The sequence below is a fragment of the Gossypium raimondii genome, chromosome 13 (assembly GCF_025698545.1).
Source record: "Gossypium raimondii isolate GPD5lz chromosome 13, ASM2569854v1, whole genome shotgun sequence".
In the NCBI taxonomy this organism is placed as follows: Eukaryota; Viridiplantae; Streptophyta; class Magnoliopsida; order Malvales; family Malvaceae; genus Gossypium; species Gossypium raimondii.
This window is the reverse complement of record NC_068577.1, coordinates 10,663,548-10,735,636: the sequence shown is the minus strand read 5'-3', so window position 1 is coordinate 10,735,636 and position 72,089 is coordinate 10,663,548. Positions and strand designations below refer to the sequence as shown.

The following is a 72,089-nucleotide window of genomic DNA, read 5'->3' as shown; positions in this document are numbered from 1 at the left end:
TGATAGGCAGGTGCAGTTGGTGGTTTCGTGTGTTGGGGACCTGGGGTATAACAGTTGGAAGGAAAATATGAGATAAAAAGAAGTTTAAATTTCCGCTCCACTAAAATTGTTTTTGATTTTGCTTCAAAATTTCACAAGTTTAAATTCCACACCACCGACTTTCTTTTTTATTTTTATATGAAAAATGAAATTGTTGCATGCTCCACCGAACTAAATTTTTGCTCTACTAAACTCTTTTTGATTTTTCTTAAATATTCACGACTTAACTTTTTCTCCATCAAACTTGAAATTTTGATCCACCAACTTTCTCTTTTTTGTATGATACATCAAAATGTTGCACAGTCCATTGAAATTTATACTTCGCTTCACCAAACTAGATGCTCCATAAAAAAATTCAGTTTTGACAAATATTCAATATTATATTCTCCATACCTAAAAAAAAATAATAACAAGGTTAACACACTACCAAAATAAATATTATATATATATGATTATATACAATAGTAAAATACATAGGTATACAGTAGAAATCTTGCCTTGAAAATCTTACACCTATATTTTTTTTCTTTTATTCCTATCAGGTTTTTACACCTACTTGACTTTCTTGGTTTTTCAACTAGGGAGTGAAGTGTAGGATAGGTAAAAAAGAGAAAGATAGAGGAGGCTCAAGAAATTATTTCTTTTCTATTTTTTATTTTTCTAAATGTTTAAAATATTTGTTAAACCAAACTTTATTTGATAATATGTTTTGATATAACAAATTAAAGTGTTTTGGATAAAAGTTAAAGTTGAATAAAGTTGAAAAAATGATAAAATCAAGTTAAAATGGTTTCAATTGAGTTAAACATTTTCAATCATCTTAAAATTACTTTTAAACAAGTCAGTATTGCTCCAGGACAAAAAGTATCAAAACTTTTTCGCCAAGTATCGATAGTTTTCAAAATATCGATACTCATTCCAAAATCGATACCAAATTGACATTCTGTTTTCAATCAATTACAAAATTTATCGATACCTTTTACCAAGTATCAATAAATTGTCTTTGGTATCGTTGTAAACTAAATTTAACGATCACTTGAATTAGACATTAAATGCTAATAATATTGATACTCGTAGAAAAGTATCAATAACTTTTATTGTAGGAGAATTTAATGATATGTTATTTTAACCCTAATGGATCTATTTGTGTTTCCAACAACCACAATGGTTGGAAATGAATTAGAGTGTATAAATACCATCTTCCAAAGGTCTTACAACAAGAAAATAGATCATCAAGCTTAAAGATCAATCAAAACAATCTTAGTGCTTAATTTCTTTCATATTTTTCATATACATACTTGTGAGCCTTCATTGTTATTTTTTATCTCAAGTGTATTCTTGTTTATTTGTGCTTAATTGGAAAACATTCTGGTCTTGTAAGGATTACTTCTTAGTTTGTTATGTGTATTTACTCTTTGAGAGGGTTGAGTCTTAAGGTTTGGATAGAAACCTTAAGAGAAATGCAATCTTAGATTTTGGGTAGAAATCTTAAGGGAGATTGTAATGTTAAATTTTGTCCTCAAAAGATTACCAAATTAGTGAATTTGAGAAAATATTTAATTGTGGAAAGCTAAGGTAGTGGAGCAGGCAATTGGGGTCAAACCACTATACACTATACATCAAAGTATTCATTATCTCTATTCTTTTCTTAGAAACCACAAAATCTTTAACAAACCAATTCACCCCCTATTGGCAATTTCGATTTGATCATTTGAGCTAACAATATTATTATATGTTTATTATTGTAAATTAATATGACTTTTAATAATTCACTTCATGCATACTTTTATATATTTTATATATTTATTTATTTTATGTTATTTAATTTTAATTGTATCTTAATTTGTCATGTTTGTGTTATATACCAATTCACTTAAAATTTTGTATAGTTCGTTATCACGATTGAATTTAAAGAAAAATTTTATATTCATGCATTGTTTTGTTGTTGCCTCTGGTTTCCCATGTAGTTTGCCTCTTCAATATATTCATAACATTACTTAGTAGAATGTACACCCCCCACATTAACTCTTGTTGGTTTCTTCGATACAGTATGCTCATAAACCTTATAATTTCAAAAGATTAGATCTTCCAAAATCACATAAGCATATTTTGGGAACTTTCACACCAACGAACCTCCAGATGCATCATTTTCTTGAATTTTCGTCGCAACATCTAATCCACTATAAAAAACCAAAATTTGTTGAGCGCTTTCCAAGCCATGGTGTGGGCACTTTCTAAGAAGTTCATTGTACCTTTCCCATGCATTATACATAGTCTCCCCATCAAATTGAGTGAAACTGTAAATATCCCTCAAAAGTTTGATAGTTTTAGCAAAAAGGAAATATCTAGCTAGAAATTTCTCCACAAATTGATCCTATGAAGTAATAGAGGCATGGAGGAGAGAGTTAAGTCAACCCTTAACTCTTCCATCTAGAGAAAATTTGAACAACCACAGTTCGATCACCTCATTGAATATCCCATTATACTTGACAATCTCATTAATCTCTAAGAAAGTTCTTAGATGAGAATTTGGGTATTCACTTAGTAGTCCAAAGAATTTGTTGTTCTTGAAGTTATTTGCCTCAATGGTAGGTTTAGCAATACTAGAGTGATATCCCTTATCTAGTGGCATGTTGTAATCAATACATCTCCTTCTTAATTGTTGAGGTGCTTTTAACATCAATGGTTGGTTACCAACCAAGGTGGGTTACCTCCAAGATCCTCAGGATTCTCATTTTCCATTTAGTTGGTTGTACTTTAGCTTGTCTGGTTGCTTTTCAAATTTGGTGAAAAGTCCTTTTAATTTTTTGATCAAATAGTTTAAAAGAATCTAACCTAAATTTGCACATGCAATTTTAGAGTACTTGAAAAAAAATAAAAAGATATGATCTCGGATTACTCATGAATAAAATCAATATTAGTATAATATAACTTAAAATTTTGGTCCTTGGCAACGACGCAAAAATCTTGATGACTAAAATTTCTAACGCAAGTGTACGTGTCGATCAAGTAAATAAGGTGATAAGAAGAGATCGTTCCTACGAAGACCAAAATTTAAGCTTCTAAGTACCAGCTATTTAATTTTATCTAATCCATATCAATAAAATAAATTCTAATTACTACTAAAATAAAACTAAGCAAATTATAATGATTTTACTAAAGCAATAAAAACTTTCAAGTTTCTAAATCAATTTTATGGACTTAGGACTCTAACTTCACCTAATCTAGCTAATCAATTATCTCTCATTCGATTGTTTAATATATGTAATTACCAACCTATAATTCAATGGCATTAATTAGACCCTTCCAATATCTAGCTAAATTAATCTCCCTTCCTTACTAGCTATATTCATATGCTAGGCAAGTTGGGTTAAGTCGTTAAAAATAAACGAATTTGGTTGATTAGGGCATCAGAAATATTCCTATCCAAGCAACAATTAACTTGTTAACTATGCTACTAAATTTAATCCTAATCTATTCAATCTAGATCTAAACTCTAACTTTCTCTTGCAAGATAAATTAAGGTTATCAAATTAATACAACTTAGTGGCCAAACAAACAGATTAAATAAGCACAAGACTGAATAAGTAATTAACATAGATCAAAATAATTAAAGAGAAAAATTGTTAATTAACTAAGCTATAGGATCCATCAAGAAAAAAAAAGTTTAGTTCATTGAGAATTGTGAAAACATCACACAAAGAAATTCAAAACAAATTTGCATAAATGAAAAGAAAAAAGAAACAATCTAGAGAGCACATAGATGAAGAAGATGAATTGAGCTTCTTGGATCTCCTTTTCTTCTTGCCTTTGCAAGCATGAAGTTTCTCTTGCTCTTAGAGATTTTTCCTTTTTCCTCCAAGTGATTTTCTTTCTTTTTTTTTTCTTTTCCATAAAGGCTTTTAATTCATACCTCTTAATCTTTGAGTTTTTATTATTACACTCCACAAAATAAAGAATTGCGATGGAGCGAATTGCTTGCTGCCAAAATTTTTAAATTTAAAAACATGCTCCGCCGCAAATTTGATCCGGTGGAGCAGAAAACTTCTCTTTATCACTTTTTATTTTAAGCTCCAATTCTTCCCTTCTTCACTTTGGACCTACAATGACAAAATAAAAAATAGAAAATAAATTTGAACTAATTCTAAAAGTGATAAAAAAATTCATATAAAATATAATTAATTTGAGAAACCATAAAATATAACAGGAAGTAATCTAACTACTACAATTTAATCATAAAATACTACAAAACTATACTAAAATAACTCTAAATATGGGAGTTATCAAGTTGCAACTTAACAAATATATGACAGAAAAACTCAATAATTTTTCAAAATTAAACTTTTATAGATTAATCTCTATAAGTTAATGTTGTGTCTTGTGATAATTTGAGATTTTTATACAAGATTAAATTTTTATTGATTGAATGAATTAGGATATTGGTTACATATGAGATTCCTAACAACTTGATTAACAATTTTAGAAGTTGATTAATACAAATCTTTGAAGAAATTATAATTGATTATTTTTATAATCTTAAATTTATTCAAAACTGATTAGAATTTTAACTTTTTTTTAATTTAGAAATTGTTATTTCTAGTGTGATTATTGTGAATCTTATATTTTTATCATCTTTTGTTTGAAATATTACATTTTGTGACACTAAAAGTATTTGAGTACTTTTTGTGGAGAAGTACAAATTGTATGTTAATATCATGATAACTTTAATGTGTTTAAGTTTAAAATATTTAACAAGAATGGAGAAATATTTTTTTTTAAAAACTATTGTGAAATAAATAAAAGACAAGAAGAAAAAGAATGAATGAATAGAAGCCAAGGCCCAAAGAAAATCAAATTTAGTTTAACCTCGAAGACCTTCTAACAATAAAAATAATGTAATGACATGATGAATCAAACACAACACATACCTATTTTAATTTCTCAAAATTTTCTAAGTCAGCGTTTGGCTTTAAATATCTTCAAACTCTAGATTTTGTTTTATACATATATATATTGCGGCTAAACTTAGTAGTTACATTATGGACCGTAATATATATATATATATATTCTGAAGTGGCGTATATATGTATATGTATATGTATATTTGATGGGATGGGATGGTTCATGATCGGGACACCGTTAAAAGGTTGAAGATAGGCTTAAGATGTAAAGGGTTGTGTGTTCTTTCCAATCAAAGGAACAAACATTTGGACAAATCAATTAATGTTGAAAAAGCAAGGGTTGAACGTGAAAAAAACAATTGCTTCTCTCATTGAATTAATTCCAGTAGGTGAAGACTGAATCGTCAAAATTTTTCCCCCCTGATAACTTTCTCCTTTACAGTGAAGAATCTTCACATTTCTATGCCTTGAAACACATGCAAGTAAGCACTTGCACAGTCTCTCTCTCTCTCTCTCTTCTGGTCTTGGTCCAAATTGACAATTCCTTTTATATATATATATATATATATAAGTGCTTCAGCAATTTCACCTTTGAGCAATGCCAATGCCAATGCCAATGCCAAAGGCTAAATTAACACATTCAAACTTATTGAAATTGTAAAAGGAGAATGCTGAGGTGATGATATAATATAGGAGTAAAGGAGAAGTAGAGTACTCTCTTGTTTCTGTGTGGAATTATTGTATTTTTCATTCAAATTGTTATATACATATATTGATTGATTGCTTTTTCTGCAAAGTAGTAGTCTCCTCCAGTATGAATCACCTCCACACAACACAGCAGAAACACCAAAACGCCTTTATCACTATCACAATCTCTTTAAATAACAAATGTGGGGGAGGAAGGTACTCACGCCTTCCATTTGTACAGTTAAAATTGCTTCATTTCATATCTGCTGCATCATGTACATCTCTCACTTTTTGGCTGAATAAAATAAAAAAGAGTAAATGTAAGCAGGAGTCCAAAAGAGGAAGGGATTAGGAGCTCGATTATCGAGCATTTTTAGCCTACCTGCACACTGCCTGTGAGAGTGAAAGGAGTGTTACTCACTGTTGCTACGCTCTCCTATGCATCTTCCCCCTCTCCTCCTTTGTCGCTCCCTTGTCTCCTCCATTCCCAAACACGCCAAAATCCAATCTCTCTGGGTCTCCACTGCCCCTTTATAAACCACCCTTCCCAAGCTCTCCCTACTTGTCATGATATTATCCACTATTTAATGATTTGAGAACCATGTTGTGAGTTTCTTTATAGCAGCTTACTCGAGCTTTTTCTTGTTACATGGCACAGTAAAAAAAGGGTAAAAAAAAAAAAACGAATTCTTTATTCATAGCCTTCTAGTCCCCACTAATCTTTCTTCTCCAAAAGACCAAAAATAAATCCCTTGTGTAGCACTAGCAGCAATTATCAGCATGCAAGCTCCTTCCTTTACCTACAATGATATATCCCCTAGAGAAAGCTCCTGCCATGAAGCTGATGATCATGTAGAAGGTGAAGATTCCATAGTCTTATCACTTGGTCCTCCTGGACAAGCCCCACGCATTTCCAAATACCCTTTAACATCACATCCTTCAAGCTCAACGTCAAGCAAGGTCCCCAGCTGTCCAAACCCTACTAGTACTACCGAGACTGAAAGTGGTGTAACAGTTGCCCTCCACATTGGTCCACCAACAACAGTTGAGACCAGCTCTAGCAACTCTAATGACATTGGTAACAGTCTTGTTGAAGGACAGTACTGGATTCCTTCACCGGCCCAGATCCTTGTTGGTCCCACTCAGTTCTCTTGCAGTGTCTGCAACAAAACCTTCAATAGATACAACAACATGCAGGTTCCAAAAACTTACTACCTATAGTACTTATTGTATGACAAATCATTAATCACCTATTAGATTATTCTATGACATCATGGGATTTCTTCGTAATTAAGGATGTCTTGTAATCTTTGTCCCATTTGTTTCTTAGATGCATATGTGGGGGCATGGATCACAGTATCGAAAAGGCCCTGAATCCTTAAGAGGAACGAAACCGGCTTCTTCTATGCTGAGACTTCCTTGTTACTGCTGTGCTGAGGGTTGCAAAAACAATATAGATCACCCAAGGTCTAGACCATTGAAGGATTTCAGAACTTTGCAGACACATTACAAGCGAAAGCATGGAGCAAAGCCGTTCGAGTGCCGAAAATGCGGTAAGCCCTTTGCAGTGAGAGGGGATTGGAGGACACACGAGAAGAACTGCGGGAAGCTCTGGTTTTGCATTTGCGGGTCGGATTTCAAGCACAAAAGGTCGCTCAAAGACCATGTTCGAGCCTTCGGAGATGGCCACGCACCACATACCGTTGAGTATTGTGAGGTTGAAGTAGAAGATGATGATAACGATGATGTTGATGATAATGATAATGATGATGACAATGATGAGGGCAACCATGCTCCTCTTTTCTTCTAATAATTGATTATTCTAAGGGTTTATCAACTTTTGATCGTTACTAATTAAGGTTTTAAGATTGCTTTGCATGCTTAGTAAATGATTCTATCTATAGATGGGAAGGTAGGATATGATGACAATCCATTAATACAGTGACACCCAAAGTTTATTTTTCTATGCATTTAATGTTCCCAATTGCGGTTCGTTTATAATCTCTTCATCTTTTCAATTAATAAACGCTGAATTTCAATGGGATCAACCAAGTTATAAGTAGGGATCTTAAAATAATCTCTAATAGAGTTGAGCTTTTTCTTTAAATCGATTTTGGGTGAGGTTGGAGTAGTTTTATTTTGACGATGCTTGGGTTTAATGCCAACTTTTCAATCAGAATACTAATTACAAAAGTACCCTACGCAATTTTTTTTTTTTTTTGGATTTTATGTCACTGTAAACACTTTTCCATTCCTTCAACATAAGTCACTACTTAACCCAACACTTATTTATTAGTTAAAATATGACTGATGAATTTTTTAATTAACTAATAAATATAATTATGATAGTGTATTTATCATTAGTTTTATATTCTTTTAAAATTTAAAATTTAATCATTATACTTTAATTTTGAGATATTGAGTTCTTGATCTAAAATCTTGGTCCCCAGCTAACTTCCATCCATTTTTAATTAGTCTCTAATGTGGAAATTATAGAGAAAAGGCAAAATATTTTTATAACCTTCAACATTTTCATTTTTTTCAATTTGACCCTTACTCTTTAAAAATAAAATAATAAATATATTTTTTATAAAATAAAAATAAATTATACCATTTTAAGAATATTAAAATTAAAACAATAAAATTCTCTAAAACTATCACCTAGGGATCGTAATTCAAAAGGGTTTCTGAGCATATGAGATGATGTAAAGATGTGGTTTTTCTTCTCTTTGTTTTTTTTCTTTGAACAATCTCATTATATGTTCGGATTATATCTGCTCTTTTTGAAACAATGCCTAGAACTACCCATAACCCCTCTCCAACCCATAAATAGGAGGATAATGCACTTCATTACATTCGAACCCACATCCTCCTATATTGGCAACAATACTCATGCGTATCGAGTTAAGACTCAATCGACAAAGATATGGTTGTTTCTTTTATGTTTTTAAGTTTGCATTTGAAATACTTTTAGTACAAAAAAAGGGTTTCAAACTGGAAGCATAAACCGACAAATGACTCTAGAAATTAAATTCCTCTTTTTTATTTTTTTAAAATTTAAAGATTTTTTAATTTTTTTCATAAATTTTGAATTTTTCAAAATTATATATTTTAAAATTTTAGAATTTTTATTGGAAAAAATATAAACTTTTTATGTATTTATAAAGAATAAGGGCCAAGTTGACAAAAAAAAACTATAAATATTAAGGGTTATAAAAATTATTTTACCTTTTTCTATAAATAGCCACGTCAGCAAATAACAGCAAAATTGGACTAAAGTTAGCTCAGGCACCAAAATTTTTAAATCAAGAAAAGCACAATGACTCAATAACTTAAAATTAAAGTATGGAGACTAAATTTTAAATTTTAAATTTTAAAAGAGTATAGGGACCCTGATATATTTAAACCTTTATCATTTTATATTTTATATGAGATCTATAAAATCAATTTAAATCTAAATAAATCTAAAAATAATTGCACGAGAAAGATTTGTGTTAAATAGGGATGTTATCCTTCCAATAGTTTAATGCTACATCGTAATTTTATCCTAAATTTTAGGATTTTCATTTGCATTAAACTATTAAAAAGTGATACATATGATGTACAATCCTTTCCAATAATTATACATAATATTATTGAACTTAAGGATCCATTGGATTCAAAGCTTTAGTTGTATCATTTCAATCAAAACAATTTTTATTTTATATAATTTTTTTATAAATATATGTTATACATAATTTTTTCATGCAACAATTTAGTATTATATAATATAACTTTTTAATATTTTACTATTATTATGTTGTAGTATTATTATATTTTGATAAAAGATATACAAAATATTAAATTAAATTTATATTAAGGGTATGTTTGGATGGGCAGTGCGTCTAGTTGCGGTTAGAGTAAAAACAGCGGTGACGGTAAAATTAGATACTATAACGATATTATAGCATGAGACAAAAAGTAAATTAAATGCACCGCATCCCACCCCACCACTCATCCAAACTCAACCTAAATATATCATTTATTTTTAAAATCAAATTTAAATAACTATAAATATATTAAAGTTGAACTGTTCTTCAAGATCTCATTATATCAAATTAGGGTGGGCAAAAAATCACCATCTCCAGTTATTAGTGGCTACTAATCAGTACATGCAATTACATGTTGAAATAAGAATGAGGGACAAATATATAAAATTAAAACACATGCATTTATCAGTTAATATAGACCTTTTTTTTTTTTTGCTTATATGCATACTATATATGTATGTATAATTATAGAAATGCAGCATATATATATAGCTAGCTTATAACATCAAATCAATTAAAAGAAATCGAAAAAGCAATAGGCAAAAGAGAGAGAGAAAACCCTAAACAAGCTTTGATTAATGGGAGCAAATGCATATATGTGATTGTATAAATTAATGGAAGGAAGGTGGTGGTGGTACATTGAGGACAGGTGTGCAGAAAAGAGAACAGAGAGACAAAGTAGCAGTGGGGAGTCACAGAGTCTACTGTTGATGGCGTTTGCAAAATAAAAAATGCAAGAAATTGTGGACTCAGTCACTTTGTTTTTAATGGTTTAAACTCTGACTCAGTGAGACTGTACATCACATGTAAGAGAGTGAGAGTGCGAGTGAGAGTGAGAGTGAGAGTGAGAGTGAGAGTGAGTCATTGTTGTGATCAGTCTCCCTAAGCTTCGACTCACCCCCACCCCACTACTTAATCACACTTTGTCAGTCTCACCAATATTTTGATTGGGACAATGACCCACTGCTCCCCCACTCTTTTTTTTCCCTTTTATCTGTTTTTGGGGTTTCACCCAAAGTCTTGCTTTTTCCCCTTTTCCCTTTTCAGGCTCTTTCTTCTTCCCCCTTGATCTTGACATTAAGTACTTGTAAAATAATGTTTTTCCCCTAAAAATTATATTTAAGAGATTATTAGTGAAACTTGAATTTTGATGCTAGTAATGTTGCTAATCAATATTCAATCAATTTGTGTAAAATAATGTTTTTTTCAAAAATATTTAAAGTGATAATAGGGTTATTTATATCATTGACTCAGTAATAAAATTTATATGAATTTCAAGTTGATTGACACGAAATCTGTGATTCAATCCATGCTTTAGTAAACTCATTCCCTCTTCCCATTGCAATGTAATTGTTTGCTTGTAAAAAAAAAGTGAGTATAGGGCAGACGATCATAAGAGATCCCCTAAAATTTAGATAGCTCAAAACTTTGGAAAATTTTAAAAATTCTTAATAAGTCTTTCAAAATATTTAAAAATTTTAATTAAATCTCTTTTGAAATTTTTGTAAATTCTCTTGCAATTTTTAAAAGTTTTAATTAGATTTATTAAAATATATGAAAATCTCAATAAATCTTCCAAAATTTTAATCAAATCCCCAAAATTTAATGTCAAGATACACAACTAGGCAAGGAAAAACAGTTTATACCAAGGCAAGTCACTGATTTTATAGAGAGCTAAAAGTGATACTAACAAACCACCTACCAAATTAGACTATTAATAAGACTTAAACTGTAATACTTATAAAAAATGTAAATTACTATTCAACCAGCTAAACTCACTCACATAAAATAATGTTTCAAGTTGCAATAATTACATACATCTTATAGAATCTCCCATGCCATGGGCTCAATAATACTATAATTGTAATTTGCTTTAAATCCTTTCTATTAACAATAAACCATCGCTTTGTTTATACTATTTTTAATACCCTTTTGATCACTTTTGTGTGTCAATCAAAATCCTTGGCTTTTGTCTTTAAAGTGGCAACAAGCATATATATGGCCAAGCATGCAAATGCAATGCAGGCAGCACAGGTATCTATCTACATTGCATGCATGGATCCATACAGTTCTGATATCATTATAATATAGTATATGTCATGCTATTGGGATTTGATTTCAAGTGCTGCAATCCCGATATTAATATATAATATATTTAATGAAAAAGATAAATATCAGTACTAAAAGGAAAAGGAAGCTCCATATATGATATGATATTATCCTATTCTGCATGTGAATTTGTATGAAAAAGGTATGATACTTATGATTTGACATATATAGTTGCTGAAGTAGTGAAGTGTAAGATCCAAGGCCGACAGTAACAGCTTCTAAATCACCCATATCTAGCTTCTACTTCCCTATTTATTACCCATCTTTGTTAATACCCTTTGCATTTTGTTTAGAGGGATGATCCAGTTACAATATTTAATAAGATTAACTGTCAAATTTAATACCCTGATTGTGCTTGTTGTTTCCAATTAAATCATTGGTGTAATAACAAATGATTGCATTGATTTTAACTCACTAATATTTACGTGTAATTTTTTTTAAATATTCAAGAGATAAATTTATTGGTGTCTATTATCAGTAGCAATGACTAATTTCTTCACCACGGGTGCTCTTTAAAGAGGTAAATAGTTGGCCATAAAATGAGCACCATCCTCATGGGCGAGGATCAAACCCCTGACCTCATGATTAAGGGATGAGGTGAGCAACCATTACACCACATCTCATGGTTAACAGATAAATTTATTTAACCTTTAGGCGAAATAGTTGATAGTATTTATCTAGTTGATAAATTAAAAAGTAAGGGTTGAAAATTTGTCTTGATCTGTATGGAGTGATTTTAACAGCCTAATTTTTAGTGGTACTAAAAATTGCTGTTTTGGAATCTTATTTCCGTAAATTGAGTCCGTAAATATAAATAGGAATATTTATGGAGTTAACATGAAAATATGCTAAAGAAGAGTTAACATGAAAATATGCTAAAGAATGGTCATGTAATTTCATTGATAAATAATTAATTAAAACTTAGGGACTAAATTGTAAAAGTTCAATCGTTATTAAGTTTTAATTAACAAAAGGCTTGAAGACTTAAATAGAAATTAAAAAATGAATGAAATGATAATTAAACCATTTTTAAATGGGAGTTGGTGGATGATGATGTTAAATCCCACTTAGTTTAATTAGTGAAAGATTAGTAAGGTTAAAACTTAATTATATTATTTACTAAATTAACTAAGGCTTAATTAATATATAAACAGTAGATAATGGAAATTCCATCATCTTCATCACTTTCCCATCGTCCACCATAGATGATAAGAGAAGAAAGCTTCAAAATTTTCCTTTCACATTTGACCACTATTAAGGTATGAAAATCAAGTTGTTTTTCTTATAATTGTTATAGTTTTGTGATCATGGGAGTTTGATTTAGCTAGTCAATGTATCAATTTGTTCAATTATTAAATTTTAGCAAGTTATCATTGTTGATTAATTGATGAATTAGACTTGAAATTGATAGATATTGAACTTAGATAATGAAAAGGACTAAATTGCAAAGTTAATTAAGCTTAGTTGTTAGCTTTGCAACAATAGGGACCTAATTGAATAAATGTGAAACTTTTCATGAAATTATGCTAGTAATAGAAAGTATAAGGTCTCTAATGAAAGAATGTGAAATCAGATTTTATTTCGAAGCTTGGAATTGAAAGTTATGCTTATCCTGAGTTTAGGGACTAAATTGAATAAAATGAAAAATATGTGTATAATAAAAAATGGATTATTTTGAATCGTGCATTTGATGGCATTGTTGTTCTGAGCCATTAAATGGCTATTGTGTGTTAATATATGATATTTATTGCTATATATATAATTGTATAGAACCGGAATTTGAAAAAAGTGGAGCTAGTAGATGAAAAGCTAAATTTGAAGAATATGCCTTGAGAAATCTATATGTTTTGTGTTTTGAAAGATAAGTTCTTATGGAACATACTACCCTTCTTGTTTTAATAGGTTTTATTGTGTTATGTCCATTTTTATCTATGTTTGAACATAAATTGAAATGTTGATAAAAATTGACATACATGGCTTGTAAATGAAATTGAATTGAAACAAGTGCTTGATGTTGCATCTATTGATGAAATTAGAAGAATGACAAGGATCTCAAAATGAATCATTAAATGTATGTGTAATTTATGTTTAGATTGTTGGATCTGTACCCTAAGTGTAGTATTTTCGTCTAAGTACACTTGTAATTTTCCGAACAAATAGGTTAATAAAACGATTCATGAATTACATTAATACTTTGTATATTTTCCTCACGTGATTTTTACACACAAAGCAAAATGGAAGAAAATGTTGCTCACTGGTTGTCTAATGTTTAACTAATATTAAGCAGTATTACATGGTCGGATCGTAACACAGAAAGAAAGTTTGTTTTAGTATATAAACCTAAACATGCCCTTAGTCTAATCGAAAATGAGCAAGCTGCTTGAAATACTAATATGTCATCTATCAAGTCCAATTGGGGAGATTTTTTATCTTGGGATCAAAGCGGATGACTCCTAGAAGATAGAGACATAGATGTCACTAACTGGACTGAAAGTACATCGAATTGGACCCAAGAAGAATACATTCTGAATTCGTTTATGGATTTATTCACTTGTGACATTCGTAGTGTGGCATACCTAAATCTTGAGTGGATGACGAACTATGTATGCGTGACTCATACACTTTGATGTAAGTAAAATCTTGCGTTCGAATAGATAAGGAACTGAAAACTGGTGCTTTGGGTGTACGACTTCTGTAGTATGTAGCGTCATTCACAATAGTGGAATGAATAGCCCGGGACATCGGTAAATGATATTCACTCATTAGCATTACATGGTTGATGAAAAGTAAACGTGTTCACAAGTCATTCGTCTTTGTAATGAATGACTTGATTACTATTTGATAGTAATTGACTTTTCGTGAAAGAAGATGTAATGGTTACCATAAGATAAAATAGGATCATAATGGGAGAATGAATATTATCCCAAAGAGATTAAGGATAACCTATGAGGGTAACACACTTATGTAAAGGTCATTACTAATCAAGTTGCTTTCGTAATGTATGTCACTAGGGGAGCACAATCACAATACTATAGTGGAATGACTTCATGACTAAATGAGTTTATAATTAATAGGCAAAAAATTGAAACTTAATTATAAATCATTTGAACCTCAATTGCATATGTCTAATTAGTCTCTTTGCTAGCTCGTTGAAACTAAAAATGAATTGCATGTTTGAATCGAAATGAACAGAATGAATAGAAATAGAGAAATGGAAAACATTCAAAAATGATTATGGATTTTCCCGAAATGGATAAATGGAATCATTTGGAAATGAATGTGGTTTTCTCAAAATGAAAATAGAAATGAAAAATAAAATGAGAAATGATTCATTTGCAAATGAACATGGACTACTCGAAATGATTGAAAGAATGAGTTTATATTTTTGAGCTATTTTAAAGCCTGAAAATGAAAATAAATCATTCTATCATAGTGAACAAGTTGAATGGTGAAATATTAAATATATTTTCTCGAAAATTTTACCAGGGTAAAATCGTCATAATTTTATTAGAGGTAAAATTGGGATAGGAAATTATTTAATATAAATATTGTAAGTTTATTTTTGAGAAATAAAAAAACAAATATTGGGTTGGATTAAATTATAAAGTATTGGGTTAAAAGCCCGGAAAGTACTTGTAATTGGACCAAATATGGAAGAGGCCTAAAAGTCTCTTATCTTAATAGGATAGACGCCTAACCCTAAGTAATATTAACTAGGGTTGTCGCCACCTATACTCCTAATTAGACAAAGAGTTCATTTTTCTATTTGAAATAAACTTCTCTAATTCAATAAGGGTTTTACCTTCTCTCCCTATAAATAGATGGCACCAATAGAGCTATACATACAACTTCAAGATATTATTACTATAACACATTATACCTGACCCGATCCACAGATCTTAGTACCAAATGTAACAATAAACTCGAATAAATTAACAAGACTTCTAGACTGACTTGTTTGAATATTTTAAATCCATTAAAATACAATATTTAGCTTCAATAAAAATAATCCTCGTCATTCTAACGTCACAATTCTTACAATTTCATTACATTAGTATAACTAGTAGTACATATATGATTTTGACTTCAGCCTATATCTCTAATATATCTGATTTAATCCTCGAGACATAGCCTCTAGGAATTTTCCCTTTTATACACATGAACGACATCTACGTCCACCCCTTAACTGGTGATGTCTGACTTGGTCCCTCCCTTCGATTTCTGAGTCAAACCTTTGCCCTACAAATAAGCGACAATTTCATAAGTTCAACTGAACTCAATGAGATTCGATGAAACAGTGTCATATTTCAAAGTCTTTAAGCGACAAAGTTTAAAAGCAAAGATTTTAAACTCCATGTATATTCTTAGCCTTTTGCAGATTTTACTAGTGTGGTTGAAACCTTGCCCCTATTTCTACAGCTTGTTGTTGGCAAACTCATTCTCTATCTTAGACACATTTACCTCTTCCATAGTACCAGTCTGATTCTGCCTAGTTCCAGTTTCCTCTTTACCTCAGCTAGCTTAGCATTCAAAACCTTAAACATGTGGATGAGCCAAATGGATGAATGCCCCACCCTCAAGGTAGCTTTCTGCTTTACCAAATATCTCAGGCTACCTGTTTACCTTGCTCCAATTCTTCAGAATAGTCAATATTAACTGATATATCCCTATAAGATCGTACTCTCTTTTGCTTAAAACAGACTTTTCTCCTAAGTAGCCCTTGGTGAAACTTCTTCTATCATAAATCTCCATGTAGTTTATTATACGTTACATAGTCTTGGTTAACTTAACTATTTATTGGTAAATGTTCTAGTGCCCTCAACCATCAGACCGTCCAGTAGGCCATTATCTCCCAGTGAACCTCAACGAATTTACCAGTTGCTAACTACTTCATATTACCCTCGGATCCTTAAAGTTAGGTTCTGCTTGAACATCTCATGATCCTTACCAATTATAGTTTATTAGCCACAATCTGCAGACTTATATTTGTGGATATTTGGCTATCCCGCTTACCACGTTCTCAAGCATACCATTTCCATCCAATCATGCTTTTCTCCATAAGAGTTGTACTACAATCTTCTTTTCTTCATCCCGTCAACTTTCAGATTTATTATCTTCGTGGATATTTACTCGTTGTCATAGCCAAGTTATGGTTTTACACTTTATAATTTCCCATGTTTAACATCTTGGTGGACTCTTTATGATGCCAAAGTCGGACTATGGTCTTACACACTGCAATTCCCCATATTTAATGTCTTGGCAGACTCTTTATGATGTTATAACCAAGATATGGTCTTACACCTTAAACCTCTTTGAGATGTCACCCCGAAGGACCTTACACACTGCAATTCCCCATATTGTCGTCGTGATGTCATCCCATAGAGCCTGTTGATCACCGTCGCGGGGTTGCTCTATGGAACCTAATAACTGGCGTCACTGTGTCGCTTTAGCGAGCCAGCCGATATCATTTCATTTCATATTAACCTTGATGCTCAAGCACCATAGTGTCCCCTTCATAAGACCCAGAGCTTCACATATCACAATTTACACCCAGCAACACTGGATTGCGAAATCTAACAAAACTTCCACTTCCCTGTCCATCTGCCCATTTCTCCATTTCATCACTTCTAACCTTAATGGTCAAACATCACAGTGTCCCCTTCGCAAGGTTTAGAGCTTCAAACATCACGGTTTGCACCCCACAATCCCAGATGGCGGTATACAGAAACACCATTTCTCAAATCCTAACTTCGTCTAACCCGTCAATAATTTCCCTTCCATACCCCACCATTATATTTATGCAATACATGCATTTCATTACATACTATCATGGAGTACGCTATTTTTTGAGACATGGAAAACTATTTTATGCATCCAGAACTACATTGGTGGATACTCTTATATAGTACGCCAAATATTCAAACATCGAAAAGTAACTACCAAACAATCATCAATCATGCTTAGAACATTCACATGCTTCTACTAGGCTATGCACACACAAATATTCACTCATCCCTTTCACCCACAATCACGTTTTTAGGCACATCACATATCAATCATGAAGGTGTTTCAATCAAAAGACACAACACTATAAAACACCTAGAGATAGGTTATAGAATCTCACTGAATTCCTTTATCCTTATCAACTTAGATTGTCCAAACGCCAAAGCCTCCTTCGTCTGATAGCTAAGCATGACAATTATTTACCGGTTAAACTAAAGGTGTTCAAACCTTAAAAACCCAAAATCCATCATTATATAGAAACTTTAAAGAGTTATTACTCTACTTCTTTCATCAATCCACAATACAGAGAGGTAAGGAAGTTTATCATTTCCTCAATTTCTCCACTACCAGACTTCAAATCACACAATGGCTGCAACATGCAAAGTTCCCTTTAGCTACATCCTCTTCTTTTTCAAAGCGTTTGAAGAAGACAATGCTTTAGAGAAAGCAAAATTGGTAAGCAGAACTGAGAAGAGTTCTATTTCCACTCACACCTATATATTTATCTATTGGCACAATCTCCACGGACCAAAACAACCACTCAATCCTAATCATTTTGTCACCCACTATGGGACCAACCGATTCCAATCTAACTAAACCAGGATTGAAATCTAACCATTCCGAACTAGCCCCTTAAGTTTCTAAATATCTCATTAGAGCTCAAAATTTTCTATTTCTATACAATCGACTCCTTTACTATTCTTTGAGTTTAGGTCCTTAGGAGAACCGAGTGTGACAGTTACTTTGCCAAAAAATAGAGGAAATTTATTCTCAACTATTAAATATATATTTTTTGGAATAACAATTCTACTGGTTTCTATTTGAAAACATTTTTTTTCTTTCTACATAAAAGAATAGAAATTCTAGTTCTGGGTTTTGATTCAATTAGTTTGAGCCCACACTCAAAGTAATTCGTAGTACGGGAATAGCGGAGAAGATCATTTGGTTGAAAGCCAGGAACGATAAGGATCTGCATATACAAAACACCGGTATGATTTCGGTCTAGGGTTTATTCTATAAATATCACAAAATGAGTTGATTTTCAAAATTTTTATTTTCCACTATGCAAGAAAACCATTTTCAAATCAGATTTTTACCAACATAGATTTAATTGACAGAATTTAGAAATTGATATGTGATAATACAAGGTATGAATATGCAATTATTAATGATTGATGCCCATGTGAATTTAGTAAAAAGGCGATGAGACAGTTGACATGTCAATAGTGTCATATGCTCGCTTTTATACGGGATAGTAGATGCTTTGGAGATTATGACATGTTATTTTAAGATCTAGCAATTGTTACAGATTATCGAGTATTCATTGTCTCTATTGAGACCTTGGTGTGGTGGAGGGATGTATTTGAATTTGTTTATGCCTATGGGCTTTTGACCGCTATTACGCATGCGCGTAAAAATGAACAATTTTATAAAGTAATTTAAAGTGTGGTTTTAACTGCAAGCATGTAGTATCAATTGTAATATTTGTTGTGTCAATGGAACACTCGAGTATCCCAAGGATTGAACCCAAAGGATTTCCAAGTGGGTAAATGTGTTTATCAAGTTAATTACAAGTTAAGCAATTAATAATCTAATCAAGTCAGAAATTATTAAGGTAAGTCCAAATAAAATTGTTTATAAACTATAATTGAACTAATAATTAAACTAACTAAGCTAAACTTTCTTACTAATGTTTTAGATAATGTAAATGATTAAACGATGGTCGATTGATTAGTTGAGTGCTAATTGAACTAAAGAACCTATATTGATTATATTGGTTGCCACTCTTAGTTAGGAATCTCCTCTCTGTCTCATCTTATACTAAAAGATGTCACCTAAGATTACCTCTCAGTCTCACCTAGGTATATAGATTACCTCTCAGTCTCACTACTCAGCACGATTATATCGAACTATCTAAGGATAAACTCTCCTATCGGTCTCATTTATCTAGGTTTTTTGCTAGAGGCGTCAATTCTAACGCATTAAGCATTTCGATACAATCAATCAATCAAGATTAGAAACCACCTTAAGCTAACAAACAACCAATCAACCAACAATCCAACAATTTAGCACATAATAAAGCTTACATCCAGACAGACATTTCATTGAACAGTTAATAAGCACAATATAGAGATAAGGATAAGAAATGTTCATTTCGATGTGGAACCAATGACACCCAAAAGGTTCATCCATCTTCAGTTACAAAGTATTTTACAAGAAAGAAGAAAGAAAACTACATGAATAAAATCTACTCTAAAAAGGAAAGAGAAAACCTAAACTATAAATGAAAAGAAAAAGAATGGAAAAGAAAAATCTTAAACCTAACCTAAAACTAAGGAAAAGATGATAGAAAAAAAAGTAAAAAGAGTCTCACTCTTCATTCAGAAAAAACTGGTTTTGAAAGACTAGTTACAACACTATTTTTGACCAAAATGCCCTTGAACGTCTAATTGTTGATTGATGCTTCGATTGGATAAAAATTACCCTTGATATTATTATTTATCCCCATACAAAAGGCGTATCGCAAGACTTAGAGGAGGGTATCGCAATATCCGTATCAATCTACTCAAGAGGTGTCTTTGGGGGTGGATACCGTGATACCACTATAGATGGCTCATTCTTTTCTTCATTCTGGGTCTGATAGAGGTGTTGCAATATCTAAGCTCTAATATCGCGATACCTTTATTTTTGGCATTGTTTCTGCTCAATTTTGGGTCACCAACATGCTCCTACAGCACTCAATCACTCATTAGGGTCTAAGTAGCACCCTTGGCCAATTTGGGTCTCAAAATAGAACAAAATGAGTATAAAATGCATGAATAACTTATTAAAGCTAAAGAACAAAAATTGTAACAACCCGTTTAGGCCCTAGCCGGACAGTGGTTTCGGGACCAGAAATTCGAGTCAAAAAAAATATTTTAATATTATTTTTCGTGCTTATTGTTTGTGAATTGACATGTGTGAAATTTTTGTACTTTAATTTATCCATTTGTGTGCTTAATTGAGAAAAAGACTTAATAGCGAAAAATGTAAAAGTGACTTGCTAATTGCTAAAGTACTAGGGTGATATGACTTGCATGATGTAGGGTCTTATATTGAAATTATACCTTTGAATTTTTGGATGGACATAAATGCTTAAGGTTAGAGGATTATAAATGAAACCATAAAGGCTAAATAGGGAAATGTAAAATTTAAGTAATGAAATAATAAATAAAAGTAAGAAAATGAAGCCATTATGTCCATCTTTGGACGATAGTAACGAGAAAAGAGAAAAAAATTAGAGATAGGGTTCGGCCATGAATTTCGGTGATTAAGATCAAGAAAAGAGGAAATCGGAATTGGATAAGGGGAAATCTAAAGTTGTCGAATAGTCTTCCAGTTCGTTCGCCTTCATCCGAGGTAAGTTCATAAGTAAATTGTTGAAGTTAAATTACTATATTTATTTAAAGGGTATTCGAAATCTAAATGTGTTTGTTGTACTTTAATATGCCGAATTGTATTTGACAATTGATGATTAATTATGAGTTCTACTTGGTTGATTTATGACATTCGAAAGATATACGAACTACAGAAATGTTTAAATGTGACATCGTGTAAGACCAAATCTGGGATGTTGGCCTCGATTTGATATTTACGTATAAGACCATGTCTGGGACATTGGCGTCGTATATAATTACGTGTAAGACCCTCTAAGCTCTCTAAGCTTAAGTTCTGTGTATTCATTTGATGTATTATAGACTTTTGGAAAGCTAGTTACGAGTTCGAGGATCGCCAAGGAAGTTCATCACACTATCGACCATTAGTTTGGTATTTTAAAAGCTTGAATTATAAATCTTTAGCATGTATAGGCTAGTGATTATTTGGCTAAATTTTGAAGTGAATATATATAGCCATGCAAATATGGCTTGTTGTTGATTTTAATTAAGATATGAATCGGCCTTGTATTTAGATTATTTTGAAAGAAAGTTTCAAGATATATCTTATGTGACTAATAGTCTTATAATTCAATCTAGGAAATGAAGTAGATGTTGAATGCATTTTGAATTATGATATGTAATTATAATTTGCCTTATAAGTGGCTTAGAAATGTTGATTGAGTAGGTGTGAATTCAGCATGGTACTTAAACCAAATTGGGGACTATGTTACATGATTTATTATGTGATTATAATGTTTTTAAGAGTTGAAAATAATTGAATGAATTATTTTGGGAATTAGTCGAATTGTGCATTAGGAAATTTGTTAATAATGAAATTTCTTTGATTATTTGTAAGTGAAATAGTATAAATGTTGGGTTTGATTTAAATTTGTGATTCGATAATAGTGATTTAATTATGTAATTATTTGTTTAGTTATATGTTAATATGTAAATTTGTTGTATTCGTTATATATGAATTATGCTATACCATGATTACTTGAGTCAAACCGAAATGGTAAGATTCATTATTTGGACGATTTAAAATGTTGCATAATATGTATTCATATATTCGGTTAAAGAATTAAAATCATATTAATAAGTATATGATAAGATTTATGTTATGTGTTGATTTTATTTTGGATGACCGAATATGCGAATGACTGATTAGTACTTGTATAATTGTATAATGTGAATTGGATATACAGGTTTGGGTGATAAATGACAATTGAAGAAAATGTTTAGGTCAATTTTTGCTAGCCGAATTGTTGAGTAGTAAGTTAGTCTTGAATGATAATTTGATATATTGTGAAATAAGTGAACAAGCATAAGTTGATTCGGCATTTGTATATTTGAATTAAAATGACTTGATTTGATTTCATGATTATAATATAAACATGCAGTATTGGTTGTGTAAATAGTTAATAAGTGAATCAAATATTGGTTTATATTCGGATTACAATATGTTAATTTAGCAATTTTAAACTTATGAAGTTCTTGATTGTAAAATGGTTAACTTTGTTATGTCTATGAAATGACATATTTTAGCCTATGATTGGATGGCATAATTTTTGTACTATTCATGTGATTGATTTGGATAGCCGAATAAGTAAAGAATAAATTTTCTAATTGTGTTTAAATTTTGATATGGTGATTAGTCTATGATATTATTTATGGATAATTCAACATTGGTGGTTATTACAGCTTATGGCTTTTGTGGTGATTAGTGCATGTTTCAGTAAAGCTAAATATGCATAGAATATGTTTAAATTATGAAATGTTATGTTTGTTAAAAATTTTAAGACTCGATTTTAGGTTAAGTTACGAGTATTGAGGTGATTAAATCTTAGTTGCGAAATGAAATGGCCATCTGTATGAACTTTGATATGACTAGTAATGCCTCATAACCCTAGTTCGGCGATGGATACAGGTTAGGGGTGTTACAAAAATTAAACAAAAACTACTAAAAAGACATGAAAATTACTCGATAATAAACTCATTAAGTATATTGGGGAGCCTAATTTGACATATCAAATTATGGCAGATCAATTTTGCATTTCAATGCCTTGGTGTGGTGTAGTGTAGTTTATGTTCATACAAGCTATCTTGGTGTGGTGTAGTTTACCCACGTGTCTGATTCCATTTTACTAAGGTTCCATTGGGTGAAACATTGAAATCAAACTTTGAAATGAACAAATAGAAATGAACCAAATTTAATATGTTAAAAAGGTATATGACTAAAATGAAAATGGCATAGATTAGTGACTTAATGAAAGTATATGTAAATGTGATGAACTTATATGAAAGGGGTGCAAATTGGTAATGTTTGAGTTATGTTTATCATGTTTAATGCATATGAATACTTATGATTCTTATGTTCACTTTTTTGTGACAATTAGTGTCATGTGCTAGCTAAATGTATGTCTAACTTTTGGTAGATAACATGCTCACCTATGAGCAAGGTAAGTGTTGTAATTTCCATTTGAACTTACTAAGCATTGTATGCTTACCTATGGTCATTTTTCTTAGATGTAGATCCCCAACTTGTGGAACTCACCAAGTCAGATTATTGCTGATATCACACTATCATCAAGACAGTAGAAATATGTTCATTTTGCTATCTAATGTTGTGGCATGTATTAGGGTCCATGATATGTAAATAGTCATCCTTAATGGTGAATGACAATATGGTATTTGTGGTTATGATTATATTTGTATGTTAAGCGTGATATATGGCCTAGTTATAGTAGTTTGATCATGCTAAAGCCATTTGAATTCATGGTTTACAAGTTGTATAGACATTATGTGTTTGAACTTGAAAATATGGTAACTTGGTATATTAAGATTGAAAAATGACTTGGATATGCCTAGATGTTGATCATGTGGTTGGTTTCTTATTGAATACTTAATTTCAAATGTTCATATGTTATATTTGGTATATATTGGCATGAAATGAAGTTTTATTATTTTTAGACAGAACATATGAATGCATAAAAGTGTTTGGTAGGAAGCATGGAATGTTTACCAATGTGATTTTTGCCAAAACAGGGGTAACATCGCAATGACAAGTCCCCAATGTCCCAACTTAGGTTGATAGTGAGTGGTGTCGTGATGTTAAGATTTCTAAAGTTGCAACGAAACTCGCTGATTGATAAGGTCGCGACATGATAGCCATAATGTGGCAACATCAACCCGCAAATTTTGAAAACTTTTCAATTAAGTCTTCAACCGACCTTAGGTTAGCAAAAGACCCGTAAATGCTTGTACAACACTTTTTGAAAGTGTTTCATACTTTTTAGCATGTTGGAATGGTTATGTCGTATTGAAATCAACTGCAGTTGCTTCAACAACGAATGTGGCATCTTGTAGCTCAAACCTGGTGATTGGGTCGGGCAATGGGTGTTATAGTTGTAACACCCTATACCTGACCCGATTGATGGGTTTAGATATAAAATATCACATCATCACCAAGAAAAACTATGAGCAATTTACAAGCTGTAAATTAACGTGATTAAAACCGCCAAATATGCTTTTATGAATCAAACTTAATTTAGTTCACACATTCTCATGATTAATTAATTAAATGGATTATTTAGCAGAAGAATAGGGGTTTATCATAGAATTAGTTGGTATAAATTATGTGTGCCTAAACCCTAAGATTAACGATCCTAGGCCGTAATCTAGATTAAATGAGGTTGAGAGATAAATTTGTTAAGTAAATCATAATTTATCCCGGTGGAGAAAGTGAGGTCGAGAGATAAGCTAGTACATGTCGATTAATTAATTAGTAGAGGCTAAGAGGTAATACTTGTTAGTTAATAGCTAATTCCCTAAAAAACAAAACTTGAGTTTTAAAGTTAATTTTCTACCTGGTAATTAAGATTTCTTAATCAATCATAAGCTAGAGCCTCGCATCATTGACACTAAGAATAGGAAATTCCATTAGGTTAGATTAGGTTAATTAGTTTAATTATTTTAATTAATACTTTAATTTGGATTCACACTACTAATTTGTGACTCGAGTAGATTAGTAATTATTTTCTGTAATTAATTTAATAATAAGATTCTCCAATTTGCAATCTCTTGGGTACAATCCTCAGAATACTTACTAGTGTTCCGTTGTAACATTTCTATATTACAATTTGACACGTTTGCTTGCAGATACCACACTTAAATATTTATATTTTTATCTGCATGACTTTTACTCTAAACGCTCGCATGTTGGAGGCAATTACTTAGCGACTTTTTTTTGCAAAATGAGCAAATTTTTTTTTCTTTTTATTCAATTTTTTCTATTTCACTCTCATTTCACTCATTTTGCTTTTATTCGTTCTATGCTTTTATAACTCTTGCTTTGATTTTAACCCTAAAAAATAAAATTATCAACTTCTAAATCAAAAGTATTAACAAACGGACTTATGGAAAATTAACAATAACGGTTTTAATATTTTAAATGTTTTCTTTTCACTGTAAAAATAATACTACAATTCATACTTAATTACAAAAAGAAAATTCTGACCCTGAGGCTCAACCTTAAGGTCGCCCCTTATATGCATATTATAGATAAGAACACAAGTTCGCCTAAGCTTGAACAAAATTTGGCTTCATCCTTCTTCAGCTCATTATATAAACCATCATACCTGGAAAACCTAACAAAGACTAAGTAAGTTCAAATAAATTTAGCGATTTTCTAATATACCATACCTTTTATGAAACTATAAATTAGAACTTCATGGGTTTGATCTCCTATCTGACATCACTTGCACAAGTATAGTTCGCCAGTCTTCCTAGCATACTTTTATCCTCCCTTGCGTTGGCTAGACTTGAAAATTCATACACTTTTGGTATTGCGACAATCTTCAATTTCTATCGTTCATGTTATAGGCTACAATGCGAAATGATTTCACTTATCCATTTGCTCTGGTTTTATACAAAATGAATCATTACCTCTTTTTCCAACAAAACATGTGTGTATTACCTTAGCAATTATTATCATTGCAGACTAACGTACGACGGATTGATTTCAAAAAACTCATGCATAGAGATTCAGACGTGGAGAATTTTTACCTGTGGATTTACACTTAAAATCTTACAAATGCGGACTCAAGCATGGTGAATACATACTTGCAAATCCTTTATATGTGGAATCATCATCACATATTCTTATATATGGTTTCTTGTGAATCCATTCTTAAATGGTAGTCACTGCCTAACTCTTGTTTAGCGGATAATCACTGTTAGACTCTTATTTTAAAGATAATATTTGGCGAAATCCTATATGAAAGAAGATCTATGTGATTTTGGCTTGAAAAAAATAACTAATACGAACTCTCGTAGCTTGAACATAAGGACAAGCCCTTGTGATCTTTTGCTTAGATAATAGTCCATATTGACTATTGTGAAAGATAGCCTTCTTGAATTCTTAAGCTTGAAACACGAATTTAAGATCTTCGGATTGTCATAGCTTGAATCATAAAGATAAATCTGGCGGACTATCGTACATATAGATTCATATAGAAGATTTATGGATACAAACTCATATATGCGAACTCATAAAAGAAGATTCATAGATATGGCGGACCATATATATGAATTCATAGAAGAAACTTCATAAATGTAGCAGATTCATATATACAGATACATACAGAATCATGTCATCGACTTTGCATGGTGAAATCAAACATATAACTTTAACGTAAAACTTAAAGAACAAGTCCGACAAACTTTCATAACTTACATATGCCATAGTCATAGACTTGCTTATACAAATGAGGCTTAAAGCCTTAGACACCACAGAGTCTCTTACTTACATAGAACCCTTGTAGGGTTTTCATATACTTGTACACATATATCTCCGTACATCCAACCAAACCTCTACAAATTCAAATACCATGCATAAACATTCTCCGTACAATCTGTCCGAACCTTTGCAAAGCCAAATAACATGTGGCAAAGAGTGCACAATGTGACATTTCTTCATCTTTCATCTACCATACATACCTTCATACTCCGCATGTCATTCATTTCCATGACTAACACATAACAAGCATTCAACTAAACATACTGCTAATAAGACAACATAGATCATACCAAACATATAACCTACCAAACCATTTCAATGATAACCTCTACATTAATTTCTTTACTAGGAAAAGTTCATCCAAAACAACAAGATTATACATACAACTAGATATGCATCTATAAATCATCACTTTGCATGCTTTAACCGTACGACAACATCCCACAATAATTTAACTCATCATCAACAATAGAACATGAAACTAAACATACCACAACAATGCAGTAATGATAAATATAAAACAAATACTAGTGTTTTGAGTTCAAAACTCACCACCAAAATACTTGAAAATTGGTACCAATTACACTTGAGTAGCTTTTCCTTATCACTGGAGCCTCCCCTTTCTTTGTTAGCTAAACATAATAACCATATCAAGATCAAAATGAAGGCATTCATATGTAAGAAACCCATAATTTATTTGCATGCAAAAAGATTTTAAAGGTTAGTTGCAACCCTAAACATCTCAGTATAAGCTTGATAAGTTAAATTGAAACCTTCAACTTTCCCTCCTTTTTCTTTAATCAAAATATGCAGAAAAGCTTAGAAGGATTATCAGTTTATTAAATCCCCAATCACTTAAGCTGGTACGTTATTTTCTCCCTTCACGCAGATCGCTTCTTAAATTTTCTCTCTTACAAAGAAAACTAGAGAAGAATATAGAAGAAGGAAGATGAATATAGAAAATGAAAGAATGAGCATAGGAGAATGACACCTCTTTTCTATATAGCCTTCCTGCACTCGTTCACCAAAACCTCATTAGCATCAAATTTAACATTCCTCATCATAATTTTTCCCACTAAAGAAAACCCAGTTCAAATGTAACAAAACCAATGTGTCAAGCAGTCCATCAGATTCACTAATTTACATTAGAACCCGCTTAAATAGAAAGTTTTTCTAATTTAATACCCATAATTTTCGTGGCACTTAACCTTAAACATTTTCGGGTGTGACAACAATGATGGTTAAAGATTTTTGTTAGACACACATTTGGCATGGGTTCAAATCGTATTACTCCTATCCATTACCCTAATATTGTATCAAAAAGTGTTGAAAAATAAAAAAAAATTTAAGTATCAGTTTGAATTATAACTTTTTTTTATATCTTACATAAAATCTAAGTACTAAATATAATTATAATTCGATGGTTGGATAAATATAAATTTATGAATTTTAATTTTTTTCCTTACTTTTTAAAACATTTCATTCTAAATAGCTTTGAATATGCATATTGAGGAATTTTTCAAGCAATGCCTAAACGAATGCCTAGACTACTGCCAAATGGTAGTAGCACTTTCTACTCAAAAAAAATTCAATGTTTAAGTAGGCAAATTTTGGCAACAAAAATCCTTGGGCTATGGTTCCTACTATTTCTTTGGATGGCTATCAGCCTATCCTAGATATCCAAACTACACATTGTAACTTATCTTAAAGATTTGTTTAGATTTGGATCAAAACGCAACCAACTTCTCATAATTGGTGAATCAGATCGAATCGAGCTAAAGCAGGAAGTATATCATGAATATTCAAGACTTATCATGTGCTATTTTGAAGATATTCTTTGTGCATGTTATCTTGCTTATTTCAACGAAGATTAATTGTAAAAGATATAGTATGTTAGAAGGTCTCAATTGCTAATATATTGTGGACAATTGTATAGGTTTTGTACAGCATAAATAGCACTTTATCTTATTCATTTTGGAATGTGTATGTAAGTGCATTGAGTGAAACAATCAAATTTGTGACTGGTTTAAGTCTCCCAAGTTTTCAGGGAGGATAGAGGGTAGAACTTAGAAGAGAGATGTTTAGATCTTAGATACAAATGTGTATAGTATAAACTAGTGAGTGCTAGAGCTTGAAAACACTTTTTGTATGAGGTGATAAGATAGTGAATATTCTCTTTGGGCAAGGCCCAGTAAAAGTAGGGAAATCTAATTGCGTAAACATATTGTGTTTTCTTTTGTTTTTTACACTTTTCATTGTTGGTGCCTAAAGCAATTGGAACTACTCTAAGCATTACATATGGCACTGCTTCTTTTCTTCATTCAAATATAAATTTGGACTCAAAAATACATATGCAATATTAGGATAAATTATAGTTACATATATGTACGGTTGGTAATACCTACAAAAATAAAATCCTACTCAATAATATAAATATTTGTATAAGGCTTGTTGTTGTATTCTAGGTTTATCTGTATTTTGTTGATGTTGATCAAGCTTATGGCCAACCTATGAATGGTGAATTGGTTGGTTTCATCATTTTGATCCTTCATTTTTTTACTCTATATTTGTATTTTTTTCTTGGAATTTACCGTTGGTGGGTCTTGAGCTTGTTTATCATGATTTGCTCCTTCATGTTCTATCCTAGAGCCTGTACTCTCAGGATAATCTTGTGGAATGCGTTGTGGAAGCCCCTAGTTGGTGTGCTAGTTTCGCCAACTTTGTTAATTTTGTAAGAATTAGTTAGGGCTTTTTTTCTACACTACCAAAGTGAATGAAAGATTTTCCAATTGGGCTAGTTATTGGGATAATAATTTGGTTGCCAGTAGGGAGAAGCAAATGGGAAGGTATCATAAGTATAAAGTGGTTGCAGTAGGGCGTAAATGTGCTAAACACGTCCATTTGGCTAGTATTAACTCTAGCCAAGTTGATTTGCAGAGTAGACATCACTTCAATATACGATGAATGGCTAGGGGCTTGGTTTTGCATCATAGGATATGGGTTTTGTGACTGTAGCGTCAATTGAAGTGCACGTTCGAATAACCATATTAGAGATATAGAAGGAGAATGTAAGGGATGGTGGTAGTAGACATGAGGTGTAAAAGAGAGCTTAAGGGCCATGATAATGGGTGGAGGTGATGGTTTGGCTAGCACCAATAGGCATGGATGCCATGAATAAAGGGTTAGTAGAGCCAAGGTTTACAGTTATTAATAAGCCAAGGACGTTCAAGCTTGCACTAGAGGTGTGTAGTGGTTCCATTTGTTTGTGAGTAGAACGGGCCAATTCTCATAGCATGCCAACAGGGATAGTAAGTGCAAGGTTCTTAACATATTGGATATTTTTCAATGGGTGAGAAGAATTCATATTGGCAACAAGAGAGCTAGTTTTGTTATTAAATGGGTTAGGTTAGGTATCAACAAGATTAGTTTCAATAGTGGGATCTAGGGCTTCTTGTTCAAGGTTCCCACAAGTGACCAACTGCTTCAATCACCCTGATATGGAAATAAGCTGAAAAGACTAAGTTGAGGATGATTGAGAACTTGCAAGACAAATGGTAAATTATAGGGGTGTTGTAGTTGATGCTTTGAGGTGCTCTCCAATGCTTAAGTCAAATAAGGCACAACAAAATTTAAACTAATATTTGGGTAGAGAATGGGTAACAAGTAAACTCATACCTTAGAATAAATATACTTTATCTTTTCGTACCAGAGGCATCGTGAGGAATCACATACATGAAAGTGTGTGAATGCCTGAAGCTTAATTGATCCTTGCAATTGATTGGTTTCATTGTACTTAATTGGTTGTATTGCTTTTTCAATTCACCTATTGCTCCTATCTCTTGATCTTTGGCAGGTGTTGTTGTTGGCTCTTCCCCACTCTCAATTATATGAAAAATATTTATAGTAAAGATTCCATTTCTTTGAAACAAGTAACATATTTGAGTTTGATATTTATTCCTTTTAGCTTAATATCCCTGATATAGCACTACTCAAAAACTAGGAGTCTTCATTTCCTACAATAACAATTTTATAATCCATGATTACATTTAAATAACAATTAATGCACAAATTAAAGACATGGATACAATAGGCATTGTGAGATTATCCAAAATTTTTGAAAAGGAGTCGATCATATTTTTTTGACTTAAACCTCTCAAAATTGAATACTCTCATAAATATTTGTTCATAGCATGCATGCATATACATAGTGTTTGAACCTACAAGGCATCTAATAATATAATAGGTTGTTGGTTGAATAGTTTGCCAATTGAATTGGCCAATGATTGTTGATAGTTGGATGGGAGAAAAAAAATCAAATTGTAGGTAATAAAAAGAAATAGATATTGAAAGTTTTTGAAGTATAACAAGTACAATACAATTAAAGTACAAATATAAATATAAGCCTAGGTAACCATAAATATCAAATTATTGCAAACGAGTTGTCGAATAATCACCAATTACAATCAAACTAAGAATTGATACAATCAAGAGCAAAGCCAATAAACTAGACTAAAAAGCCCACACACATAATAAAATTCAAAAATCTACGATATAATTGTGCATAATAAATCTCTAACTTAGGTACTCAAACTTAAAGCTTCAATATTTACCAACTAAACTAATGACTCATTAGTGATATTAAAAGGTTAGTCTATTCAACTAGTGGGTGATATATAATTGAAAGTAGCTATGTTTCTAAAACGTAAATAAAAGAGAAAAAAAGAATCGAAAATTCAATTAGAATCTGAAAAAACAACTGAAATTTTGTCTTTATTACTTTTATTTTTCAACACTTTTTTTAATTTTTTTATTTTTAAATTTTAATATTTTTAAAATTTTAATTATTATTACTTTATTTTTTATTTTTTATTTTAAATGATGTCCAATTCAATTGCTCAAGCAATTGAATCGAGAATTGACGTGAAATTTAATTCTTAAAACATTTATTATAGCTCCTAGCGTTAAAAATTTCTATCCTTCCAAAATTAAGATTTCCATTTCTGATTAGAAAACAGATATTGAGTATAATATACTTACAAAAATAAATAAATTTGAATTGCAAAAATATTATTATTAAAAATAGACATAAATTTTAAAATTAACTTTTATAAACAGAACACTTTAATTTCATTAAAAAATATATAGATAATGATGATGAAAAAAGGATGTATCTTTGTAACATCATGATGTAAAATCAATCAAGCTAAGCAGCAGGTTTCTGCACCAAGTTGGAGTTAAATTTCTTTTACCCAACTTTTCTACTATATATAGTCCATTTATTTAACTTTATTCAGAGGTAAGAACTGAAACTAGGGACAACACATTTTGGGGGTATCTGCATGGCTGCTAGCTGAAAGCAAAAGCCTAATATGTCAAAGGAATTGAGGATGGAGTTGGACTTTATCCTTTTGGTTTCTACTTTGAAATTGTTGAATTTTGGAGAGGCATCAAATCACATGAAGCCCCCAACTAGGATTCAGATAGATACTTCCACAACTCACATCATTCACATTGCATATATGTGTACATATACACATATAGAGAGAGAGAGAGCTCTTTATTCCTAAGATTCTGGCTGGTAAAAAAGCAAATGATAATTATTATTTAATGCTTTCAAGTATTTTCGATTTTTTATTTTATTTTTAAAATATCATTCACTCAAAACTATAGATTCGTTAACACATTTCGTTGAGTTGCCTTTCAACTCTATCATTAGCTCTAGTGCTTGAAAAGGTAATTGATTTAACAGAATAAAAGTGTTTTATCGAATTTCTAAAGGGGCAAACCGTAATACAGTTACTTACCAAGAAAATCTCAACATTTGTATTTGGTAGGATTCGAACTCCTATACTGTAAGGCATTTATGGGGAAGAATACTAAAACTTAACTAAAATAGTCATGCACATGATGAATGATTTGTGATATGTCTTTCCTAGTTTTTTTGGAGGATTTCTTAGACCATTACTTCCGGAACTTGTTTCAAAGTTGAGCCTGCAGACATATCACGACTCAGACTCGACTCCCCTGAAGTCACATTTTATGATTTAATCACACCTTTGAGTCCAAATTCCTCTGTCCTTTTTCTATTTTATGTTATGACCAGGGAGAAGAGGCGTTTAAGTTGGTGAATAAAACTTAAATATCAGATTAGAAATCTTGGCCCTTCACACCCGAGGTCTTCTTATTGTTATTAATTTGCTTCTTATGATCTCCTGTGTAGATAGGTGAATTGATTAACATGAATAAAATTAGAACCATTGCTCCTTTGACTCAATTCAGCGTATAGGGTCTTTGATTATAATTTAGAGTTTGTGTTTGGGCTTTAGAGTAGGCCTATTTGGGCTCTATATGTGAATCAAACATAAATGGAAGCAATATTTATTGGTATGAACTATGCTGCTGCTATGAATACTACCCTCATTCACTTGTATTGGTTTGGACAAAACAGAAAACCATTACAATATTTGGAGAAACATTGGTTCATAGACCTACATACAGCAAGTGTTTTCAATCTTTTACCCTAAACAAATGATTTGCCTCAATTAGTTATATCTAAAATTACGAGTAAAACATAAAACATGCTTTAATTGTTATATATTCATAAGACTTTGAAGAACACTCAGCTTGACAGGGTGTCAGTAGAGAACTAAGTCGCATGGAATAGCAAGATCATTTTATTAAAAAAGGACCTTAAGCAATGAAGGTTGTAGTGGTAAACAAGCAACCTACAGTCACCCACTAGGTAACCCAAATTTTAAATATAAATATCCAAGTATGACCCTTATCCCAATCTTACATGTTTTGCCTCTTGATTACCTGCAGCGAATTTGTTTTTGCATTTTATATTCACCTTCATCCTTTGCAGACTTAAACATGTCCCCAAGCACATTCCAATGCCCCCAAAAGGGTAGGTCCCCTCATAAATCAAGTATTGCAATTCTTGCTCCTCCCAAAGGTAATAAGTCAATTTAAGTTCATTTTAGATTTTTTATTAAATGGAAACCCTTCCAAAATTTAATAATTCAATTTAAAACATTTTAACACCATTTTTAATTCTAACTTTTAATTTTCTTTAATTTTATCTCCACTCTCCCAATACAAATTTCCTAGCTTTGCTCTTATGTGGTCATCTGCTCTTCAAGCCTGAAAATTCCCCTCAAACCACTTTTCTTCAAGCTGATTTCAACATCCAACAAACTAGTTGAATTTTGAATATGAGATTAGCAAACAAATTAAGGTGAATATACTTGAGGAAATGGTAATCTTAATAATTTTTTTTTCATTTCTTCTACAAATCCTAGGAAAAAATATTGCTATGCACACACACTACTAACCACAGGCGTTGGTAGGGGCAAGAATTGTATGAAACTGTGATTTCACGTCATCCTTATCCCTTTCCAATAAGAGAATGACAAATCAGATTTTTCCTCCTGAAAATATTCAAGTTCAACTAAAAATATTAAAAATCAGAAGGAAAAATCTGATTTGTCATTCTCTTATTGGGAAGGGATAAGGATGGCGTAGAATCACAATTTCATATAAAGCCCTTTCTCCTAGTTCCTTAGCACCGAATGACCCTTCCATAACTAAAATATTAAATTTAAGCATTTTAAATTTTTAGTTAAAAGGAAAATTTTAAATTTTGTCTCCTCTAAAAAATAAATAATTTAATTTAACTATTTTTAACCCAAATATATTTATCTTTACACCTCTAAAATTTTATAATTTTATTTCAACCTCTTTAATCAAAATCCCTAACTTCACCCGAACTATGAATCTGAGGTGAACCCTATTCACCAATACACCAAATACTAAGTTACTCTATTTTGAGCCATAAAAGAATTAGATTCAGCCCCATAATTCTTCTGTAGGTATGATTGGTCGGTACATGAGTGACCAGTCCATAATATTGCAGGCCTTTTTATCTGTTTTTGTGTTGCCGACCTAGCCCATTAAAAAAAATCCCAGTTAGCTAGCTAATTATGTGCTAGATGTTGAAATACGTACAATTGAACTTAAAGAAAGAGATCTAGGAAATCCAACAATCATGTTTCCCAAGTATGCGTACGGACCAAATCAGGAACACAATCTCTTTGTTTCATACCAATATTAATAGTGTAAATCTTCCGAATATTCTTAATTTGAGTGCATGCATCATGCATGCTTTTGTTATACGTACAACTCATCAAATTAATAATTATCAAGGGAACATAAATAATGTCATGGTCATGTGGATATCTAAGTGATTAATTAGTATGATATTGTGAAATGGATTTGGAAATACATGCATGAACCATTTTCAGTATTGGAATGAATCAAAAACAAGATTTAGGAAGCGAATCCTTCTTCTTTCAACACTCCTAATATTATGGATTGATAGAAGAGAAAAAGTAGTGATAAAAGAAGCAAATGAGGTGAGTTTTAAGATCATATATTCGAAGTAAAAGAGTTTCAAAGCAAGACAAAACTGATTTAAAGTATTACACCTAATTTCTGCTTTCTGTCTTGAAATATACAATTCAACTTTTACAACTTGCAAGTTGCAACAACACCCACTATTCTTTCCTTTCCTAACCCTCTTTAGCATTAACAAAATTAAACATAAGAAAAAAGGAAAATTAGGTAATGTTACAAAGCATCAATCACTCTTTGTTTCTTGCTGAATTCTAATTCCAACAGCTCCATTTCTCTTGTTCTTTTCCCATTACACCCACCAACACTATCACCTCCACCGCCAGATATATTAAATATGTTGACCCCAAATAGCCTGACAAATGGAACCGGTACGGCGGGGTTCGCCGAACCCGAAACGGATCCGGTTCTTGCCTTGCAGTCAATGTAAAGCTGCTTCTCCGGACCTGTCGATCTCTGAAAGCTAACAATGTCACCGGCGTTAAGGTTCTTCTCCTTAACAAAGCGGCTCCACCCTTTTGTTAGGACATAACTTTGGCTACTGTTCCAATATGAATACCTAAACCTCCAAACTTTTCCTCTCACATCTTCGAAGTTTAACAGAACTTCTTTGGAAAAAGCAGTTCCAGTTTGCAAAGGGAAGTGTTTCTCCGCATGCTGCTTAGGGATTACGAGTCGGTTCAACTTTCCCACATCGCTTGGGGTCACAGCTTTTTCGAAAAGCTGTTCACGCGGTTTCAGCCCAAGGCCAAACGAAAAAGGACCAAATCCGGCGTTGTATTTGACCACACGTTTCCCATTCCCATCCAAGCCATAGCTCCTCCGACTCTGCTCCAGTTCGTCATTGTAGGTATGCTTACGCAACATGTCAACGATTTCAGCCTTGGAACGTGACTCCAAGAAGGCCATTTCCATGTCATCTCCCTCGGTTTTTTCAGCCTGTTTGAAGTTGGTCACGGCATCACGACCCCGAAACCTTCGAGCCGCTATGTCATAGGCTTTAGCAGCCTCGTCTTCTTCATTGAAAGTTCCAAGCCAGACACGCTGGTGTTTCTCGTATATCTGAGCACCCCATCGGCCGTTGGGTTGAGGAACGACGCCTTTGTACTTGGAAGAAGGGAGCTTCCTCGATTCTGCTTCGGTATCCAAAATCACACCGCTGTTTCCACTTCCAACCCGGCAAAGCGGAGACAAAGGTGATACGTTCATGGAATCACTAGTAGTGCTATCGTCTATGCAGCTGCTTCCATCCATTTTTGTTCTCTTTTGGATTGTAAGGTCTTGTTGTTGTGCTAACTTGTAGTTTGTGTTTGTGTGTTTTGTGACTAAGAAAATAGAGGTGTGCGTTGGGATTGTTTGAAGGTTAGATTGGTGACGACTTGCATATATTATATATATATGTGTTGAATGAGATATGGGTAGGAAGATTCATAAAGGAAGAGAAATTGCTAAGGACTAAGGAGGTGGCCTGGAAAAAGAGGAAATGGAGTGAATAGTATTAAGTACGTGAAAGTTGTGGGCTGTGAATGTGAGGTGGGACCTGAACTGAGCAAGTTGATGGGGTTCACATGAGTGTGGACCGTGTCATTAGTTTTAGTTCATCCCCCTTTGCTGACCACCACCATGGCTGATTGCCATTTCCCATTCCCCTTTCTGTGTTAAAAACATTTATTATCTGTAACTAGTAATAATATATACATATAGTTGATAATAAATCATATCTGATACTGTTGTTCTTGATTTGATTCCCTTCAAGCATCTGGCTTGTCTTTTTGGCTATAGGTTCTTCACCATAGTTATCATCTCCTCTTCTCCTTCATGGTTTCTTCATACATGATTTATTATTATTATTAATTCCAACCAAACATTATTGACATTTTGAGCTCCAATCATACAATTGGGGTTTCCCCTTGTTTCTTCTACGTCCCCTTTTCCCCTCCTTGTTCATGCACTACGAATACAAATACGCTAATGCAAAAACAAAATACAACCACATGCACCATCCATATCATATGTACCTCAATTTGCTTAAATCTAAATGTAATGTTTGTCTGTGTACGGATTAGTTCTCGTTGCTTAGGATGAGCAGAAACAGGAGAGGATAGGACCCGCAAGCACTTGCAAGTTGTCTAGGGAAAACCCAGCAGCGGAGCGTCTTTGGTTTTGGTTTTGGTTTTGGGATAGGGTCCTACTTTGACGTTTCACTTGGATTTTGTCTTCAAATTCCTTCTATATTTATGGAGCAATGGATAAATATTTAAAGAGAAGATAAATGACGAGGTTTGGGCGAAGGGAGTGAGGCAAAGTTGGAACAATTCATAATTCAAAAGATAGGAGATAATTTCATTTTAGAATAGATGACTTCGCCAAAGGAGAATAATTAGGTTGACCCATGCTGCAATGAAAATTAGTATAACCTTTTCATCTTGATTTATATTTTATATTCTGACAACCGAATTAAATGAAGCTATATCATCAAAATATCTCAAAGTTAATATATTTTATATAACGAAAAGCAATTTACTCAAAATACAAGGAAAGTCCAACATATACCGAGGCATTAAATTTCCATGCACAAGACACCTTAATTTCACGAGATGCCCATGCATGCATTCATTAATTTTAACATGAACTCAGTACTATCTTGTAAATAAAATTAACCGGAGAAGGTTGAGTTATATTAGTGTAAAATTTAAATTCTATTTATATAATTAATATTTAACGATCTAATTGATATTAATGTATATTATAATTATAAATTTTATAAAAAATTTAACTATAATTGATAACAATCTTTTAAAAATATACTTAAAATTAATGAAGCCTTGACTTAGCAATAAGGTTATAAAGTCTTAGAGCTTTAAGATCTTAGTCTCCGATTGAAGTCTCACTTTGTATAAATTAGATGTGATTTTAATTTAATAATAATTAAGATAAAATTTTAGAACTAAAATTATACTTTGTGAAGCAGTCACATATGAAAAATTATAATTCTTAGAAAATGTAATATTTACATATGCTATCTAAACATAGACACAATAAAATTATAAGAAGAGGAGGGGAGTGGATAGGAGCCCACCAATCCAATCCACGCATCCTTACACAAGTTCTTATCTAGCCTCCTTTTCTGCTTCTGTTTTGCATAATTAAATTACAGTGAACTGAGAATGAAGTTGTCTCCTTCATATTGGCCAAATAATTAAATGTTATTGTGGGGATTAAAAGAGAAAATCCATATCTTAGTGTTGACATGTAATAAGATATGAGAAGAAAATAGGTTCCAAATCAACAAGTCAAATAAAATTTAGGCCGGACGTCGGCTGCCAAATCCTCTTGCGGATAACCATTAAACGAATCCTTCTTACTACTGCCCAATTTGTTGCCTTTTGCGTTGTAATTTAGATGGAAGAAATTTTGTTCTTATTCAGTTATATGACCCCTCATCTTTGTTTCCGACGGTAAAAATCAGATTTCAAAAAACCAGTTAAAATTGAAATTCAATTTTTATTTATTTTTTGTAAATATAACTCTTTTTTCACCTTTTTTTTGGAATTTTTAATTATTTTTATTTTTTAATATATTTTAGCTTAATTTTATAGAACATAAAAGAACATTTAAATTAGGATGTAAATATAGAGGTGAAGCAAGTCAAGTGTTGCCAAATAATATTAAATATTCCAGAGTTGATCCAAAAAAACTCTCCTTTATCATTATACTCCAATAAATTTGAAATAAGGGGTTTATCTTAGAAGAAACATTTTTATCCTCTCTTGTTGGGATTAAATGTAAATTTTGATATTCTAGTGTAGCCTAAAAAGAAAAAGTCTTTCTTTTCGCATAATTATCTGTTGGAAATTCATCCCATCTTCTTCGTTTGCACAAGCCAACAGGTCCAATCTGTCAATGTGAACATACAACGTGGCCCTGTTTCTCCTATGTAAATTTTCATTAAACAATATTTGTACGGATTTCTGATTATAGATATAATAATATGGAGAGAAGGCAAAGTTAATGGTCAAAACTCCATATACATTTTTTCGGTTTCAAAACTTTAAATTTGTATATGGTTTGCAGTTGTCAAGCTGAAATCTGTCCCCAAAAACCAACAACAAAAAGCATGCATACATAAATAAAGAAATTTGTACTTAAAACTGTCATGTTTTTAAAAATAGAATATCACAGTTAGCATTAACGCTGCTTATTTAATTACTTGGGATTAATTAAAGGTTTGCATCCATGGTGATGTCAATGCGATTTTAATGATCTCTCTATTAGGGTTTCCCCACCTTCAAACTTATTCAATTAATGAAGGTAGGCCTCACTTTTCCTTCTTCAATTCCACACCCCATTTTGTTTGCATTGATAAATTTTTTTAATCTTCAATTATTGTATTTTTTATGATTTAAAATAAATAAAACTAAAATATATTTCAATTTCAAAATCTTCATTTCAGGGATAGAATTTCTATTAACTTTATAAATTTTATTTGAATTCCTCATTTTCAAAATTTTATGCAATTTTTATGGAAGAAAATGAAAAACTTTTTTTCAAAAATAAGAAAAGATAATAAACCTAAAATGCATTTAAAACTCATCCAAATGACAAAGAGTAAAGAATAAAGAAAATAGGAGAGAAAAGAGAGCATATTTTATTGATTAATTGGAATGTTTATAATTCTTCTCCAAAGTCTCTATTTATAGGCATAAGAAATATAAATGAAGTGGAGATCTACTTCTAATCACTATTACAATTTAAAGTACATCAAAACTTATCTTGATCTTGATGGACATCTACTTAATAAGATATTCATAACACTTCCCATTAGATGTCCATTGGTAGATAATTTGTCTTGCTAAAACCTTACTAAGATAAAAATCATGTGGGAAAAAAAATTCTTAGTCAAGGAAAAATAGTACACATATCTATAATACACATAATATGATGCCTCCTTAAAAACCTTACTAGGAAAACCCAATGGAACAAAACCTCGGTTAAGGGAAAAAAAAGTACAGTGCATATTTACTCTCCCTCATGAAAACATGACATACTTTCTCATATTCTACGTATTCAATATTGATTACTAGTTTTTCAAATGACCATTTGAAAGTATTTGCTAAGCATTTATATCACCATTCTCTTGAAAGTCATGAGTAAGTGAAAATTTGGGGGAAATATATTTTGATCTCTTCAGAAATTTCAACAATAATCATGGCAAACTTTAATCATGATTTTCCTATAAAAACACAAATAGGTATTTTGGATCATTTTATAATCTTCCTTCAACTACTATTCACTAAATCAAATTTACCACATATGTTCAAATTATTTCAATTCATATAAATGAACAATTTTCCAAGAATTTCAATATGCTTCTACCATTCTAAATCCTTCAAAGATTTTAATATAAACTTTACTATATAGTGATTCATAAAGGTTGTAACAACAACCATTAGATGCAAGTTATATCTTTTATGAATTATCAATTTAATAATATATCTAAAAGTTATTACATCCACCACAAAATAATATTCTATCTTTTCATAATCAATGTCAGGGCTTAGCGAAAAACTTCATATTTTTATTCCGCTTTTGCAAAACTACTCCATTTGTACCCTCATTGGCTTTATACCTTTAGGTATTTGGACTACCGGTCCAAAAACTCCACGAATTTAAGTTGCGTCTTTCTATTTTGACCAATTTATTCCATATCTATATTTATCAATAGATTTATTCAAGATCCTACTTTTATTTCATTATTTCAACAATAATATTGCATGCAAAACCATTGTCGACCACTTTTATTATCAATTCAACATTTTCTTAAATTGACATAACTTATCGAGATCTCTTATTTTCACTATTTTAATCTTCAGTTTCAGGTACCTGAATCTCTTCTGGAGTTTTACTTATTAGTTATGTCTTGGGTCTCTTCTAGAGCACCCACCTTCACTATATGACCATCTAGATTTATTATTTTCTTTTATGAGAATTTTCATATTTGGAACTTATAATGAGTTATCCTTGTTGAACTTTTGGTTCAAATTACTCTCCCGCCTAACTTACTGCAAGTTATTTTTTTTCTCCCCTAATGTCGGAAAACTATCAAATCAAAATAGTAATAACAAATTATGTCATAATTGGATCTCCAATACATCTAAAACATATAATAATACAAGGAAACTCGTAGTTAATATATATTCCCAACTTTCTTTGATTATTCACTCATCTTTGTTGTGGTGGAGCAATTGGAACATATACGCACATATAAAAATTCAAAGATGAGAAATATTTAGCTATTGGCCAAAAATCAATTGTAATGGGGAGTATTTATAACTTATTAACTTGATGCATATAACACGTAAATCAACACAATCTCATGTTGAAATAGGAAGTTTAGTTCTCATAAGTAATGTTTTAGATATTAATCAAATGAGTTCAATCAATAATTTCTCTAAACTATTATGCGCATAAATAACAAAATTTTACAAAAGTTTTTCAAACTCAATCAATAAAAGACTAAGATATAAACTCATCAATATTAGCAAGATGAATTGTCTTAATTGCATGATTTGAAATTAATTATTTAAACAATGAATCTTGCCAACGACAGGTTGCAAGTTGATAACACATATGTGATTATTTTGTAAATGCATCTACCAAAATCATATAATATCAAAATCATCCACATGGTGGATGAATGGGCCCATATTCATTTCAGAAATGTAAGACATTAAATCTTAACTTTATCTAGTGAGTTTCTAAGAATCAATTTTCATTTAGAACAAGCAACAAATGAGAATTCTTTAAATTAAAGAATCTTTTGGTTCTTTAATGAATGCCCATATGAATTCTCAATCAATTTTTGTATCATATATGATCCAGGATGGTCTAACTGGTCATGCCAAGTAGTAAATGCATTTGTATCAGTAAACTTCTGGTTTACTTTAACATGTGTTTCAATTGTACTAAGTTGTAACAAATTGATAATTTTACTATCATTCCTTTTACTTTGTATGCACATATAAGTACTACTGTAACATTTACTACTGGAAATGTCTAAATCAATGTGAAGTCTATAATGCCACTAAGTCAATAAATATAATTTCCAAATAATTATATGCAATATTCGCTATATTCGCTTCAGGGAATATGCCAAAATATTCAAATGTAGGGCATTTGGTCTAGTGGTATGATTCTCGGTTCGGATGCGAGAAGTCCTGAGTTCGATTCAAAATACTTTTAAAACCCTTTTAACAAGAGTTTTGCATAATCAGTTAACTACCAAGAATAATTACCTAGGTCATGTATAGAAACAAGCATATACTAAATATATCAATAAACGTCACATCTCAAACATAAAAAATATGACATAATGAAAAACTAGTAATTTTTTTCATAACCATCATCATAAACATAAATGAAATTTAATTCAAGATCCAACCATTTAAGCTCATAGAACTTTTCATTTACAATTGTTTATGTCATTTCTCTAAATAATTAACAAATCGAATACTATAAAACGTATGAACTACTACCTTTAACAACTCTTTGAACTAAATCAAATATGAATAACCATAAAATCCATTGGTTTGTTAACATAAATTTGCACACTAGATATGTTTTAATCAAATATATTATTTAATTATAAAACCTACTATAGTGACATAAATAAATCATTAATATTCATTTTCATGAACAAATGAGATGCTTAAAACAATATGTAACACATGTAATCAAAACTTAAAAAGAAGACAATCTCAAAATATTTAAATCATTTACCAAGTTGATTTAATGTATAAATATGTACTTTTTTTTGTTCTACGTTAAGTCTTGACAATAAAAAGTAAGGAAATTAAACTTCAGTAGTAGACTTTGAATCCAATCAAAATCTATTAATAGCAAACTTTGAAAGTGAATCTTATTTTCCAAGTGTACAATAGGTACATAACCAATGACTCTTCATAAATAAATTGCCTCTTTTCTTAAAAAGTTCTTGGAAATTCTTGTTCTTTTCTTGCTTTCTTCATTTTTCCATTTTTGGTGGTGAGAAAATTTATTGTGACCATTCCCATTGGCTATTATTGTCGAAACCATTTTTTTTATTTGAAAATGGGAATCGACTTTTAAAAATAAAAATGGAGTCACCACCAATCCTTTTTCGAGGTGTGATCGGGTCACCTTAAAATTTTAATAAAACATTTTGACTTACTAAAATAACGATTTTGGTCTTCAAATTTTGAGAAAACAAGTCCGGGAGTCGATTACGCGCGAGGAAGAGTTAGCACCCTCGTAACGTCCAAAATTGGTACCGAATTGATTGTTTAATGTCTTAGTGTTGAAAATTTGAAAAGATTTTAAAATACGATCCTTTGAAAAGAAAATTTGAATAAAACGAATTGGATGATAAGACACACTCATTTCAAAGAAATAAATTGTCACATTCAGTGAGTTAGAGTGCAACATTTTTAATCTTCAAAATTAAGTTTATCTTTTAACTTTTAAAACTTGTGCATTTTGAGAAGGATATTTGGTTATTTGGGTCAAACGAAAACCAGAATCCAGTAAGTTAGGGTTCAATTTCTCAAAATTCCTAAACACCGAATATTGCCTTAATTTTAAAAATCCTTAATTCGAGGTAGCAAAATGTCATATCTAGTGAGTTAGGATTCAACATTTTGAAATCCCGAAAATCTTTATTTTGAAATTGTATGGTTTTATTGCAAAATAAATACTTGCCTATCTAAATTCATTGAAAAGAATTGAAGCCCAATAAGTTAGGGCACAATCCTCTCAATAATCGTGAACATCGAGCATTTTTGAAAATTTACGGAATAGAATGATTTTAGTGCTCTAATGAAACACAATTTTTAAAACAAATGTAGTATGATTGAATAGTAATGTATAATGTAAAAGATATAATTTGTAATCTAAATGCACACTAAAGGATAATAAACAAGCAATAGATAAATTCAAACAAGAATAACAACAATATTTTAATCACGTTATGCAAATATCAATATTAATATTCAAAACTAAATAAATCTATCATCAATTTTAAAAGATACACCAAGATATTAAAAAAAGAAATAAAAAATCAATATGTCCTGTATAAAAGTTTTAAAATAAATTACATACGCGAATTCAAAATAGACTCAAAATAGAATTAAAATAACCATTGAGTAATTGAATTTGAAATAAATTTGAAGCAAATAACATACATATATTAGTTTCATATATTCAAATAAAAACATAATAATAATACATATATACTAATAAAAAATGAGGTAGGAAATGTATATAAGTAAGTTTTTTAAAAGAAATAAATTACATATTAATAAAATTGGTTTAGAATAAACATATAAACATATTTTCAAAAACTTAAAATTAATAGTTATAATAGTATCAAAACCCTAAATATATATACCTTAATAATAAGTAATTTTATAAGTTATATATATATATATATATATATATACGAATAATAGTATTATATAAAATATATTATCATGTAAATATTTAATATATAAGAATATTCAAAAGGTGAATTTTAAAATAGAATAAAAATAAAACATCAAAAATATATAAATTATATCAAATTTTCATAAAATATATATATTAATAAATGATGAATTAAATAATAATATGTAAAGTTTGAAAAGCAAAGTATATAATGGATTTAAAAATTAATGTATGATAAATTTAAAACAATTTTAATTTGAAATATTAAAGTAACACTAAAATAAGTAATAAATATGTCAAAGTAAGAACTAATTTAATTTAAAATTAAGTTAATAAAAGCTTAGTTAAAATTGAAACAATTTTTTTTAAAAATAAAACAAAATAAAATAAAATAATGGAACGAAAATTAAATTGAAATTAAAACAAAATTAAAATATGCAGCAAATATAAAAATAAAAGAAAGATTAAATTTGTACTCGATTAAAAACCGAGGGACTAAAACAGAAAATAAACACATAAATCCAAGGATTCAAATCTGATTGATGAAAACGACGCCGTTTGTCTGTGGATCGAAATGGAAACAGAATAAAATATGCGGTACAATTTAAAAACCTTGAAGAAGAACTGATTTGAAATAAAATCCAATGTGGAGGGACCAATTGCGAAATAAACCTTTGCACAAAAACGCGCGGATCCTTCCCTCGGGTCGGGTCACCGCGCGAGTACCAACTTCATACGACGCCGTTTTGAGGCCACTGTGATCGGCCTCAAACGACGTCGTTTCTAACTAAATATAAAGGCCTAAACAAACCCTAATTTAAAACAGACTAATCACATTTTTTTTAAAAACCTAAAGTAAAGAAATCATCCGCGCCGCTCTGTAGACCGTCTGTTTAGAACCCCGAACACTCGCCTGGCTCCGATTGCGACAGAGTAAACGACGTTCAGGTAACAGGTAAACTCCTAGCTTTCTACCTTCTCGTTTTTATTTTATTTAGCACACAACTAATGAATAAAAGAGAAAAGAAAGAAATCTGAAATCACCTTCAAAAAATATATTTTTTGCTTCGATTTCTCTGAATATTTTTCGATTTTTTTGTATTCAATCTGCATGTACGTAATCCTTTTTACAGATTCGAAAATAGCTTTATATAGCCGTGCAAAATTTACGGAAACTATTTTCCTATTTTCTTTTTTTTTCTACTGCTATTCTAGCGTTTTCTTTTCATTTGCTGCTGTTTGTTGCTCTGCTGGCGTCGTTCGTGGTTTGTTGCAAGTAAAGCCTGGAAGAAAGACGCGCATGGCGCGTGCAGAGGGCGATAACTGCTGGCACACGCGCGCGGAAGGGCCTGGTGGTTGCAGTGCTGGCTGGGGCTGAATGTTGTTAGGGTTTGGTTCTATTTTTTGGTGTAATAAGCTTAGGGTTAGTGGTTTGGGTCATTATAGTTGGGTCAAATCGGGTTAGTTTTGGGTAGTTTAAAATGTTTTGGGCTATGTATTTGGGTATGGGTTTTAGGCTAATACTGGACTACTATTATTTTTATTTTATTCTGGTTTATTATTGATTAGGCCCAGGTTTTATTGGATTTGTAATTGTATTTGGTTTTTTAGTGTTTGGGCCAGGCAAAATTTGGGTATTACAATTATTATAGTCCAATTTACTACATCAACGTCAAAGATTATATCTTTCGAATTTATTACATATTGTTACATTCTCTTCAGGAAATGGTTAGGTTTAGTGATTAAAATTTTTTGTTCAATCATAAGTAAATATTTTTCATGATATTGCTATCGTAGGAGCACATTTGAATCATGAAAAGTTGAATAAGTTCTCTTTTGCAAGGTTTTCATCAGTAATATTTTTTCACGTAATTTTAACTGAGAACTTATTCTGAATACTGTAGAGTTATACTCACAGTTTTAAAAAAACTTGCAACTTTAAATGCATCCAACCATAACGAGCTTTAGATAGATTTACCATATTCTGTTGCTCATAAGTAGATATTTCACAATCAAATATTTCGCTTCCAACCCCTTAACAGGGATGATGACAAAAGAAGATCACAAAGATAGTCATGATCAATTCAATTTATAATAAGAGTAATAAATATAAATCAATAACCCAATCTGTAACATCCCAAAAATCGAGTTAGAAGAAATTGAGTTTTTAAACAAAAAGTGGTCATCCTTCGATTTGAGTTTAGACTTTGGAAATTTTTTACAAGGAAATTGATTTGGTTTAGTGGTTAAGTGTTCTGGGTATATGTGTAAGGTTCTGGGTTCGAATCCTGTTTCTGGAAATTTTGTTATTTTCCTTAAACTCTTACCTTTGAACGTTGGTTTATAAGTTAAACTCACTCAATTGATGTCAAGAATAATGTATACTCTTTGGTCTTGTTTTCGAATCCCGACGAAAGTAATTGAGAATGTTTTATTTTTGTATTTCGTTGTGTGATAGTTAGTTTCAGTTGGTTATTTAAAACCTTCCAGAAACCTCCGATAAGGTTTTTATTTTTGTCATTTCTTTTTCCTGCCATGTTTTTTTGTCATTCCTTTTCCATTATTTAGTTTCTTCGTTTTGGTTTCTTCCTTTCAAAGTGACCTTCCTTTTTGTTACATTACATTGTGTTGATCCTGTACGGGATCTGACTTCTCCTTCTAGTTTAATTCGTCGGCCAGTAAGCTCAATTTAAAGTTTTGGTGTCGAAAGTTCTTCAATGTAACTTCGATTTTGGAATGTTAGTTTTAGCGATTTGACTGCGAGTTAACCGTTTTTGGGCAATTACTTGTTGTTTAAGGACGGGAACTCATCCTTGTTGTTTCTGCTTCAAACCCATTATCAGGTGGGTACCAAAAAACCCTTTTATTCGAATTTTAATTGTTGAAAAATGGGACTGTCGATGCCACACGGCCGTGTGATAGCCGTGTAAGCCACACAGCTGTGTGGCAAGCTGTGTAACTTACTGTTCACAAAAATTGAAGGCACACGAGTGTATGCCCAGACCGTGTGTGTGGTTATGAATTGTGTAGGGTTCACAGAGGCCAGTGACATGGGTGTGTGTCCAGGGCGTGTGAAACCACATGGGCATGTGAAGCAATATTTGGAATTTTTCGTTCAGGCTACAAGCGTCATTTGAAACGAATGCAGGCCTACTGTAGGGTCCGTACGATCTGAATTAGACTACATAACTTGATATCTGATGATCTAATGGTCTAATGATAAACAACTTGGGAACGGTACGTATGTCCGCTATGTTGAACCTAAGTACATAGGAACTGTCAAAACATAGTTTGCTATTGTATAATGTATGCGAATTATTCAGTACGGTCTGTATTCTATTAAGTTTGCTGGTACGCCTCTGCGTTACTCTTTTGATAAAGAATATATGATATCTAAATATGTTAGATTGATTGTTACTGATTTTGACTCATAACCGTACATGTGACTTCATGGCAAATCTGATATAATATGTTGAGGTTTGATAAGTCTGTCTTACAAAACATGAACTCTCATGTCTACTCTTTTTTCTCCTAGTACTAATTGTATACAATTCTGATATCCTCTATGACACAAACATTCAAGATGGTTGGGATCAAATAGTTGTACGTAACGTATAACCCCCTTCTTTTCAGAGAGATGGGAAAGGAAATCTTTGACTACACATATAATACAACTTACATAATGTATTAATAATTTTGCCTATATTGGTTATCAGATGAAATTAACTTTGCATGTTGGATATTACCATGCCATCTGATGTTAATATCTTTATCTTTTGTTCTTTTTCCAAGTCTTCACTGTAGAGTATTCTCTAATATGCAAAATTTCATTTTACAAGAAACTTTATAAAGCATTCTCTATATTAGGTATAGTTTTTAGTTATAGTATGTATTTAATATTTAAAGATAAAGATATACACTGATTCTATATGTAAAAGTAGGTTTCTCAAATTCCCAATGAAAAAGAGACATTTTATGGAGCATTGGACAAATGGGTAGCTTGGGAGACTGAGTTTCCATTGATTGCAGTTGCAAAAACTTTACAAATTTTCAAGAAGAGGAGCCAATGGTTGCGTGTTATTCAAGTATATTCAGTCTATTGGTATTCTTCCTTTGTTTTTTCCAACTTCTAAAATACATTCATTGATGCAAGAAAGCTTTATATGTTGAATAATTTCTCATTAATATATATTATATTAAAATAGCCTTGTATTAACATATTTGATTCTATAGAATACTCTCAATCAAGATTTTAAAGGAACTTTAATGCTATTTTTGTGAATAGATACTTTCAAACAAGACTCTTTGTGAAGTTTGGCACAGGTAAAAATGAAGTTGCATGAGAATCTATATTATTTATTTTTACTTTTACATGAGATTCTTATATTATACACGTCTATCAACATAAATAAATTAATGAAAATATGTCAAAAAAATATATACAACATAACAATTTCATTAGTTCTTTTGTTGTATTTCAACATCTGCCTATGAGTAAAAATATTTGAGATAAGATATTGTTTAAATTACTCTTTTAAATTATTCTTTAATTAACATATAGATTATGGCATATATGCTAAATTATTTATTTCCTAATGATATTCTAGCACATTAAATATGCATTATATTTTAAAAATAATAAAGTAAGTTATATATTATTTTTTGTAATATTATATAATATTATTTTATTAATTCATACTTTAATAATTATTTTATTAAGAATATTATTAAATTATATATTATTATTGTTAAATTATATTTAGTAATAAAATTATTAAAATAGGATTAAATTATGTATTATTGCTTTTATTAAATTATATTTAATAATAATCCTATTAAAATTTAATAACAATAATCATCCTTCTAAAAAAATTTCTACTAAGGTACTCTGGTTTTTTCAGCTTCTTTTCTTATGCTATTACAATTCTATTCCATTCAACCAAACACAAGAATACTATTATAGTTCTATTCCATTCCATTCAACCAAACAATTAAGGGCTTGTCTAGTAGTGCTTAAAAAAACCACTTCTGGCTCCAAAAACACTTTTGGAAGAAAAGCTATGCTAAACAAACTGCTTTTAGCTGAAATTTTTGGCTTTTTAGAAGCACTTTCAAAAGCACTTCTAAAAAGAAGAAGCTAAAATTTTTAATTTTTCCTCTTCCAAAAACACTTTTGGTGCTTAATTACTTTTTCACCCCTCCAATAACATAGTAATTTTCCTTTTTTTTCTTGGTACTTAATTACAAATGTGTTAAAATCATTAATTAAAAATAAAAAAAATATTTTTCAAAATACTAATTAAAAATATTTAATGGTTATATTTGAATATTTAAAATATAGTTTATATATTCTAATTAAATTTTATAAATAATTAATATTTATTGCTTAAAAGTAGGGGTGAGCAAAACTCGATTCGACTCGAAAAAATCGAAAAAAAATTCGAATTTCGAGTTAAACGAATCGAGTTATTCGAGTTATTCGAATCAACTCGAATTTTTTTTTCGATTTTCGAGTTCGAATCGAGTTGAGTTTTCGAATTCGAATAACTCGAATAATTCGAATAATTCGAATATCAAACTATAATATTTTACATTTTTACCCTAAACTCCCAAACTTTTTTACTTTTCCCTCAAAACTTTTACTCCTTCCCACTTTCCTCCCAAAACTTTTACTCCCCTCCCAACCCCCCAATCTACCCAAAATCCATTTCCCACCAAAATTTTACTCTTCCATTTACTTTTTCTCAAAATTTTACTCCCCAAAACCCTCACAACCTTTTATTTTCCCCCAAAATTTTTACTCCCTCCCACTTTTCCCCTAAAACTTTTATTCTCTTCCCATCCCACCTCCCACCTCCCATCTACCCCAAACCCTCCCCCCTCTAATTCTTTTTTTTTTAATATTTTCCCTCCAAAATTTTACTCCTCCTATTTACTTTCCCTCATACTTTTATTCCCCAAAACTTTTTATTTTCCCCCTAAACTTTTACTTCTCACCCTTTACTCTCAAATAAAAAATCAAAATTATCCAAAAAAAATCACTAAACATAAATAGTAATAATTTTATTTATATATACTATTTATATTATTAAATTAAATTTCACATTTTATATTATTTATATTATTGAATTATTTAGTCATATTGAATATTTATATTAAAATTGAATTCTTAATTATGCCATAAAATATTCGTGTTAAAAATTTATATTGGTATCAATTTCACATTTTATTTTTAAAATAAATTTTATTAAAAATCATATTTTTATATTTAATATATTTTTAATTTCAAAATACATAGTGACAAGAATCAAGATAATTGAAACAACTAAGCAAACAAATAAGCTAACCAGTATATAAAAAATTAATAAATAAATTATAAGGTGATGAAAGTTAATAAAAAATTTGATTAAGGTGGACAAGTTTTATTACGATGGGTGACAACGGTTACAAGGACCCAAAATTATTTTTTAAAATTTAACTCGAACAAATATATTCGATTCGATTTGATTCGAATTCCATCTCACTCGACTCGATTCAAGAAAATTTCAAATAAAGTTAGGATGATAAAATGAGATTCGAAAACTCGATTAACTCGAAAATTTTCGATTCGATTCGATTCGATTCGATTCGATTCGATCGAATGCTCACCCCTACTTAAAAGTATTTAAAATTTATATTTCATATATTAAAATATTAACAATAAGTTATAATATTTTTTATATTCTTACTAAAATATAATAATATTAACTAATTTAAATATTATTTAAATGCATATTTGTTAATTGATAATAACATGTCTAAAATGAATATTTTATTTCTCAAAAGTACTTTTTGACAGCAATGCTAAACTTTTAAACCAAACTTTTTAAAAACATTTCTCAAAAATACTTTTTCACAGCACTTTTTAAAAGCATTTTTCAAAAATATTATCAAACTAGCCTTAAATTGTTATTACAGGTCTATTCTATTACAGCTCAATTTCATTACAATTTTATTCCATTGCAGCTTTATTCCATTACAATAAACCAAACGTGGTACAAGATTTTGCCAATGCTTTTCTAAAATCTTGATGTGAGGTTTAAATCTCACCATGCCTAAATATAATGTGTAAATTCTTTTTCAAATTATTTAATTATTTTCTTATTTAAGGATTCAATAATAGTTATTAATAATTCTAAACTATGTATAAAAAGATATAAGTCAACTTAATACTTCTTTTAAATATTCAGTATGAGACTTTCCTTGCTTTTGTATGACATCCCTTCCTATGGAAACCACTCCAAGTTTTCTCCTAAATTTGTCGAATAGCCCTACTGACAAAGGCTTGGTCAAAATATCAGCAATTTGATCCTGTCCAGAGATGTGACCAACTTGCAACGAGCCATTCACCATATTTTCTCTCACAAAAAATAAGTCTAACTCTACGTGTTTGAACTTGGAGTGCATGACAGGATTGTTTGCTACAGTAATGGCAGCAGAACTATCGCACCAAACCAGTGTCTTACTTTGAATTGAAACACCTATTCTATCAACATAGACCGAATCCACTCTATTTCCGCAGTGACATTAGCCAAGCTTCAATATTCGGCCTCTGCTGTGGATCTCAAAACCACTTGTTGCTTCTTGGAACTCCAAGAAATCGAATTCCCACCAAGAAAGACACAAAAGCCAGAAGTAGATCGGCGGTCATCAATGTCTGAACCCCAACTCTCATCAAAATAGCCTTCGAGAAGAAGTTTTGAATTACGAGTATACTCTAGTGTCCTTTGTAGGTATCTTGAAATCTGTTTGACAACCTTGAAATGTGTATCTAAAGGCTTGTGCATATACTGACATACCTTGTTGACCGAGAAGGCAATATTTGGCCTTATTATGACTACATATTGTAAGGCACCCACAATTCTTCTCAACAAACGTTCATCCTCTATTGGGTTTCCTTCATAGACAGACAGTCAGCATGTGCTTACCATTGGAGTAGGAGAAGCTTTGGACATTTCCATAGAAGCCCGTTGAAGTAGCTCCAAAATATACTTTTTTTGGCTTAACAAAGTACCATGCGGAGTGTGTGTTACCTTGATTCCAAGAAAATAGTTCAAGTGGCCCAAGTCTTTCAAGGAAAAATGAACATCAAGATCCTTGACAAAACTATCAATAGCAAGAGAGTTGGTGCCAGTGACTATTATATCATCAACATATACGAGGACATAGAGAAAATGAGGCCCTTCTTGCTGAATGAAGAGAGAATTATCATCCTTAGATGCAACAAATTCAACAGCCATCAAGAACTCTCGCATCTTATGAAACCATGCACGAGGAGCCTGTTTAAGGCCATAAAGGGCCTTTCACAGCTTGCAAACAAGTGGACGACCATTAGCTGAGTGTTGCTCAAACCCTGGTGGTTGGGTCATGTAGATCTCTTCATGCAAATCCCCATTCAAAAATGCGTTGTTAATGTCTACTTGTCTGAGAGGCCACCCTCGAGACACAGCAAGAGAAAAAATTACCCTGATCGTTGTTGGCTTGATCATTGGGCTTAAAGTTTCTAAGAAATCAATACCTTCTTCTTGTAAGTAACCTTTGACAACTAATCGGCCCTTGTAACTAGCTACGGACCCATCGGCATGTCGTTTGACCTTGAAAATCCATTTGCACCCAACAGCTCGACGTCCTTCAGGTAACGGTACAAGGTCCCATATTTTATTTGCTAATAAAACTTGATATTCAGCTTGGGAAGCTGCAGTCCATGAAGGACTTTTAAAAGTCTCAATGATAGTAGCTGGTTCCTTCTCTTCCACGATGGTGGAAAAAAATTTGGTTTAAAGATGCCATTCTTCGACTGAGTTCACATGGGATGTCTGTTAACAGGAGGGGGCATCTGTTCAACAGGAGGAGACAATCGTGCATGAATAGTTGGAGTACTGGATGTTGGTGAGTTGACCACAAGAAAGGAACCCCTTGGTGAAGACATGGGACTAAAAGAACATTGAATCTCTGGAGGCTGTGTTAAAGTCGAAATAGGAAGAGCTCTAGGTGAACACGATGATCTAGAAACCAATGGACTATTCGAGTCAACTATAGGGATAGGGGATTATTGATGACAAAATCTGGCATTAGTCTCGACTTTTGATGGAGCAAAACCACTTTGAAATGGAAACAGTGTCTCATTGAACAACACATGTCGTGAAACAAACACTCGGCCATCTGTACCAAGGCACTTGTAACCCTTCTGGTTAGAACTAAATCTAATAAAAACACACTGTTGAGATTAGAACTTGAGCTTATGTTGTTGGAACGATCTTAAGTATGGAAAGCAAGCACTCTCAAATACTTTCAGCTGAGAATAATCAGGTTGAGCCTTAAAGAGTTTCTCATAAGGGGTTTGATGTTGCAAAACATGTGTTGGCAACCTGTTGATAAGGTGAACTGTATGAGAGAAGGTAGACGACCAGTGTACCAAAGGCATTGAAGCTCGAGCTAGTAACGTGAGTCCCATATCAACTACATGACGATGTCTTCGTTCAGCTACCCCGTTCTGTTCTAATGTGTAAGGACATGTTATTCGATGTTGAATTCTCAGCTGAGAGAGAGTATTAGACAATAACTGAAACTCACCCCCATCTGTCTGCAGCATTTTGATGGATGTTCCAAATTGGACTTGCACCATCTTGTGAAAATGAAGAAAGCATCGAAACACTTCTGTCTTTGATTTGAGAAAATACAACCAAGTAAATCGACCATACATATCTACAAAAGACACATAGTAAGAAAATCCATTTGAAGGCACATGGGAGGATCCCCAAACATCTGATGCTACTAGCTCAAACGGAAATGAATACATTGTTTGTGAGGTACTGAAGGGCAGTTTGTGAGATTTTCCCAACTTACAAGGTGTACACGCAAACTGTAAGTTGCTATGTTTGAAAGAAACACTACAAGACTTCAAAACACGAGCAAGTATATTAGGACAAGGGTGTCCAAGTCTGTCATGCCAGATTTCAACAGAGGAAGGAGTCTGAATATTGCACAGGCTAGGAGACCCGAGACTTTGAGTAGGATTGGGCCTTTGTGAAGTAGATCGAGAGACGTCAAATCTTACAAGCCATTATGCATGTGGTCGTCTAGTAATATCGTCCCTGTCTGAATTTCCTTCACAAAACATAAAAAAGGATGAAATTCAAAATACACCGCATTATCTCTTGCAAATTGCCCTACAGAGATCAATTTTTTACAAATTGTGGGGACATGTAGGACATTTTTGAGATATAACATCCGAGAACCAGCTACAAAAGTTGAAGAACCAACATTAGGAATGGAAACTAACTCACCATTACCCATGGATCCCTTGCTGGTACCTATGTAAGCAGAAGCATTATGAAGACCATTCATATTCGGGTAATGTGATTAGTTGCACCAGAGTTCAGGTACCACATCTGAGTAGGCAAAGAGGAAGACAGATTTGAAGAAGGCGATGAAGAAGCTGTCATGAAGGACTGTGAACATGCATTATAACAGCTCGAAGAGGAATAATAAGTTGCAGGAGCATCACTGAATTGATGATAATTGACAGATATTGAGGAACTCAAACCAGGGCCAGAAAAGTTCTCATTAAAACGGTGATAACATGTCTGCACCAAATGTCCTATTTTACCACACAACTAACATTGTGGTTTAGACCGAGACCACCCTCGACCCGAGCCACGAGCACGACCACAAGGCCACCCACGACCTTGACCTTTGTATCCACGACTAGAATCACGATTAGAATCTGAACTAGACTTCAAGTTGTTAGAATTACCTTGCTGTGAACTAGAGACCAGGTTGGCTTGCAAAGGTACATCTGTCAATAGATTCAACTGATGCCCTTCACAGTCAAGAAGCATTTCAGTAACAAGATCAAGGCTCAAAGGTGTGGCAGAAGCAAGGACCCGAATGGACTCACATTCGATAGGAAGACCTGCTAGGATAACACTGATCTATTCTTGTTCAGAAACTGGACTCCCTGCAGTAGTTAAACTGTCATTTAGATTCTTGACCTTGGAAAGATAATCTTTGATGGAAAGACCTGCTTTCTTGATCGAGTATAGCACATGCCTCATACCGGAGAGCTTGATAGTTGACTTAGCGCCAAGTCGTCGATCAATGGTTGTCCAAATATCAAAGCTGGTCCTAGCCGCTGTTAAATGTACCAAAATATCATCAGAAACTATGGACAAAAGCCACGATGCCAAGAACTTATCTTGTTTATTATGGACAAGAAACACTGGATTCGCCACAAGCTGACCACCAGAATCAGATATGAAGGTAGGAGGAGGAAGTGTGGTGCCTAGTACAAACCCTTCTAGACTATACCCTTCGAGGATCAACAGCAACTGATGCTTCCATAACAAGAAATTCTGTTCACTGAGTTTAATAGTATCATGCTTGGCAAAGTAATGAATAGTAGATGAGTAAGGAACCCCAGAATCCTGTTGATGAACTGCTGCCCCAGAGTTGCTAGAGTGCCGAGGCGTGTCAACTTTGGGAATACTGTCTGTAGCCATGAACACAGCCAAGAGAGAAAGGGAAAAAAAACTATACCAGAAACACCATGGCTCTTGATACCATATTAAGATAGACTGAATTCATTATTGAACAAGAAATGAATACTGACTATTTAATACAGTAGGTTAGCAACTACTAACTGAAAACTAACTGACTAACTATACAACAACTGTACTTAACTAACTTTCAGCTAACTCTTATTCCTAACACCTCCTCGGTTTCTAAAACCCCAACAATACAATAAACCAAATAGAACAAGACAATAAAATCAATAGTTAGAAAATAAGAGAAGTCTTAAACTCGACAAATGGCGAACGCTTAACTGTTGGAGTGTCTCCAGGTGTTTGTTCGACATTCTGGACGATGAGGAGAAAGAGGTCGGTGAGAGAAAATGCATACTTGAAAATAGAGGCCATCTAATAGATGGAGTAGAATATCAGAGACAAGGAAGGTCGAGGCTCAAGGATGGACTTTTTGGGGTTTTCAAAGAGTTTTCTGAGAAATCAAATTGGAGAACTTGAAAGAAGGGAAAGAGGGGAGTTTCCTAGAGCAAGGCAACTTGAGTGGAGTTTGAATATGGTTATGGTAAATGGCGATGGTGTTGGAAGAAGAAAGTATGGATGGAAAATTAAATGGAAATAAAAAATATTTGTAAAGTTAATTAATTAAATAATTAATTTTTTTTATTTTTCAATTATTTTTAATTAATAATATTAAAATAAAAGTGAAAAATAATTTAAATTAAATTATTTTTTAATACATCTGACATAATCTGATTAGTTGAGATTTAAAATTCAATCGCATCAAGATTACCTAACAAAAATACCAAGACGGCTTATAATTTTCAAGTTTAAAATTAATTAAGTCCCAAAACCGTTTTGAATACCAAATAGGCAAAATTGCCTATTAACTCTTTAAAATTCATGTTTCTCAAGTTTAAATTCTAAAATCATCTTATTTTACTAAAAACTATGAAAAGAAAAAAAATCCATGTATTAATAATTGTTATTTTGTAAAGATAAGATATTTTAATAGTCTTGATTTATTCACGACATCAACTAAATCAAGAGTTTAATATAAACATAAATGTTAATAGTAATAAAAATAATTCAAATAGACTTTGGGGCTTGATGAATTGGATCCAAAAATTCAATTAGATATTTCAAATGTATACCCAATACAATCAAAGGTGATGGGTTACACCAAAGCCCAATTTTCAATTGTTATAAAAGCCAATGGAAACCATGGTTTGTTTCTAGTAGACCCTGACTGAAAGTGAAAAAGCTTATAATTTTAATCCTAAATGAAATTGAGAGAGGAGATGAAATGCATAAATCAGATAAAAAGTTAACCTTTACTCGAAGAACTGAATGGGTTGTTCCAAGTTTGTGATAATGGGATTATTTCAAATAATATTAGAAACACAAGAAATAAAAATGTTTCATGTTGATTTTGTATCAATTGCAGATATGGGGTGGTTCAATATTAAAAATGAAGAGAATCATATGCCCAAAAAGTAGTAAAGTAACGTTTGTTATCTATAGTTTCTAATGTCTACAATTAAGCTTTGGAGTAGTCCTTTGTTGATGCCGGCAAGCTAGAGTATGAGAGTTCAAACTTCGGTTAAAATCGAATTAACTGGCTGAATAGATTTAATTCGGTTAATCAATTGGTGGTTGAACTTAGTTCGGTTGGAGGTTGGTTAATGGTTTTTTAGAATTTTGTTCATCGGTTAATTCTGTTCAAAATCGGGTAATTAATTGAATTAACCAAACTTAACAACTAATATTATGTGTTAATTTCAAGACTTATGTAGTGTTTTTAATTATGTAGTGTTTCAAGACATAAAATTTCGGTTAATTTGGTTAACTTTGAAAACAAAGACATATATTTCGGTTAATTTCAATGTATTTTTTTATATGTTTTACACTTGTTTTAACCAAAAGACAAAAACATATAAATTTCGGTTAACCGAAATATTTCAGTTCGGTTAATTTTTTTTGAAAAAAATTTTGATTTGGTTAAAGGTTAAAGGATTATACAGTTCGATCAATGCTAATTCAGTTTGGTTAATAACTGAACCGACCATTTGAACACCCCTAAGCTAGAGTGAATGTGAGGTTGGGTTAGATATTTGGGTTATCTGTAAGACAAAGCAAATTAAAAGGCATTAGAGATTGTGTTATGAGACGCTTTCCAATGATCAAGTCGCTATTTTTTGTAAATGGGAGAAAAATATGGAAGATGATAATGAAGAAATCGAGTATAGATGAAAGGTCATACCTGAGGTCAAGCTGAGATTCAATACTTATAGCTGAGATTCCCAGGAAAGTTTGGAGGGGTCACAGACGGTCTCATTTAAAACCCAAACTCTTAGACTAAACTTCCTCTAATATAATTTTTAGTAAAATAACAAAGAAGGATGAGGAAGACGAGAAGAATGATAAAGACTTTGATTTTTGTTGTGTGAAATACAAGGAAGATAGCCTCCTATTTATACTATTAGCTGAAGGGCAAAATAGTAAAAATACAGGGGCAGTATTGTAAAAAAATGTAACAATTTCGAAACTGTCCCACCATATCCGCAATAGTCAAAACGTTGAAGATTTTTTGTAATTGAAAAATCCTGAAAATTATCTATGTTGTTTATAAAAAAATTATCCAAAAAGAAACATACATGGTACATGTCGTAGACATATGTTAACACGGACCAGGCAGGGTGACGGGGGTGGTGGCATGTGTCAGGCCTTCAACCCAATTACTCAATGAGGGTAAGGAGTAAGGCTATATTTAAACCATTTCATTAACCTATACACAACCAATGTGAGATTTCTTTGCATTACCCACATTCCCCATTAATCAAAGAAATAATTTTTTTTTGAAAAGATGGGAAAAAGAGGAATAGTGAAATTAGCCGCTTAAGTACTAGTATCTATTAGATTGACACTAATACATAGTGAAATAAGCAATTCTTCTCTTAACAAATGAACGAATCTAGAACTCGTTAAAATAAGAGTAAACTCATAACACACGACTAATCTCAGGTCTAATTGAGTTTCGTAATAGATCAACAATTTAGCCAATATATCTCGGGATGCTGATAAATGATCTAAAAAAATGATCCAACGTCTTTCATAGAAGGTGGCTAATCCTTCATTAAAAGCATTTAATAAGCTCAACCTCTTAGTTTAAAATTTCGATGAATTCATCAAGCCCGTCTTAGCAGAACCACCCAAACTCTAAGCTATGAACTCATTAAGAGTAAGGAGCTCATCCTTATACATGTACTTTGTGCGCCATAGGATAGATAAAGATGTATATTATGAGCATGGTTTCATTTGACCACATTGAACTTAAAAGACTAAGTTAGGTATCCATCATGAATTCTTTAACCAATAGGATCGACATCACGATGAGGAAATTCATGTCATTGAGACGAGGAGCTATTCCCAAGACACATTGCGAGAGGAATGTTGCGTGGTCGTGACATGACAGACTACATGTTTTGGGCATGTTTTGTTATCTTTGCATTTTGGTCCTGATTTTTGTATTATATGATTGGAGTCCTTAGATAGGTTAAAATGACTTGAAAATTTGCATGATTAAGTCATATGTGTTAAATTTCATAATTTTACTCTTAATTTTGCAAAATGGTTTTTCTTGACATTTTACAAAGTTTATGTTTTAGTCCTTTAAATTTGTTCTGAAATTAAACAAGTTTTACTTATCGATTTTCAATAATTCCTTCAAATATTGTCTTCTTTAATTCTCTACTGTATGCACATGTGCTTGATTTGATGTTTTATGAGTATTTGCATAACATTATAAAATGACATTTTTACCTCTATTCCTATTTTACTGTATTGTGATAAATAAAGCATGACTTAGGGTTGAATGTTTATTTTAATGGCTAACTGAGTAATATGCATGTGTTGCGTGGTGCAAATGATGGTTTATGTAGTGCGTTTTGGTGGTTGGTAAGGAGAGCCACGTACATGGCTAATGTGACGTTTCAAATTTGGGTCGAACCCTCCCGACGGGGTTTGGGCGCCACAATAGAAAGGCCTAAGAAATTGTGATTATCACAAGAAAAGTATAGTGAAAAGGTACTTTAAAGATATAAAATGGGTAGAGTTAAAGTGGAGAGCACACCCATTGCTTTGTACTTCATATTGAGTGTCCAACGAAGTCATTCCATAAAAGAAAAAGATAAAAACTACATGTAAAATGTTCCTTAATTTTTAGCTATAGGTAGTTTGATCATGCAATGGTATGCACGAAACCGAACTTGGCCTACTTTGTTGGTATAATTAGTTGGTTTCTTTTAAAATCTAGGTAGAGAGTATTAGAATGTAGTAAAGTGGATTATGAGATATCTTGAAGGCACCTTCAACTTGAAACTTTGTTTTAGTAATGGGAAAATTGTTCTAGTTGGCTACACTAATTTAAACATGGTTGAAGATACTACTTCAAGTTACTTGATCACCTTTGTAGGGGAGCTATTGAAGGGAAATCTAGATTGCAAAAAATGTGTTGCATTTGTCACAATTGAGTTAGAGTTCAGTGCAACAACCAAAGCATGCAAGGAGTTTCTTTAGAGAAAAATATTTATACAAGAACTCGACTTTGCTCAAGAGAGGCATGCATATTTTTTTTATAGCCAAAGTGCTATCATCTCGGTAAGGATTCGACCTGCCATTCTAGGTTTAAACATATTGATGTTAGATATCATTAGATACAAAAAATTCTTGAAGCTAAAATGTTAAGGCTTGAGAAAACTCATACAAGTGACACTAGTATTGATATGTTGACTAAAGCCTTACAAAAAAGAAAGTTTGAATCCTGCCCGTAGATCCCCTTGTACAAGCCCAAATTTACCCGTTACAGGCCCAAAACCCAAGCCAAATTAAACCTACACTAAGCAGCCCCAAAATAATCCATGGCCCAATATCCACCCCAAACAACACTGACCCAAAGTTACAAGCCCAAACCTTGCCTCTCTCGGTTGTAGCGGAGTTGTTGAAGACAACAGATCTTTCCTTCCTGCATCGACAGCGAAGCAGATCGAAGACACAAACATTGCCTCTCTCGGTTGTAGTAGAGCTGGTTGAAGACAACAGATCTTGCGTTCCTGCCTTGACAGCGAAGCAGATTGAAGATACAAACCTTGCCTCTCTCGGTTGTAGTGGAGCTGGTTGAAGACAACAGATCTTGCCTTCCTGCATTGACAGCAAAGCAGATCGAAGACACAAGCCTTGCCTCTCTCGATTGTAACAGAGCTGGTTGAAGACAACAGATCTTGCCTTCCTGCATTAACAGCGAAGTAGATCGAAGACACAAACCTTGCCTCTCTCGGTTGTAGCGGAGCTAGTTGAAGACAACAGATATTGCCTTCCTACATTAACAGCAAAGTAGATTGAAGACACAAACCTTGCCTCTCTCGGTTGTAGCGGAGCTGGTTGAAGATAACAGATCTTACCTTCCTGCCTTGACAGCAAAGCAGATTGAAGACACAAACCTTGCCTCTCTCGGTTGTAGTGGAGCTGGTTGAAGGCAACAGATCTTTCCTTCCTGCATTGACAATGAAGCAGATCGAAGACACAAACCTTACCTTCCTCGGTTGTAGTAAAGCTGGTTGAAGACAATAGATCTTGCCTTCCTGCATTAACAGCGAAGCAGATCGAAGACACAAACCTTGCCTCTCTCGATTGTAGCGGAGCTGGTTGAAGACAACAGATCTTGCCTTCCTGCATTAACAGTGAAGTAGATCGAAGACACAAACCTTGCCTCTCTCGGTTGTAGCGGAGCTAGTTGAAGACAACAGATCTTGCCTTCCTGCATTAACAGCGAAGTAGATTGAAGACACAAACCTTGCCTCTCTCGGTTGTAGCAGAGCTGGTTGAAAATAACAGATCTTCCCTTCCTGCCTTGACAGCAAAGCAGATTGAAGACACAAACCTTGCCTCTCTCGGTTGTAGTGGAGTTGGTTGAAGGCAAAAGATCTTGCCTTCCTGCCTTGACAGCGAAGCAGATTGAAGACACAAACCTTGCCTCTCTCGGTTGTAGCGGAGCTGGTTGAAGACAACAGATCTTGCCTTCCTGCCTTGGCAGCGAAGCAGATCGAAGACACAAACCTTGCCTCTCTCGGTTGTAGCGGAGCTGGTTGAAGACAACAGATGTTGCCTTCCTGCATTGATAGCGAAGTAGATCGAAGACACAAACCTTGCCTCTCTCGGTTGTAGCGGAGCCAGTTGAAGACAACAGATATTGCCTTCCTGCATTGATAGCGAAGTAGATCGAAGACACAAACCTTGCCTCTCTCAGTTGTAGCAGAGCCGGTTGAAGATAACAGATCTTGCCTTCCTGCATTGACAGCAAAGCAGATCGAAGACACAAACGTCGCCTCTCTCGGTTGTAGCGGAGCTGGTTGAAGACAACAGATCTTGCCTTCCTGCATTGACAGCGAAGCAGATCGAAGACACAAACCTTGCCTCACTCGATTGTAGTAGAGCTGGTTGAAGACAACAAATCTTACCTTCCTGCATTGACAACGAAGCAGATCGAAGACACAAACCTTGCCTTCCTCGGTTGTAGTGGAGCTGGTTGAAGACAACAGATCTTGCCTTCTTGCATTGACAGCGAAGCAGATCGAAGTTACAAATCCTATCTCCCTGGCCAGCAGTGGAATAGATTAGAAATTGTAGATCTTGTCTTCCTAAGCAGCAGCGGAGCAGATCGAAGATAGTGAATCTTATCTTCCCAAGACAACGGAGAAGCAGATTTAAGTCATTAGTTCTATCTCCCTAAGTAGTAGTGGAGTAGGTTGAAGATTGTAGAATCTGTCACCCTAAGCAGTAGTGGAGCAGATCGAAGATGGTGAATCTTATCTTCCCAAGACAGTGGAGAAGCAGATTTAAGCCATTAGTCCTATCTCCCTAAGTAGTAGTTGAATAGGTCAAAGATTGTAAATTCTGTATCCCTAAGCAGTAGTGGAGCAGATCAAAGACGGTGAATATTATCTTCCCAAGATAGTAGGGAAGTAAATTTAAACCACAAACCTCACCCCCTGAAGTTACAACAGAGTGGATTGAAGCTACAAGTCTTGTCTTTTTGAAGTTGCAGTGGAACGGATCGAAGCAACAAGGCACAGTGGACTGGCGTGAAACTACTTGAGGAAGAGAAGCTCCAGAAGAAGTCCAGACTTGGCGAGACCGGGCAAATTTGGTCTTTCTTGGTCTTTGCTCTGTTCTCGTTACACGACAACGAGCAAAGAGGGGTAGCTGTACAAGCCCAAATTTACCCGTTACAGGCCCAAAACCTAAGCCAAATTAAACCTACACTAAGCAGACCCAAAATAATCCATGGCCCAATATCCACCTCAAACAACACTGACCCAAAGTTACAGGCCCAACAGACCCAAACCCAAAAACTAAAGTCAAACTAGGGTTTCAGAAAAGCTGAAACCCTAGCTCCTAGTGCCGCCGCCGCACAACCACTTGCCCACTTGCCACCGTCACGATCACATCGCCACCAACTGCCGCCTGCAGCACCTGCAAAAGAAAAGAAAACACGCAATAGCAGTGGAAAGGGGTTGTAACAAAAATCGGCTATAAAGCCATGAAAAAAACAAATCTGTAAGGGGGAAGAGAACCGATCTGAAGGTTTTGTAAAAAAGGAGTCTCTTCCTCGTTTTTTTTACAAGCATTACTTAGAAATAAAAAGAACAAAAAGAAACAGACTTAAAACAAAACATTCAAGGTAACTTTTTTTTTTCCTTTTCTATACGCATTTAGTCTTATTTTATTTTATTTTTTTCTCTCCTAACAACAATATATATTAGTACAAGAGTTTTTAAATAAAAAATAAATTTTTTTTCCTTCTTTTGAAATTTCCTACCATCAGACACGGTGGCCACATGACGCCGACACAATGACGACGTGGCGGCCCTGTTCGCCGGTTTCTGGGGAGAGGAGAGGATTTTTTTGAGAGCTTTTCTGGAGTTTTTTTTTTGAAGAGAAAGAAGAAAAATGAATTTTTGAAAAAAAAACCTGGCTTAAGTAGGCTTCCAAAACGACGTCGTTTTGGCGACCTCTCGAGCACCAAAACAGCGCCGCTTTTGGCCCCACCATGGTGACCCGATCCTGGGGGAGGATCCGCGTGTTTTTGGCTTTTGGGTTATTTACGCAATTGGTCCCTCCAATTTTGTGGCACTTTCAAGGAAGTTTTTTGCATATTTGCAATTTTGCCATGAATTTTCGCGTCTGTTTCGATTTGGTCCCTCGACCATGTGCGTGCGTTTCACTGGAACGGCGTCGTTTGGTCAGCAAGGGAATATTTCCCTTTTCAGTCCCTCCCTTTTTGTGCGTGTCGCAAGTTGATCCTTTTCGTCTTTTTACTTTCAAATCAGCCCTGTTTTTTCGTTTTATTTCAATTTAGTCAGTGTTTTTTAGCATTTTTATTATTTAAGCTTATTATTGTTGTTGTTAGTATTATTAATTATTATTAATTTTATTTTCCTTTGTTACTATTATATTTAATACATTAATTAGTAATATATATATATATATATATATTATTTAGCTTTATTTTATATCTATATATATGAGCGCATACATACATATTTATAATATATATACGTACATAACCTTTTTATTTTATATAGATATAAATACTTATATGATATATATACTTTACACTTCATATATATGTACGCATATGCATATATTTTTCAATTTATATCTATATATATACATACTTATGTTTTTATGCTTTATAATTTATATATATATACATAGATATGCATATTTGTTTTTTATATGTATATACATTCATATAATTTATAATTTATAATTTAAATATATAGATGCACATACATAAATATTTCATTTTATAATTCGTATTGTTATCGTTGTTTTATTTGATATTTATTTATTCATTTATTGAAGTGTTCATTATTTTTATGAAATGCTTTAGATTTTTATTCATTTATTATTTCATGTATCTTTGATTTGTTTATTATGTATTTTATTTGTTGCTCATTTTAATTGTGCTTGTATTATTTCACTTACATTATCATCATCATTCTATTACACCCATTTTTTATTTAGATTTCAAAAAAGAAATTTTAAAAATAAGTAATATTCGGTATTTTAGATCTTCGAGAGAATCGAGCCCTAACGTATTGGGTTCCGACTTTCTTTGTTGAACTTAAATAATCGAGATTACTCTTTTAAAAATGATAAGAAGCTCGTTATCGAGAATTCAATACGCTGTGTCCTAACGCACTGGATATGACACGTTGTTTTCTCGAGACGAGGATTTTTCGCAATAAATGCAATATCCAATGTTTAATATTTTGAGAAATTGTGCCCTAACGTATTGGGTTGCGATTTCTTCATTTGATTTAAACAATTGAATATTCTTTTAAACTTTATTACACGAATCTTTCCAAACTTAAGTTTTAAACGATATCAGGAATTAAAAAAAGATCATGTCCTAACTTACTGGTTGTGATCCCTTTTTTAATCCAAGATAGTTAAATATATTTTAAATAAGCATTTTTCATTCGTGTATCGGAAATTCGAGACATGGTGTCCTAACTTACTGGATATGATTCTCTTTCTCGAATAACGTAAAATATACCCCTTTTCCTGAAAATTTTCAACGTTTTAATACAAGGATCGTATTTTTTAAAATTCTTCAAAGTTCTCAATTTTCGACATTAAGACATTAACTAATCAACTAGGTACCAATTTTGGGCGTTACGAGGGTGCTAATCCTTCCTCGTACGTAACCGACTCCCGAACCCGTTTTTCTAAATTTCGTGGACCAAACTTGTTGTTTTAATAAAATCAAACCGTTTATAAAAAACAACCACTTTTCGAGGTGATCCAATCACACCTCATAAAAAAAGGATTGGTGGCGAATCCCGTTTCATTTTTCAAAACCCAAGTCGACCCCGTTTTCCATCCAAAAAATGGTGTCAACACCCCTGATGTGGGAATACACCCACTTTAATGGTTTTTTATATGCTTTTATTTTTGTTTTCCTTTTTATAATTGGGCATGTGAACAAAATTAAGTGCATTTGGCCCATTTTGATATTTGAGAAAGAGAGAGTTGGTAAAAGCTTAAAACATAGAGAGAAAAAAAGAAATTAAACCAGATTTGATAAACTCTTCAATAGGAGGTTCATTTGTAGTTTGATTAAACCGATTTTTGTATATCGACTAGAAGGCTTGAGGATCTTCATTTTGTAGAGTTGGAATTTCCATCAGTGAATTTCATTTTTTTGATGAAATTCTCAAATTTTTTCTCTTGTTTGCTCAAGATCTCTTGTTATTAATCTAGTTGGAGTTTCATACTTGTTGTGTGGTTGTTAGGGGTGTACAAAATTCGGGTAAAACTGAAAAAATTCGTTTAACCGACTGAATTCTGTTAATCGGTCAGTTAATTGAATTAATTCGGCTAGGGTCGATTAATAATTTTTTGGGTTTTCGGTTAACGGTTAATTTGGTTCGAAACCGGTTGGTTAACTGAATTTTTTTCAGTTTAACCGAAAAATTAATAAATAAAATTATAATATATAAATATTAGCCCACTACCCACCCAGACCCAATTCAATATAAACTCAATCCAATATATATATACCCAAGTACCCAACCCAACCCAATCCTAAAAACTACAAATAATTCAATAATATTTGTAATAGAAGCAATAAGACTTACATGCTTCAGAAAGTCGATCGACATAATAAAAAAAAATAAAAAAAGCATAGTTTTCGGGTTTTTTTTGAAAAAATTTTGGTTCGGTTAATGGTTTAAAAGGGTTGGTTATTTCGGGTAATGGTATTTCGGGTCGGTTAACCGATTGAACACCCCTAGTGGTTGTATATTATGATCTTGTAGAAAACTTTTGATTATACGAAGCTTTTAAGTGAAATCTCAAGTCCAATAATTTTTCCCTTTTGATTTGAAAGGATTTTTCATGTAAAATTGTATCTCATTTGATTTGTTGATTTGTGATTATTATGGTTGATTCATATTGTTAAAAGAGCATATATCTTATACATATATTGTGCTTGTCATAATTATCAAATTATATTTATTGGGAGAGAAAGAACTCTAGTTGTGCTTCTGTGTTGTTGGATAGATTCGATTTCTTCCCATCATTTGTGAATAATGCAAGTTTTAGAATAGTTTTCAATTCACTAAAACAGCCATGAAACATTCTCTGTGTTTGCATAATTTGATCAAATTCTTCTATTAGTCCCTATATTATACGTAAATTATAAAATTAGTTTCAGTAATCAATTATAGTTCTTACATTTTTAAAATTTCAATTCCAATTATGTCAAATTCTACTATTAGTGTCATCCTAGTTAAATCAATCATGTCAAATGGTGGTAGTTGTAGATTTAGTCATTTTCTCCAATTTGATTAATTTTAATCCCATACTTTATAAATTTTAAAACTTTAGTCCTAACTCAAATGGTAGTCATTAAATCAATTGAATAAAATAATAAGTTAATATGACATTATATATGTGATATTACATTTCCCACATGAGATTTTAAAATACTTTAATTTAAATAATTGAAGTACTATTATTTAAATCGAAATTAATTAAAATTGTAAAAATTAAAACAATCAAATCAAACGGTAAAACTGACGAGTTTAACATTACTTTTAAAAGTACTTTTAAAATAAAAGCATTATTAAAAAATGCTTTTAAGTTTTTTCAAAAATATTTTAGGATAAAAGATATTTTACAAAAATAGAAATAAAAGTTTGAATTTTTTAAGAAGTACGTTTTGTCCAAAAATACTTCTCACCTGGAAAGCGTACGTAGAATAAAAAAGATAAATATAGCAAAACTAAAAATTTCGCATGCCGAAGCCGGCAGCCAATATATATATTCTCGTTGGTGCAAGGCAAACATCCTGAACTGACAAGAAATGCAGAGAGCTGTGATGACATTTGAATGCTTTAAATCCCAAATTAAAGCTCATCTGCATTATTAGCTAACATACTGATCAGGAAGGTGCAGGCATTAAATCAAGTCAAGTAACATGCTAAAACCTATTATTGAACAGTGACCTGCTGGCCATCAATACCTGATTTATTAATCATATACCTCAATGAACTCTCATGCAAGCTTCTTCCTAACCTCATTAACTCAATTATGAACGCAAGGAGACAACTGTAGCAGTGTTTAATGTTTGATCCAAAGGCAATGATTAATCCATTCATAACTTTATTTACTGATTTTCCATATGCAATTTGAGCTCATACTCTCCCATCTTTGTGTTATTCTTTTATATTATTTTTACTATTACCCAAAATTTAAATTTATATCTACGTATAAGATAGTATGTAATAATGTTGTTAAAAGGAAGAGGAAATTAAGGAGATAAACTTGTGGTCTTTCACAATTTAATCCTTTTCCTTTCTTTTTACTACAAGACAGTTTTGTACATGGAGAAATTTTGAATCTAAAAATCATCATATGCACTAGTAAATAATAAGGTTTAATTATGCCTTTTGGTCCTTGTACTCTTTAGACTTTTGTACTTTAGTCAATCTGTTTTATTATTAAGAATTTAATCTCTTTACTGGTTTAATTAATAACACAATAGTTAAATTTGAATACATAATGTTTTAATGTTGATTTAAAAATTAAATTCTAATTAGACATACAAAATAAAATTTATCACAAATTCAATTACCATGTGAAGTTTAGTTTTTAAATGAGAGAAACAGAGAAACTAACATCACAGGGATTGGAAGCACATATACCACAATAAGAAGACAAATTTTTGGAAACCTCTTTACTCACCTGGAAGACAAAGGGTTAGGGGTTAGGGGCAGGCATGTATTGGACGGGGCAAATGTAATGCTAACTCTTTCACTGATTGACGTATGAAGGAAGGTGATGTGGGAAAGAAGTTGCATGATATAATAACTTGGTGATGGGACTAAGAAATAATTAATGCTAGAGTGTAACAGAGGCAAAGCCATTTACAAATCACAGTAACTTCACGTGCAACTCTGACCCTAGTATGCAACCAAAGCCATTTTTTTGCTATAAAATGTAAACACTATTACAGCAGCCACCATTTTAAATGTCCAAATTGATACAACAACCCAAGTCTGAGATTATGTTAGTATGTACATAACAGGCACTACAAACAGCATCTTAAAATCTTGTCTACACTCTTAAAAAGAATGGACACAGCTCTTAACCCCATATTTTTTTACACAGCATAGGGTTAATGGAAGTTGAATAGTTTAAATGGGAGGAACACGAGGCCAAGCAAAGCAAGTGGTGCATGCCTTGCTTTATTTATTTTAATCTAGTCACTTACTAGGGTTTTGAGCTCATTACCTTGCTTTTATCAATCTTATTTTTGTACTATTATAATGGAATCTTTTGGTCATAACCCAACCTTGACTTCATTTTTGTTGTTTTTTTTTTTGGCATGTGGGGTTACTGATTTTTAGCGGATTTTTGTTCTATTTCTGATCAATTTTATTGTAGACTGATTTTTTTTTATAATTACATTGAATCTCAATTAAATTAATCGGACTAGAGAATAAATCTTTTCTAAGACAATACTTACACTCAGGACCATTCTTAAGGTTTATCGAGTTCTTTTTTACTGAACCCAACATCGATTATTGCAGAGTGACTTCAAACTGCAGCAAAGATGAATAACTCCAGCTGCCAACTAGCCAAAACAGGGAGATTTGACCCTTGGTTTGGGTTTTGGAAATGCAAAACAACATCTCATTCCATTTTTATATTATTATATAATAATTCAATTACGCATCTACACTGTGACCACTCTGTCAAATGCTTCACCAGGATTTCAACCTAATGAAAAGCCAGATGTAAGTGAATTGAGACTCAAGAATTACAATAAAGTCGGTGGGATCTTAGTCTTATTTGGTCTGCTGCCAATTTTACATGTATACTTGCTATGAGGAAATATATAATTAGCAAATAATTAATTATAATTCTCTGATAATGAGTTTTTCTTGCACAGTGTCTTCAAAATGGACCAACCAAAACTCAGTTTCTTGTTTCATCAAAAGTCATTATCAACCCATCGTGTAGGTTACTTTAAATAAAGTAGAAATTTAACCAGCCATGATAACATTGTTAATTTGAATGAAGCCCCATGTCCCTACATAGATGATAGGAAGTTAAGAAGAATATATATATATATATTTGAAGTTGGTTCCAAACAAAACAAGAAAGAAACAACAAAAAGATGAACCTCATCATCCATTAATAATAATCTTCTCAGTCATCATCCACAAAATTGAAAGGCATGCAATGGGCATAAATAATTAGAGCCACAGAGAAATTTGCTTAGCTAATTGAAAATCATGGCCGACCCGTTGTGCTGGAGGGTGATGTCTACAAAAAAAAGCTAAGATATAGAGTATGACATGGCAATGAAAATGGGGGAGATAGAGAGGGGTGGGGGGTGGGGTCCAATTGGTGTTGTCTGGTGACTTAGGGGGCACTGCACGCCCTTTCATGCCCCATCCATGGCTCTTTACTAGACCAATGAATGTAAGGCAGGACCACACTTTCCTCCCTATAAGAACCCCTCTTTCACTTCCGCAGCAGCACAAGGTAGAGATGAAGATGAGCAGTGGCAGCATGGGAGCCTCAAAGAGAAGGTTATCAAGCAGAGGTGTTGGAGGGGTCCTCCGAGAGCAAAGGGCTAAGCTTTATATAATCCGTAGATGTGTTGTTATGCTCCTTTGCTGGCATGATTGAAACTCCTTTTTTTTCTTTTTTTTTTCTTCATTTCATGGTGGAGTGTAAATACTTTTCCAGCGGCGGATATCATTATCGGAAAGTTGAAAAAACAATTTTTGTATGCCATGGCCTTATGGCCTGGATGTAAATTAGATAGCTTGAATTAAAATCTTTGATATTATTAGTTAACAAAGCATATGCTCCTTTATTCTTTTAAATCTGCTTCTGTTGTTGTGACATGGAGATTGATCCACCATGGGATTGGAGGTCAAAAGGATCAATGCAACTGCTCTTTAGCTTCTGTCATTTGCTTTCAGATGGTGAAATAGAAGCTGATAAACGAATTTCGGGCTTTGCCTATTTCATGAATTGCTCAAAGTTTAGTTTTCTTCTTCCGGTATGAAACCTTCCCATATCTATTAGTCATATTGAATTCCAACTAAACACCAAGTCTAGTCAGGTTAGATGGTCTATCAACTTTTTTTCTTTCTTTCACAAAACTTGAATCTGAACACTCTGTCCAACAAGATGAGGGAATAGACTATCAAAAAGAAAAGGGTAAGATGAAAGGCAAAGCCCACGTGCGCCTCCGTATACACAAGCCCCACCACCACACATGGTCATGTCATGGTTGTCTGCTTCATTTTCAATCAACAAAAAACTACTGTTTAATATCAATAATTCATCAAACTATTACTATATTGCATGTATACATATGTATTATATATGTTGGAAAAGCTTAAATCTAAGACCCCTCTTAGAGAGGGGATAAAATGTAGAATAACAACGTGAAATTGCATGGACATGGGCATGGCTTGGGTCAGCGATATTGAGCTAGAAAAACCAGCCTGCCAATCCATCCATATTGACCAGGTCGTTGAATGCATGGGCATGGCTTCTTTTCAATCATGGCATTCATGTGCCATAATTTACATCTTCCACACCAATGCCCTAGCACTAACAGTTAACTTGTAAGCCAAGCAACAGTAATAGGCATTTGATGCTGGATGTAACTTATGGCACATGTAAACAATTATGTACAATCTCCTATACCATCTTTTTTGTTGAGGTCGTTGACTTCAGTTTTGATAAAAGCACATTACTGCCTTGATTTTCATTACAGTTGCTTATGAACTAAGTAA

At 32.4% G+C, this 72,089-nt stretch overlaps 4 protein-coding genes, 1 long non-coding RNA gene and 1 other non-coding gene across 6 annotated transcripts; 4 read left to right on the top strand and 2 right to left on the bottom strand.

Moving 5' to 3' along the window:
* Positions 1-2,252: 2,252 nt before the first annotated feature.
* LOC128036397 (small nucleolar RNA R71) lies at positions 2,253-2,359 on the top strand. The gene has a single exon (XR_008193194.1). It is a non-coding gene; the product is annotated as a small nucleolar RNA R71 (small nucleolar RNA).
* A 3,537-nt stretch (positions 2,360-5,896) lies between these two features.
* Positions 5,897-7,571, top strand: LOC105781192 (zinc finger protein WIP6). The gene is made up of 2 exons (XM_012605744.2): positions 5,897-6,824; positions 6,958-7,571. Exons 1-2 carry the CDS (start codon positions 6,408-6,410, stop codon positions 7,435-7,437), a joined length of 897 nt encoding a protein of 298 aa, XP_012461198.1. The 5' UTR covers positions 5,897-6,407; the 3' UTR covers positions 7,438-7,571.
* Positions 7,572-35,176: 27,605 nt separating this feature from the next.
* LOC105783878 (AP2/ERF and B3 domain-containing transcription repressor RAV2) lies at positions 35,177-36,617 on the bottom strand. Its single transcript, XM_012609573.2, has one exon. The coding sequence runs from the start codon at positions 36,425-36,427 to the stop codon at positions 35,390-35,392; it is 1,038 nt and encodes a 345-aa protein (XP_012465027.1). The 5' UTR covers positions 36,428-36,617; the 3' UTR covers positions 35,177-35,389.
* An 8,811-nt stretch (positions 36,618-45,428) lies between these two features.
* Positions 45,429-46,329, top strand: LOC105783879 (uncharacterized). The gene is made up of 2 exons (XR_001130254.2): positions 45,429-45,587; positions 45,848-46,329. It is a non-coding gene; the product is annotated as an uncharacterized LOC105783879 (long non-coding RNA).
* Positions 46,330-52,209: 5,880 nt separating this feature from the next.
* Positions 52,210-52,926, bottom strand: LOC128036124 (uncharacterized mitochondrial protein AtMg00810-like). Its single transcript, XM_052626999.1, has 2 exons — positions 52,686-52,926; positions 52,210-52,568 (listed from the first exon to the last, which is right to left on the bottom strand). The coding sequence occupies exons 1-2, from the start codon at positions 52,924-52,926 to the stop codon at positions 52,210-52,212; spliced, it is 600 nt and encodes a 199-aa protein (XP_052482959.1).
* A 17,801-nt stretch (positions 52,927-70,727) lies between these two features.
* Positions 70,728-71,312, top strand: LOC105783242 (small polypeptide DEVIL 4-like). The gene has a single exon (XM_012608575.2). It carries the CDS (start codon positions 70,750-70,752, stop codon positions 70,963-70,965), a length of 216 nt encoding a protein of 71 aa, XP_012464029.2. The 5' UTR covers positions 70,728-70,749; the 3' UTR covers positions 70,966-71,312.
* The last annotated feature ends 777 nt before the right edge of the window (positions 71,313-72,089 follow it).

Bases quoted from the DNA above. Each gene is read 5' to 3' on its own strand.
- LOC105781192 (XM_012605744.2), top strand. From the start codon at position 6,408: ATGCAAGCTCCTTCCTTTACCTACAATGATATATCCCCTAGAGAAAGC. The intron at 6,825-6,957 runs GTTCCAAAAACT...TTTGTTTCTTAG, and splicing joins ATAGATACAACAACATGCAG to ATGCATATGTGGGGGCATGG.
- LOC105783878 (XM_012609573.2), bottom strand. From the start codon at position 36,427: ATGGATGGAAGCAGCTGCATAGACGATAGCACTACTAGTGATTCCATG.
- LOC128036124 (XM_052626999.1), bottom strand. From the start codon at position 52,926: ATGCGAGAGTTCTTGATGGCTGTTGAATTTGTTGCATCTAAGGATGAT. The intron at 52,569-52,685 runs GTACTTTGTTAA...CTGTCTATGAAG, and splicing joins GGTAACACACACTCCGCATG to GAAACCCAATAGAGGATGAA.
- LOC105783242 (XM_012608575.2), top strand. From the start codon at position 70,750: ATGAATGTAAGGCAGGACCACACTTTCCTCCCTATAAGAACCCCTCTT.